This window comes from Astatotilapia calliptera, chromosome 3, assembly GCF_900246225.1.
Source record: "Astatotilapia calliptera chromosome 3, fAstCal1.2, whole genome shotgun sequence".
Taxonomy (NCBI): domain Eukaryota; kingdom Metazoa; phylum Chordata; class Actinopteri; order Cichliformes; family Cichlidae; genus Astatotilapia; species Astatotilapia calliptera.
Window position 1 is genome coordinate 29,131,984 of NC_039304.1, and position 70,614 is coordinate 29,202,597.

The 70,614-nt window shown below is 40.1% G+C and overlaps 4 protein-coding genes across 8 annotated transcripts in view; 1 reads left to right on the top strand and 3 right to left on the bottom strand.

The window, feature by feature from the left end:
• Positions 1-646: 646 nt before the first annotated feature.
• Positions 647-18,594, bottom strand: LOC113014053 (putative GPI-anchored protein pfl2). The gene is made up of 9 exons (XM_026155359.1): positions 18,475-18,594; positions 17,911-18,165; positions 3,870-3,879; positions 2,894-3,447; positions 2,524-2,712; positions 2,298-2,393; positions 1,950-2,103; positions 1,615-1,800; positions 647-1,483 (listed from the first exon to the last, which is right to left on the bottom strand). Exons 1-9 carry the CDS (start codon positions 18,592-18,594, stop codon positions 1,440-1,442), a joined length of 1,608 nt encoding a protein of 535 aa, XP_026011144.1. The 3' UTR covers positions 647-1,439.
• Positions 18,595-24,157: 5,563 nt separating this feature from the next.
• On the bottom strand, positions 24,158-40,474 carry LOC113019174 (uncharacterized). 3 transcript variants are annotated; one of them, XM_026162709.1, is made up of 21 exons: positions 40,290-40,474; positions 39,740-39,785; positions 39,564-39,623; positions 38,025-38,081; positions 37,873-37,938; positions 36,150-36,209; positions 36,013-36,069; positions 35,641-35,700; positions 34,920-34,982; positions 34,760-34,810; positions 34,597-34,674; positions 34,222-34,281; positions 34,070-34,120; positions 33,842-33,916; positions 32,978-33,055; positions 32,644-32,685; positions 30,806-30,883; positions 30,666-30,705; positions 30,546-30,591; positions 26,967-27,381; positions 24,158-24,934 (listed from the first exon to the last, which is right to left on the bottom strand). In XM_026162709.1, exons 2-21 carry the CDS (start codon positions 39,782-39,784, stop codon positions 24,455-24,457), a joined length of 1,962 nt encoding a protein of 653 aa, XP_026018494.1. In that variant the 5' UTR covers position 39,785; positions 40,290-40,474; the 3' UTR covers positions 24,158-24,454. The 3 variants fall into 3 exon arrangements, with proteins under 3 accessions (XP_026018494.1, XP_026018496.1, XP_026018495.1); XM_026162711.1 differs by having other exon boundaries at positions 39,740-40,474; XM_026162710.1 differs by lacking the exon at positions 34,760-34,810 and having other exon boundaries at positions 40,290-40,473.
• A 7,013-nt stretch (positions 40,475-47,487) lies between these two features.
• On the bottom strand, positions 47,488-59,435 carry LOC113019175 (uncharacterized). Of its 3 annotated transcripts, none has more exons than XM_026162713.1 (30): positions 59,245-59,435; positions 59,005-59,076; positions 58,299-58,364; positions 57,731-57,772; positions 57,228-57,284; positions 55,977-57,146; positions 55,709-55,828; positions 55,521-55,610; positions 55,320-55,382; positions 54,728-54,787; positions 54,578-54,613; positions 54,423-54,479; positions 54,278-54,328; positions 54,129-54,197; positions 53,717-53,782; positions 53,528-53,632; positions 53,337-53,396; positions 53,169-53,234; positions 53,002-53,055; positions 52,830-52,883; positions 51,577-51,639; positions 51,266-51,376; positions 51,077-51,175; positions 50,917-50,976; positions 50,764-50,832; positions 49,939-50,007; positions 49,781-49,820; positions 49,625-49,679; positions 48,648-48,993; positions 47,488-48,475 (listed from the first exon to the last, which is right to left on the bottom strand). In XM_026162713.1, the coding sequence occupies exons 1-30, from the start codon at positions 59,260-59,262 to the stop codon at positions 48,071-48,073; spliced, it is 3,693 nt and encodes a 1,230-aa protein (XP_026018498.1). In that variant the 5' UTR covers positions 59,263-59,435; the 3' UTR covers positions 47,488-48,070. The 3 variants fall into 3 exon arrangements, with proteins under 3 accessions (XP_026018498.1, XP_026018497.1, XP_026018499.1); XM_026162712.1 differs by having other exon boundaries at positions 53,528-53,635; positions 59,245-59,434; XM_026162714.1 differs by having other exon boundaries at positions 47,489-48,475; positions 53,528-53,635; positions 55,977-57,122; positions 59,245-59,434.
• A 6,188-nt stretch (positions 59,436-65,623) lies between these two features.
• The window catches only part of LOC113014069 (protein translocase subunit SecA-like), a 5,418-nt gene continuing 427 nt past the window's right edge, over positions 65,624-70,614 (top strand). The window contains exons 1-3 of the mRNA XM_026155360.1: positions 65,624-66,480; positions 66,948-68,457; positions 68,551-69,366. Coding sequence (XP_026011145.1) covers positions 65,624-66,480; positions 66,948-68,457; positions 68,551-69,366 — 3,183 coding nt within the window. The remainder of the gene's footprint in view (positions 66,481-66,947; positions 68,458-68,550; positions 69,367-70,614) is intronic.

Consider the following 70,614-nt stretch of genomic DNA (forward strand, 5'->3'; position numbering starts at 1 on the left):
CTCAAAGTAATCAAAATATAGAGATGTTGGATCAGTTGACATGTCATACATGTTTGTATGCACTTGTTTGCTGTTGGACTACAAAGCTGCCCTTTGTCACAGATTTTGTTCATTATATTTATGGACAGAATTTTTAGTTGCATTCAAGGTGGTGGTCTCAGGATCTCGTTTCTGCACTTTCCAGATGATGCTTTTCTCCCGGCTTCATCAGACCGTGATCTCTAACTCGCACTGGGGGTTTTCCTGGGTGAGTGTTGGGATAAGAATTAACATCCTCAAGTTCAATGTCATGGTTTTCACCTGCTCCGGTTTGGGAGCAAGTTTCTAGGATATGTTGAGGATCTCAGGCTCCTGACACTGATGTGGCTGCTGTGCTGCTCTGTTTGGGTGGAGAGAGATCTGAGCTAGATAGTGAACGTGTCACTTCATATTGATCAGCATTCGTATCCTTATGGTCACAAGCTCTGGGCAGTGACTTATCTGGCTGACTCTTTAATATATGGCAAGACACAACTGCACCGCATGAAAAGTGCATGTAGTGAAAATATTGTAGTTTTAAGTAATTTCATTTGAGAACACCCAAAATTGACTAAACGTTAAAAGTTCCAATTCAAATCTAGCAACATCCATCAGAAAACACACAAAATATTTTTTTGATAAATATTTAATTATAAACATGTAATACAAAATCATTACACGAGCATCTTCAGTAGTACCACATATAGCATTATTTGTGAACACCTGCTAAAAAGCAAGCAACACATGTGAACATCAGCCACTGAAGGCATCATTGTAAAGGTACTGCTGAACAAACAGCATTCATATAAACAACATATAATAGAAATATACTATCAGAACATAATTGTTTTTAAATGCACCTCTGCCATTTGCTGGCATCATTGTCATCATCAGCAAATGAATTTTGCTTTTGGTGTTCTAAGGGTAGACAAAGGCAAACAATGGTTTACCAGCAGTTTCTGTTTACACGGTTTAGCAGTTTAATAATCAAAGTAACCATAAACTTACCGAATGTTTTTGCTTAGCAATAAAAATGTGGGCTTTAAAGGGTACCAGACCCTTTACCCAAAATTTGCATAAATTGCACACACTGGTAAAAGCCGTGATTCTGGTTCACTTAATTCAAACTATGTGTTCGGTTACTCTTAATAATGCAGTTGTGCCCCATCTTACCACACCGTTTTAAAGAGTTCTGCAAATGATTCCAACCAAATCTCTAACTGCATGTAAAAGCAGTATAAAAAAAGCTTCTCGAAAGTGATTGCCCTCCACCAGTCCTGATTTGTAATGTGACCTTTTCCCACAAAATTAATCATAGGAGTCTGGGACATACTGTTGATAGTAAACCTGTGAGTTTAAAAATAGTAGCATGGTTGGATAGGGAAGTTTTAATCTGTTATGTAGGGCAGGTTTCAGTTTCCTTATAGCCAGCTCAGAGTCAGGATGCCCACAGTGATCAGCAAAGCTAGAGGCGAGGAAGGAAGAATAGAAGAACAAGTATTAAGTACTCTACGTGTTTCATGTTTGAAGCACATATTCTTTTCTCAGGTAAGTATTAAACCAAAAGAAAGAAGAAAACTTATCTGGTACTTTTACCTTGCATCATTGATTGCTGGATTGTAATTGCATTAGCAGCAGAGGTGGTGGTGGGTTTGGTGGTGGTGGTGGTGGTGGTGTTGGTGGAGTTGGAACTAACCAAATTGGTGACGGTGGCATTAACATCACTCAGGTTTACCACATTAGTTGTTATTTGGAAAGCAGGGCTACCCAGATCCCCTGAAGCTGAAAGAACAAGCAGAGAAAAAAAGATCACTGATGTGTTTAAAGTACATAACAACATATTGATATATTGTCAGTGATGGTCTGTGTAACCATCATTAAAAGAGGTCTGTTAAAGGTGCAATTGATGTGATGTTGATGTGTTAGCTTACTGGCATTATAAGTTCCAGTGGAGACTGACATTGAGAAACTTGTACTGTCTGTGGCTGCTTTAGTTTGGGCGCTAGTAGAGACTGGTACTGTGGCATCAAATTGACACTGGATGTTCCTTCCATTGATTCTGCCCTTCACATTGTTGACTTGAAGCTGTGGAAGAAAACAGATCACAAAGAGAAGAGCTTAGTTTTTATTAGGATAATAATTTCTTCATTATTAAACTTCAATGTAAGTGAAGGCAACACAAGGGCATAAGTAGTGATAGGCAGAATGAGCATTTGTCACACACTCCAACCCTAAAAAAGTATTACTAAACTGTTCAAAAGTCTGCTAGTAGAACTCACCTTTGTGGGATTCAGCTTGCCATTGTTGAGAAGAGCACTTATGTATTTGACTACATTGTTGTCATTTGCACAGATGTAGGTTGTGTCATTGACTCCCTGTGGTGAAGAACCAGAAATTGTAAATGTTACCTCTCTATAAAGATGACGACTAACAAAATACTAGACTGTCTCATTGTTAAACTTTACTGTATTTTCATCTGTGCTAAAAGGATTAAATTTGACATACCTGTGTGGTGTTCCGTGACAGGGTGAGAGCAGCGTAGCCGTCTGATTGTCCTGAAAGTGAAAACTTAAAATTCTGACCTCCCAGCGCTTGGCTACCAAGGAAGAAACATGTCCCACTGGAGGGGTCGCAGCCAGAGGGCTGAGAAACGCACAGCTGTGTCTTGCTACAATTATCTCTAGTAAAAGAGGTCTGCAAGGATAAATAAGATCCATGTTAGAGAGTGGTTTAGTTGTATACATTAATAGGTACTGATCAATGCAACTGCAACTTGTTTTTGTCAGTCTTCTGCTATAGTAATTAAGAAATAATTTAATTTATTTTTAAAATATATTTTTTTTAATATATTTTTAATTTTTTCTACATTACTCACATTAACAATTGTCACATTGCTGTCAGGCACTAGTGGGGCAGGTGTTGGAGCTGCAGTCGTGTTGGAAGTGGTGTTGTTGCTGGATGGTGTTGTGGAGCTGGTGTTGGAAGTGGTGTTGTTGCTGGATGGTGTTGTGGAGCTGGTGTTGGAAGTGGTGTTGTTGCTGGATGGTGTTGTGGAGCTGGTGTTGGAAGTGGTGTTGTTGCTGGATGGTGTTGTGGAACTGGTGTTGGAAGTGGTGTTGTTGCTGGATGGTGTTGTGGAGCTGGTGTTGGAAGTGGTGTTGTTGCTGGATGGTATTGGGGTGCTGGCGTTGGAAGTGGTGTTGTTGCTGGATGGTATTGGGGTGCTGGCGTTGGAAGTGGTGTTGTTGCTGGATGGTATTGGGGTGCTGGTGTTGGAGGTGGTGTTTGTGCTGGTAGCATTTATGCTGGTTGCTGGAGTCACACTCATTGTGTTGTTGGGTGCTGCCGTAATGTTTTGAGCATAAGTGCCCATGAAACACCCAGTCAGCATCACAAACAGGAGAGTGAGGACTAGTCTGCTGTCCATGCCTAAAACAGAGGGAATAACAGAGATTGAGTAAACTCTAACTATTAACTGTAAGTGAAGTGAAGTTTATTACAGCACTGTATTTAATAACATTTACTGTCACTACAGCTACTCTCTCTCTCTCTCTCTCTCTCTCTCTCTCTCTCTCTCTCTCTCTCTCTCTCTCTCTCTCACTCTGTGGTTTTTTCATCATATCATTTGTCCACCAGAGTGCACTCTGACTCACATTTTACAATATCCTTAGCACTGAGGCCAGTGCAAGCATCAGTGTACACATCAAAGCTCAACAAGCAGAAGGTGAGTTGTTCGGTTTGGAATTAAAAAGCAACCTCATCATCTGTGTATACCATTCAAACATAACATAGGGAATACTGGCTTATATAACAACGGTGAGGACTTTTACAAAATAATCAGTAGCACTTACAGTACAGGCTCTAGAATTAAGTGCAGCAAGATAACACATAATTTGTTTTTACAGATGATATAAGTATGGAGTTAAATAATAAAAAAGTGAAACATTAAACCACAAAATAAAACGCTAATAAATCCCACCACCAAATATCACACGAAAAGTTGCTCAAATAAATAAGAAAAACAATCAAATCAAACTGGCAACTGGCATAAGAGTGCCATAAATGCAGTGAAACATTAAGATTAATAAAAAGTAATAAAGTAATGAAAGTAATAAATGTGTTTATGTTTTTAAATGATTAATATATTGTAATTGGAAAGTAAGCCTAACAGTCTTTCAGTTTACAATAAAGGTACTCCAGACTCCAAAAAAGTTATTTAGGTTATATATATATATATAAATACTATTGAAAACTAATTGCAATCTTAATTTATTTATTGTTACAATTATAAATTACTACTCTTCACAAAACACTATTAGATAGTGAATGTCAAACTTAAACAGATATTGAACAAAAAAAAACTAATTTAAAAACTGATATGATGTTGCATATGTATTGTTTTTACCTACCTGTAAGTTTTCTTATTTCCAGTGCAAATAGTGAAAGAAATTGAATTAAAGATATATCGTTCCTCAGATTTTGCCTACGTAGTTTCAGTCTCAGGTAAGTCTTGGAGGTGGACCGCTTCTGATGTATCCAGTGGCTTCCAGATGAACAAGTGACACCTGTTCACTTTCTGTCACTGTTAAATAAGCAGAGGGGAGGGGAGAAAATTGCAAGCATTACAAGAGCATTACATGTGAAACTCTGCCATCACTCTAGTGATCAGGGTGGGGCGAGGAATAAGGGTGTGTCGCGTTGAAAGAAACCTGAATTTTGTCTTTCCACCTCTTCGTTTTAGAGAGTTTTGTTTCTAAATGCACCACTTCCCTAACAATGCATGCAACCTACATGGATATTGCGGTAAAAACAGGGGATCTACTTCAATCTTTAATGTGTATATTACCATCGAACAGCAATGAGACTAATTACCAAATATTTTTATTAACTCTGAAAATGTACAAGAAAGAAAGAATGATTGAGCAGGTCACAGAGGCATTCTGGTTTATACATACTTGGACTGAACTGGTTGGGCTTTTTTTTTTCAAATATCAAAATATTGTTACTGACTGTTTAAACCAATTCTGAAACTTTTAAAGTGAAAGAAAATTGATCTGCCTCAAAGGCACAAGGCACAAAGCTCGGTTTGTTCCTCTTGGCCATTTGTGTAAACGTAATATGTTCCATTGTCTAAAGTGGGTTTTAAGTGTCCTCCTGAGAAGAAGGCCACTTAAAAGATTTGACTTAAGATCAAGGTCCAGATCTGGGAGGAGATCCATCAGGACACCATCGCCTATATGATCTGTGTGCTTTCAAAGTGTTCCTTTCATTTTTCTTTCAGCAGGGTAGTTGCTTCCTGTGGATATGATCTTTATGTTATTCTGTTTATTGTGTAGTGTATTGACTGTAAAATAATTTTTGGATGTCTACTAAAATCCAGCAACACTTCTGTCGTGCACTTTCTTACTATTAACTAATAAATAATCTGACTTGTTCAATTTTTTTTAACTTTATTATGAACACAGCTCTTCGAAATACACTGTTTCCTTTTCCCTTATTGTGTTTAAGTACACAGACACTAAAGTTCTGATATCTGTGTTCACTTAAGTTTTATTCGGTGCTTCAAGGTTTTTGCAATTGCAGATCAAATCTTCATTGTTGCTACTTAACTTCCACTTCAGAATTTCCGAGAAAGAATGAGGGTGGACCTTTTACACGTTAGTCAGGATATATGGTTGGCATTAATCAGGGTCAGTGGCGTGAAGTTATTTCTTCGTCATGCCTTTAATATGCAAAACTGGTCGTGCTGGTTGAGTTACTGCACATGAAACTGGTCATATGCTTCCCTGGGTTTTTTGGGGTCAGGTGGGTGCAGATTTACAGTGGGGCAAAAAAGTATTTAGTCAGCCACCGATTGTGCAAGTTCCCCCCCCCAAAATGATGACAGAGGTCAGTAATTTGCACCAGAGGTACACTTCAACTGTGAGAGACAGAATGTGAAAAAAAATCCATGAATTCACATGGTAGGATTTGTAAAGAATTTATTCGTAAATCAGGGTGGAAAATAAGTATTTGGTCAATAACAAAAATACAACTCAATACTTTGTAACATAACCTTTGTTGGCAATAACAGAGGTCAAACGTTTACTATAGGTCTTTACCAGGTTTGCACACACAGTAGCTGGTATTTTGGCCCATTCCTCCATGCAGATCTTCTCGAGAGCAGTGATGTTTTGGGGCTGTCGCCGAGCAACACGGACTTTCAACTCCCGCCACAGATTTTCTATGGGGTTGAGGTCTGGAGACTGGCTAGGCCACTCCAGGACTTTCAAATGCTTCTTACGGAGCCACTCCTTTGTTGCCCGGGCGGTGTGTTTTGGGTCATTGTCATGTTGGAAGACCCAGCCTCGTTTCATCTTCAAAGTTCTCACTGATGGAAGGAGGTTTTGGCTCAAAATCTCACGATACATGGCCCCATTCATTCTGTCCTTAACACGGATCAGTCGTCCTGTCCCCTTGGCAGAAAAACAGCCCCATAGCATGATGTTTCCACCCCCATGCTTCACAGTAGGTATGGTGTTCTTGGGATGCAACTCAGTATTCTTCTTCCTCCAAACACGACGAGTTGAGTTTATACCAAAAAGTTCTACTTTGGTTTCATCTGACCACATGACATTCTCCCAATCCTCTGCTGTATCATCCATGTGCTCTCTGGCAAACTTCAGACGGGCCTGGACATGCACTGGCTTCAGCAGCGGAACACGTCTGGCACTGCGGGATTTGATTCCCTGCCGTTGTAGTGTGTTACTGATGGTGACCTTTGTTACTTTGGTCCCGGCTCTCTGCAGGTCATTCACCAGGTCCCCCCGTGTGGTTCTGGGATCTTTGCCCACCGTTCTCATGATCATTTTGACCCCACGGGATGAGATCTTGCGTGGAGCCCCAGATCGTGGGAGATTATCAGTGGTCTTGTATGTCTTCCATTTTCTGATGATTGCTCCCACAGTTGATTTTTTCACACCAAGCTGCTTGCCTATTGTAGATTCACTCTTCCCAGTCTGGTGCAGGTCTACAATCCTGTTCCTGGTGTCCTTCGAGAGCTCTTTGGTCTTGGCCATGGCGGAGTTTGGAGTCTGACTGTTTGAGGCTGTGGACAGGTGTCTTTTATACAGATGATGAGTTCAAACAGGTGCCATTCATACAGGTAACGAGTGGGGGACAGAAAAGCTTCTTACAGAAGACGTTACAGGTCTGTGAGAGCCAGAGATTTTCCATGTTTGAGGTGACCAAATACTTATTTTCCACCCTGATTTACGGATAAATTCTTTACAAATCCTACCATGTGAATTCATGGATTTTTTCTTCACATTCTGTCTCTCACAGTTGAAGTGTACCTCTGGTGCAAATTACTGACCTCTGTCATCATTTTAAGTGGGGAACTTGCACAATCGGTGGCTGACTAAATACTTTTTTGCCCCACTGTATCTGTAGTGAATCCGACAGAATGTTCCGAGTGAAGGAACAGAAATGTAAATTTTGTAAACAATTGAATACTGTCAACGTCACATTAATACAGTACAAATGTCATTTAATACAAATTTTATTTGTCACATACACAGTACAACATTTAGTGAACATGTAGTGAAATGCTTGTGTCCTGAACTGTGGACAGGGCTTTTCCAGGGCTTGTTTTTACCATGGGGAGTCTAGCCAGGATCCTTACTGGATACCAGGTGGGAATCAAACTTGCAATCCCAGCTCCATCACATCACAGATGTTATACCCTTGTGGTGTGCAGTGCATCATAAGAATTGCAATGGAGTAAAGATTACTCTGGTTACCCTGTACATGACATCAGCGGATCAATCAGACTGAAGTACAGACTTTGAGGTTTAAATCAAGGGGTGTAAAAAAGTAATGTGATAACTGAGTAGTTACAGCTGTTTTTCTACACATTTTCCAAAGGTATTTGGGCATTTGACTGACAAGCATTTTCCTGGCCAGGAGAGGTCTGTTCCTTTGTTATTCCATAAAGAAAAAAAACACAGACCTGGAGTCAATTCCAGGTTTTAACCTTTATTTTATAGTTTTTAACTGGATAACTTAATATGAGGTCCAATGGGATGCAAGTGAAGGGGGCCATAATTAGGCGGAGGAAAAAAAAAAGCTGATTAAATAAACAAACTTATGCTACAGCAGTGGTGCTTCCTGTATGTGGTTAACTCTGTTCTCTTCCTCTGCAGGATTTTTGTGTCGGGAGGGTGTCCACATAATGTGTTTTGCAAATGGTGTGCACCGATGTGGTGGTAGCAGCTAGATTCTTCCCTTTTAGTTTTCCGAGGAAGGAATGCGTCTTCAGGTTGGAGATTGTTTTGAGTTCTAGTTGTTGGTAGTTTGAACTTAATAAAATAAAACCCATGTTTATTTTGTGATCTCTGATAACCTTGCTTTCTGACTCATTTCAATCGTGGTTATTTTCTAATTTCTACTTTTCAGAACTTAATAATCTATGCACTGATGGTGTGTTTCCTGAATTACCTGCTAGAAGTGCTTAGTCATATCACCTGCAGGGCGATATGACTAAAAATATTTATCACGATATACATTTGAAAATTTGCAATAACGATATAACTGATGATATAATTGACACTAGACAAAATACTTTACAACTCCACAATTTTATTAGTGCAAACAAAAAAACATCAATGTATTTCACTTAAGCAAGCAGCTGTTTTTTTATGTGCATTAAAGGGGCACTGTCGATTTTCAGAAAAATCAAAGAATTGATTTTAAGTGTGCTGTATTTTCCAAAAAGCACGGTAATAACAACGGCCCGCTAGCATGCGCTACCAAAAATAGTGCTTTGTTGTGTATCTGACGGACGAAAGCTAAACCAGTTCCACACCACTGAAGTTGCAGCATTTTTACAAACCAATTCTGGTTCATCCGTTTCATTCAGCGATCCACTTCCACCCTTCTCATTCTCCGTCACCGCCATGTGCGTATGAAAACAAAGTTATTCTATGCATCCGCGTTTTATCCATATTCTATTGCGATATTTCATTTTCTTATCGTTGCCCAACATTACACCGGTATTACCGTGAACGGTATGATATGGCCCAGCCCTATTACCTGCCTCAGGTCCTTTTAGTTTATTTAGACAAAGGTCAGGTCTTTAACTTGGCCAGTCAAAAATCATTTTTGATAGAACTACTTTGTTTTGAGGGTTGTTACCTGTGACATAGACCTTTGGTCTATCAATTACTGCATTTTCCAACCAAACAGTAAAAACAACACACACCTTGTTTGAGAAGTATTTTCCTTTTCCATGGCCACTCCCTTGAAGAGTACAAATACGTAGATGGAATTTCCTTGATGTTCAAACAGCCTGACTGTGGACATTGGCCACACGGCATGCAGCATTAGCTCACGCTGTTTAAGAGAAGATAAAAACAGATTTCATCAAGCAGATAAACAAAGGTTAACTTGTACCAGAGTAATTTTACCATAAATATAACGAAGGTGAGAAGAGCTAACGAGCTAAAGCACATCACGTTATCTGTCAGACATGGTGGAGGCGGCATTATGGCTACCAGTGGAACCAGGTCACTAGTGTTTATTCATGATGTGACTGCTGATAGAAGCAGCAGATTGAAATGTGAGGTTTATGTGGCTGTACTCTCTGCTTGATTAAATCAAATGCTGCATAACTAATCTGACAAACCTTTAATGAACATAAGGATAATATCTCAAAGAATATTGCAGAAGCAACTTAACAGTTTCCCAAGGAAAGGAAATTAAAATATTTCTCAATGGCCAAGTAAGTCACCTGGTCTCAACTCAACAGAGATAAACTGAAAACAAAGTGACCCAGAAACAAACTGAAGACCAGCTACAGTAAAGGTCTGACAGAGCATCGCAAAGGAGAAAACACAACATCTGGGGATAACTATGGGGTCTATATTTAAAATTATGTTTATACTAACATCTTCATTTCAATCCTATCTTAATTGCTCTATATCAAATCCAATGTGGTAGTCATCAGAGATCAGAGGCAGGCAAAACAAAAATGTACAAATGTCAGTAATGTGTTTCCCGACACAGCTCATATACTTTTCTTACACTCAGACGAACTGTAATGCTTCACTTACATTTCTGGGTCTGTGTGCAAAGATCTCACAAATATCTACTCTTGTCTTTTGTAAGTAAGTAATGTTTATTTATATATCGCTTTACAAGAACAAAATTCACAAAGGGTTTTACAATGCAGAAGTAGGTATACACTAAGTTAAAATAGCATAAAGAGATAAAACAAGCAAGTCTGCAGAGGTGTGTCTTGAATTTCAAAGAACTTTTTCTACGTTTTGACAAATTGAAGCAAACATTGGTGTTGCATGTTGGTAGAGAGAGAAATATGGATAATTCTGAGTGAGCTATGTTTGTTCTTACTTAATTAGTTTGGCTATGCTTTAACAGCCCCACTTGCAGCAGCAGCATTGCCTGATATCTGACATATATTAGCATACTAACATAATCTCATATTATTTGAATTCTACAATTCTGACGTTAACTAACATCTGAAAGTAAAATTTCAGTTTTTCAAAACAGTAAAAATTAAAAAAGTCCCAAACTAAGTAGCTATTAACCAAGGCTTTTTTGTTTTTGTGTTTCTTTGTTTGTGAATGATCACGCTAATTTGCCACATGTAGAGGCATTTTGTACATGTGCAGCCGTCTAAGGGTTTTTGTTTTATGTTCCAACCTTACTATTTTCAAGGTGTAAATTACAGCTTAGCTGACATTAACATCTTCTGAGCCTTCAGCGTGACAGATTGAATGTTTCCCAGGGTAACCTGTTTGCTTTCATAACCTGTGTAACTGGGTTTTTGTTTTGTTTGTTTTTAACATTTGATCTGTCTGTATAAAAATATACTACAGTATCCAAAGTATTTACTCATCTACCTTCACAAGGTCAAGAGTTCAAAAAGAAGTTTATTGTCATTTTATGTGGTATTTCAAGAAATACCCAGGCTGAAATGAATTAGTTTCTCACCAGCCTCTACAGTGCAATAATCAATATACATGCATGTGAACTTGAGTGACATCCTAGTCGTAATTATTTTATATGATGTCAGCCCAGCTCTTACTGCTGTAACAGCTTCAGCTCTTCTGAGAAGGCTTTCCACAAGGTTTACCTGTAAAGTCCAGTGGCGAAGTGCTATACACCATTGCTTTCGACATTTTGCATTGTTTTTGTTGCACAGCGGGAATCCCCCCACGCTGCAATTCACTGATTGCAGTGTGGTCGCACTCCTGATAGCGATGCATTTTTTCACAAATGTTTGTGCAGGCAGTCTGCCGGCCTAAGTGCTTGATTGTACACACATGTGACAGTAGAACTGAATGGAATACCTTTGGCGATACTATAAACATAGAGTTAATATGAAACATGTGGACGTTCAGAGTGAGCTTTTCGGTTGAGGTGATCAGTAAATGATTAATGTTTTTTTGCTTCTTTCTTTATTATTGACATTTCAGTTGTAAATTCATTTTTCTGCTTTCACAGAAACAGAAAAATAAAAAGAGTCATTCATGATCTGGTTTTGGTTGGTCTAAGTATGTGTCTAACACATACGGCATTTCTGAACTTGTCAGCAGACTATTCAGAGTTACAAAGAGCATGTTGCTCAATCAAAACTTTACTGAACAACTTTATTGTGTGGCCATGGCTCTGGATTGTGGCCTGACTGGGAAAACAGGGTTTGTTTGTAACAGTTTATCGCTTCTTCTGCTTGTTCAACTGCAATAATACTTTAATTAATTTTTCATTCTTACTCTTGTAAAGTCAAATTACAACAACAGTTGCCTCAAGGCACTTGATGGCACCATATAGTATCATAAAACAGCTTTATAGAATCTAGTGCCTGACCTGCCACAAAGGAAACTGAAGGAAATCTTGAAAAGCACTTCACCACACTCATTGCAACTGTGCAAGATGCTTTGTAGGTTGCATTTAACACGCAGGCATACCCTGTATGTATCTTCCTTTATCCAATGTAATCTACCTGTTTTTGTTAGACCAGAGGACATTCTAACTAACAAAGCTGGTGTTTTGCAAAACTGGGCAAACCTGCTGTTGACGCAAAACAAAACCACAAAAATGTTGTATGTTTTCCTTTAGTTCAACAAAACATTCACAAGACATTTCTGAAATTTGTTTACAGATGGGAGAATAAAGTAGTAGGTAGGAGAAAATCTAGAAATCTAAAGAAATCTTAAAAAAAAAATAGAATAAATGTAAGCACATTAAATTAAAGTACTGAACAAGGTTATCTATCTACTGACAAATTATTTTCAACGTCAATCCTGCAAATTTCTTCTTTCTTCATCCTTGGTAAAACTACTTTGTTTTAAGGGTTGTTAGCTGTGAAACAGACCTTTAGCCGCTTATGAATTGCCCCAGTTTCATTTCTAACCTGCCAGACAGTACACACCTTGTTCTTGAACTATTTTAGTTTTCACTGACTACCCCGCAGAAGAGTAAAAACAAGTAGACTGAATTTCTTCTTCAGACAGCCTGACTTTGGATTAGTTTTTGTCACATGTTATTCAGCATTACATTTGTTGTAAATGTATAATGACAATACAGGGCTATTCTACTCTATTCTGTTAGTTGGCGAGAAGACAAAAAAAACACGTCACCACATCCATGCTGACAATGACAGTGTTTGTTTATGGAACATAAGACGTACGAAAGGTTTCGGAGCTGTCGTCATTCAAATTGGAGCATTAAAAAAGAAAGAAAGTGAAGCATAAATAACACATAAATTTCACGATTATTCGAGTTTTCCGAACAGAGAGCGAGAGAGAATGACTTTGTCATTAAGACTAAACAAAACAGTTCACACTCGAGCAAAAATAAAACATCTGCTCCAAAAGCCCTTCTGTATTATGAAATTAATGAATAGTGTTGTTCTATTTATTTCCTCCATTCACAGGGTTTTTTCGATGGCTCTGTATGCATACTTTAAAATAAATTGTCTTTAATGTGCAGTCTGGCTTCAGCGTTTCTGTAATGGCACCTTTAGGTTTCTTTCTACATTTCTTGGTAACAGTTGTGATTCTTCCATTTGTCACTGATGGTTTTGTTGAACTTCTTGCTGAGATTATCAAGCATTATCATGCATGATAATCACCATTGACAACGGGAAACTAAGATAGAATATCTAAACTTCCCCATATCTGTGTTTCCAGTGCTTCTTTTACCGTAAAAGCTTTAAACATGGTCATTTTTCCTGTTTGAACAAAAAAAAAAGTTCACCATTCCTGGGTTACGGTTACAACATAATATTTATGCAGGAGGTGGACACTGCATGTTACATAAATATATTAACTGTTACAGTAAATTAACTGTTACAAAGTAAGGCTAAATATGCCATGCCAGATTAGAAGAAACCTCTACAACAGGGATGTCAAACTCATTTTACATTGTGAGCCATTTGTTGGCTGGACTAGTGATACTCCCTATTCTGTCAGTGTAAAGTGTAATTACACATTTAATCCCTGAAACATGTTAATATTTTTTTAATGCAGTTTCCAGAGTTTTCTTTTGTTTTTCCTCTTTTTTCTACTTGATTAAGACTACATCCACACGTACATGGGTATTTTTGAAAACTGAGATTTTTCGTTTTCATTTTTTAAAAAGTCCCATCCACACGTACATTCTTGAAAAATATTTCCGTCCACATTTAAACTCCAAAAATGCAGTCAAACATTGCCAAGAACATGCCAAATCCAAGCCATGTTGAAATGTTGGCCAATTGGAAGTCTAGAAGCCTGGGCAGGAAAGAGTAAACAGGGTTTTATGCAAACCTTCAGTACTTCTGAAAAGTTTTTGTGTTTTTCTGGAAATTTAGTTAATTTTGTGTTACATTTTCAAGTGTCTTCATCATTTCAAATGTTAATAACCAAGAACAGTATTTTACCTGGTGTAGACTCACAACTTAAGAATGAACAAAAAGCATACAGCATGCATACATTTCTTTTTTTTTTAAATTAAGTTTATTCAAAACGACAACGGATTTAGGTTGTGAGAGCATCTTGAATAGTTGAATGCAGAAGTTCACTCTGACGACTTTGTCTTTCTAAATGGAGGGAAAGTAACTTAGTGTGCATATGTAAGCATGTAAAAACTGCAGATAGTCAGATTAACTGCAACAATATTTTGTCTATATCCGCCATTGTAGAACTTCATCTCATGTAAACAACAACGCGGCGCACAGCGTCACATCAAAAAAAGCGCACACCTTTGACGTTGCGTGACTAAATCTCAGTTTTCCTCGTCCATACGTAAAAGCAAAAACAGAGTTTTTGGTAGGAGTTTTTAAAAATCTCTGTTTTCAGAGATTTCAACATTTTTCTGAAAATGGTCAAGTACTAGAAATGGACTGAAAATAAGTTTTACAAAAAAATCATTCAATGTCCAAAGAAAAAGTTTTTCAGACCTTCAGAAAGTCTGGAGAATTACTTCTCAGGGTCAAGTCTGGTGCTTTGGAAGCTAAATGTAAAGATATGAGAGATAGCCTATGACTTTTTACGCAGTACATCATTAAAGATACCAGAAGTTATTTATTGATAATTTCCCCAAAGCTATAGTGAACGATTCATAAAATGCAGGGTTAATGTTAGTTAGTTATTCCTAAGATGTGTTAATATAAAATAAAAATGAAATAACTGTGTGTGTGTAAGTGTGTGTGTGTACGTGCCAGTTTTTGTACTTCGATTTGTAGGTCAGAAGTATTGGCCCTGTCAAAACTGACACAAAGTCAAGGCAGAGAATATTTAAGAAAAACTGTTTTGTATTCTAAAGTCTGTGAATTTAGGCTTTAACACCAGTGACTGCATCTTCAGCCATGTTTAAAGTTATGCTTCATGTTGTGTAATAAGTAATTAGTACAAAAACATAAAGTAGTTTGACTTATCATTACATTTCTCTTTGGCTCTCGGAGGAGGCAGACACACTTTTTCTCTTCTCCCTTATCTTCCCTGCTTATGTCCTTGTCTAGTCTCGCGTTTTTTTTTGTATTACTTTCCCTGGAACACTCTCTCACAGTCTGTTTCTAAAACCTAAAGAGAATTATGGAGCCCTGGAGGGACTTTCCCTGCCGGATACACGATGGACAGGTGGCAGAAATGGAGGGTCGTGTGCCTTTCCATCGAGGACGCTGAAGATATCTACCTATTCGGAACCATGATAACAGGGTTCTTGCTGATCGGAGCTGGCTTGGCCCTGGCTTATCGGAGAATTAAGAGAGCGGAACCGGCTGTTCAAACCCCCCGCTGGGATTGAAACGATGGGACGAGGCACGACTTCTCAGAACGGGCTCGAAAGCAGAATGGTTAAGACCTTGGAGACGCTTACAGCTGCCGTAAATACTCAGAATAACACCTCTGAACGTATATTGGGATACATCAAGGAGAGGCCTGCTCAAAATAACCCCCTTGAGCGAAAGTTGGATTGCATCGCAGAACAGCTCACTGCAGTTGTGAGTTCTCAAAATCGGCTGTTTGGGCAAAAGAATGAAAACACCAGCAAGTTTGATACCATCATCGGGAAGCTCGCGGTTCTCCAACGGGAGATTGAGAGACCAGTGTCAGAGTGTTAAAAACAGATTTGAAATTCTCATGAGTTGTCGCAAAAGAAAAATTACCATCATAATGCGGCTACCCCTTCGGTGCCAGCTGTGGGCTCAAGGCTGGAGCCGAACAAAAACTCCCTGATAACGACTGTGTTGAGTCTGTTCTTTTCCATTCCATTCAAGGCCACCTGGGTTGGCTGGAAGACTGTTTACTTAGCCTGGCAGGGCAAAGGACACTGTCTCAGCTGAACTATGGAAACGCACACACATACATATACTGATACTGATAAGCACTCACTGACGCATCACCCTCCCTACCCCAGATCCAACGCCACCTCCAACGCTTACCTCCCCCATGATGTGGACATCGGGTCAGTTGGAGGCGCAGTCGAAAGAGTGCAGCGGTCCCAGATCAGATGTACACACTGGAACTCTTTCCCATGTTACTGTCTGTGTTTATTGTGCTATGGTGTGTTGATATCTGCAAGACCTGCAACTGACAAATAAAGGCTATCTCATCTCATCATCTCATTTCATGTGTCCATGAAACTAAAAGTAAATATACAAGTGAAACTATGGATTGAATAACAGGTGGCAGCTATAGCGTCAAACAAGTTTGACCAGTAGCTGCATTGAGGCGCCAGAAGAATTTCTGAGAATTCATGCTTGTAGACTGCATTTGCTCAGGGTTATTGTTAGGAGTGTGTGGTGCTATTGACTACCTTGAAGCGTGTGCTTAACTGATGAAAAAATAAAATAGAATAGAATTCAACTTTATTGTCATTGCACATGTCACAAGTACAAGGCAACGAAATGCAGTTTGCATCCATCCAGAAGTGCTTTAGCTGTAATATAGATATATTACAAAATATATATTAGCAATAATATAGCTATATAGATATATAACAGAAATGTGTCTGTTATAGGTATGAGGGTACAGAATATGGGTCTATTATGTACACGGTATGAAGGTATGTTATGAATACGCTATAACTAATAAAAAAGATAGAAGCAACAAAGCTTTTTTTGTCAACTAAAAGGCCAGAATGGTCTGCATTGTACTTTAAACAAGAATACTTTTAAAGGTCACGTTTGTGTTTACCATAGCTGTACTGTTTCCTGTATTTATGACATACAGTGCTGCGAAAAAATGTTTGCCCCCTTCCTGATTTCCTAATTTTGTTGTTTATATGTTTGTCACACGTTTCAGAGCATTGAACAAATGTAAATATCAGACAAAGAAGATAGAAATCAAACAAAATGCAGTTTCTAAATGAAGGTGTTTGTCATGGTCTGAAGTCTGTGACTCCGTGTTTATGTTAAGTTTATTATTATTCTGTGGTTTGGTTATCTTGGGTTTTTGTACTCTCCTGCTTCACGTTTCATGTTCCTATGTCTGTGTCCCCCAGTCTGTGTTTAGTTGGTGTGTGTTGTGTTCAGTCGGTGGGTTTCCTGTTTTATTTTGAAGGTCTCTGTCTGATGTCAGTGTGTTCTATTTAAGGTTCCCCTGCCTCGTCAGCTATTATGTCACCCAGGTGTGTTCCCCTCCTGTTTCCCATCCCCTGATTACTGGTGTGTGTATTTATGGTGTGTGTTCCCTCGTCCTCGTTGCTGGTTCGTCTGCTTCTCTCTGTCGTCATCCCGTGTATTTCCCCGTGCCTCCCTGCATCTTGGTTTCTGGTTAGTTTTGTTAGTTTTGCCCAGTTTAGGTTTTCTTAGTTTCATGTTCACCCTCGCCATTTCTGTTTGTATGTACTTTTGTTTATTAAACTCACTTGCAGAGCTGCTGCTTCCTGGGTCCTAAATCATTCACACACGGCTTGCCCCGCAACCCGTGACAGTACGAACGAGTCAGCATGGACCCAGCGGCATTAAACCCGTCTGAGGAGCTCCGGGACGACATTACCTATAATGTGGAGATTCTCCTCGGGCTGTGGTTGGAAGGCCCTCTGGAAGAGCTTCGCCGCGCCGTTGAAAGCCAGCTACAACGGCTCTTTTCCAGCCTTCCATGGTAATGGAAATCGCTTCTCCCGACCATGCAGGCCTTTCTCCAGCACACACCACACCTTCTCCCAGCCACTACTGCCTCGCTGCTCGATTCATCCCACTGGATGTGGTTTTGCCCGGCCCGTCGGAGCCGTCCACGGGGAAGAAACAACGATCGTGCCGCCGGCACATCACCCCACAGCCGGACATTGGGACTTCTGAATCGCCGGCTGTGGTGAGTGAGGACTCTTTTTCTGTTTTGGACTATGGCACTGTTTATTCCGGGGCTGTGTTTGGTGTGGGAGATACTAATGTGAACAGCTATTCACCTGCGCAGCCACCTTCAGCTCAGTTAGCTGCCCAGCAGCCACCTTCAGTTCAGTCCCCTGTGCCTCTAGTGTCTCCTGTAGTTCAGTCTCCAGCCTCGCTACCTGTAGCTCCGTCTCCACTAGCACGGTCTCCAGTATCTCCAGTGTCTCCCATAGTTCAGCTTCCAGTCCCCCTAGCCCCGCTACCCGTAGCTCAGGCTCCAGTGTCCCCGCTAGCGCCGTCACTTGTTCTGTCCCCAGTCTCACTCGTTTCTTCTATGCAGGGAGAAAATCTAATTTCCACCCAGGATGTTTCTCGCATTTTAGCTGCTTTGGGCACAGTTATGCACTCCAGGGTCTCCCCACAAGCTAGGTTTCAGTCCCCAGCTAATTTTGTATCCCCAAAGGTTAAGCAGCCCCTAGAGAACTATACCGTGTCAGCGCTGTCTGGGCAGAGCCAGTGCTCAGCACAGCACCCATTGCCTTCGTGTCTGCCAGAGGACTCCGTGCCTGCTGGAGGGTCCAAGGGGCCCGTCCGGCCTTCGTCTCATGTCTCCGCTGGAGGGTCCAAGGGATCCGTCCAGCCTGCAGCGCCACCACCTGCGGCTCCCACGCCATTCCCTGTAGCGCCACCACCTCCGGCTTCCACACAGTCGCCTGCAGCACCACCATCTCCGGCTTCCACGCCATCGCCTGCAGCGCCATTCTCGTCTGGTCCAGCCTCAGAATCTTCAGCCTCGTCTGATCCAGCCTCAGAGTCTTCAGCCTCGTCTGGTCCAGCCTCATCATCAGCTTCTGCCTCACCTGGTCCAGCCTCTGTGTCTTCGCCTTCAGCGTCGCCTGGTCCAGCCTCCGCCTCGCCTGGTCCAGCCTCTGTGTCTTCAGCTCCAGCGTCGCCTGGTCCAACCTCCATGTCTTCGCCTTCAGCGTCGCCTGGTCCAGCCTCGTCTGGTTCTGCGGTTAACTTGCCACTTCCTCGTCCACACTTTCCAGGCTACTGGTCGGGCGTCATCATCGTCGTGGGTGGCCTCCAGACCCCCTTCACCTGAGTCGCCACCTTTGCCTTCCGCGCGGTCGCCCCCCAGACCAGTGCTGTCATCGCCGCCGCTGCCTTCCGCGCGGCCGGCCTCCAGACCCCCTTTGCCTGAGTCGTTGCCATTGCCTTCCGCGCGGCCGGCCTCCAGACCCCCTTCGCCTGAGTCGCCGCCGTTGCCTTCTGCACGATTGGCCTCCGGACCAGCTCCGTTGTCTCCTTTGCCTGCGTCGCTGCCCTCCTAAACTGTTCAGACTCCTGTGCTGTCGGCCTCCGGGCCAGCTCCCTGAGCTGTCTGTTTTGGACATCTGTGCTGATCTCCTGGTCGGCTCTTTGAACTGGTTTTTCTTGGGCTCCAGTGTTTTGTTTTTTTTTATTTTAGACTTGTGTTTTGTTTTGGGACCTTCAGATACTCCTGTTTTGTTTTGTTTGTTTGTTTTTTTACCTCTGTGCTTCCTGGGTCCTAAATCATTCACACACGGCTTGCCCTGGAAACCCGTGACAGTGTTCAAAAAACAAATCTAAAACTAATGTGATTGGGCCACTGAATCCGATTGACATGCTGTGGCATGATCTTAAAAAGGCGGTGCGTGCTCGAAAACTCTCCCACAAGGCTGAATTACAGCAACTCTGCAAAGATGGCTTTAAGAGAAAATCACTGTTTCACACAGGGCCATGTACATAAGTGTGACAAACAGAGAAAAAACAGGAAATTGGGAAGAGAGGGACACACTTTTTCACACCACTGTGTATTGCAGGAATTGTTGTCATGTGGTTTGCTATAATTTGTAATTATTTTTCGTGCAAAAGAAGGAGTTAACAAGAAATTCTCCTTCAATTTTAAACATCAATTTGGACATGAAGCCCGGTTTTAAAGCATTAACGTGAGTGTGTGACTTAAAGAGTAGGAAAAGGACCATTCCTAAGTGTCTGCTTTGAGGCAGGTGCAAGAGCAAACCTTCCTACTCTAGATGCTAACTACTGGTCGTTGCAGAACTTTACAATGTAACAAAAGATGTAATGTAAAAAATGTTTGTTTTGTTTTTTTGTTTGTTTTTTTGCCTGTCCCGTTTGGCTCTTTTGCCATCAGAATTGTTGTCTAAAGGCAAAGAAAGATGCCCAACGGATTTACTTTACCAAATTGACCATCCCAGCCTTGCCGTAATGGTCCATTTGATTCACCTTTTATTGTTTATTTTATTTTCACTTACTGAATACGGGACAGACTTGACTGGGGGAAAGAAGGGGAGAAAGAAAGAGGAAAAGAGAAACAGCTGAGAAGAGGGACGGGGGAGAAGGGCAAAAAACAAAAACCAACAGAATATGCAGAGAAAAAAATGCATATATCGATCACCTGGATCACCTGTCGAGAAAGAAAAAAGAAAACAAGCAGAAGAGAACAAGAGTAATAGAATAAACAACATCACAATGATAAATGGGAATATGACAGTAAATACTAAATATTAAACATTATTGTGCAGCACGCAAGATAGACAGAACACAGTGTGTTTTGAGGTAGGATGTAATGATCTGCTAGAGGGTGTGGGGGGGCCACAGCCCCGTCCTCCAGGGCATGAAGCAGGTATGGAGGAGATCAAAACTCCAGACATCCAGAGGCCCCCAGAACACAACAGACCAAGGAAGACCAACAGAGGGGCAGCCGCGCCACTGTCCCAGAAAGAGCTGAGGAGAGTCCCAGATGAGGGCTCACTCAGCAGCCGCGGAGCAGAAGCCAGGGGGAGTTGCAGTGACGCGCCCGTGAGCTCCGCCGGCAGCCAGCTGCGCCTGAGTGACTGAGCCCCAGGCCGAGAGGCCGGGGGCACCCCACCTCCGAAGTGCCCCGAGCGAGCCCCAGGCTCCAGGCCCCGATAAGCGGCCGCCAAGGAGTGAGCCGGTGTGTACCTGGACGCCCATCCCCAGACACAAAGAACCACCAACGCACCGATGTCTGAGGGAGTCCGCCACTGGCAGGGGAAGTGGTGGTGGGGGGAGATAGGCCTCCAAACCTTGGAGGGCCTGAGATGTCCCCAGAGAGGTGGCGCCTGATACCCAACCTGACATATAGACACAGACATACAGGCACACACAGATACAAACATCCATTCCCACCCTCATGCTCTCATATGCACTTACTCCACACTCAACCAACGTGGAGACAGACATATAGAGACGCTGTACACACAATCACACTCCCCAAGCGTACTCTACAAACCGGGTCTAGGTACCCTTGCCCCTGGAGGGGGGAACTGCACCCAGACCCAGGTGGTGTTACCCTTTTCCCTGCGGTGGGGAGAGGCAGACCGCCCCGACTCCGCAGCAGCAGGGAGGCCCCACACTCCAGACCGCAGTCGGACGGCCAACTCCTCCTCCTAGCCCCCCGCTCCAGCAGGCCGCAGAGAATGGGGGTGAGAGAAGACTCCAAACCTCCCTCCACCCGCTCATTGTAGTGTTGATGCATGTGTGTTCTAAGGTGCATTTAAAACCCAGGAGGGCTTGGAGCTACCTGCCAGAGAGCAGCAGGTAAGCGCATAGTCCCTCCTGCTAGCCCTCAATGTCTACGTGTATTTAAAATTGAGAGGTGGGCAACGATGCCAGGGGTGAGGTGTACACCCTGATGGTAATTTGGATTCCGTGTATCGTGCCCACCCCCAAGATCCTATATGTATGTGTAATGAGAGTGTGAGTAATGTGAATGTCTAAGTTGTGGGATAAAATTGAGGCAGAGGCAGCCAGAAGGGGACAGAAGGGGGGGTAGCCTCCTCTGCACCCTGGGGACATACCCCTACTCCAAGGCCCTGCATGTGTGGGTGGTTGTGGTGGAGCGGGAAGAGGGAGGCAGCTGGAGATGGGGAGGGAAGGAAGGGAGGGGCAAGTGACCCCTCCCTGGGGCCAGCTCCCCCGCTGACCCCAGTAGGCACCCCCATACTCCGTGACCCGCCAGGGAAAGGGGACCCAGGCCCATCCAGACCGGGCCCAGTGCATCAGCGCCTCCCGGCCCCACAGAGCCCGGGACAGTCCACCCAACCCCACCACATAGAAAACTGCACCCACCCCACCATCCACTCATCTTCCAGACTACATAAGACAATAGACGCCCAGGCTGAGATCTTCCTCCACCTCTCCTGTATCTCCCCCTCCTGTAGAGAGTTCCTGAAGAGAGGAAAGCTCCTGCAAGATGTGACAATCTCCCCCACCAGTTGAAGAGCCCCCCAGGTAATGTAAAAAATTTTATCGTCCAGCCCAGGTCTCCTTATCTTTACTACACCAATGCACCAAATATTTTTCTTGTGATAAATGAAAAATCACAAGTGCACATCTAAATCTACGGGCAATTGAAGGTTAAGAGAGCTGCGTTTCATGCAGGTTCTTTGTTGAATGATGTTTGAGAGTGTGTTAAGTGACGATAAGGTTCTACTTTAAATCAGCAAATGTCAACATACGCATTACTTTCAGAATGATAGCTGTTCAAATGTTGTACTTCGTGTTTGGCGTCCATGTTTCACGCTCTCTAAACACTCACATTCCACAGTATTGTGTCAGTGCAAAGCAGTGTGTCTTTACATTTCCAGGCAACATTACAGTTTTCTGGCAGTGACGGTGCAGCCATCCTGCAGCACCTGCACACGACTGTCACCACTGTTCCATTAGGGTTTTGATGGTCAACTTTTCTGGTTATGATAAGCTCTCATACAAAGTACGAGAGTGCAAATTTACACAGTGCACATAATACCCGGAAAGCAGCATACGCCCTTAAAATACACACCGTACAACATTAGTCATGGCAACTGAAAATTACATGAAAATCTCTGTTTGAGAAGCAGCTGCAACTCTTTTCTAATTCTTAAGTTATCCGTGATGTTGTCTGTAAGTTTTACCGATAACGTTATAATTATCAGGCTTCTTTATGCTCTTCTGTCATGCTCTGTGTGCGTAAGATTGACCAGTCTACGTCAGCAGCTTTATCCCCAGGATTAGTCGGACTTTCCGAAAAGAGCACACACTCTGACAGCAAGGTTATTTTTACTTTTCTGTGGGATGCGGCTTACGCTTCTACACCTCATTACATCAGCTCAAATTAAATACCATTAGCCTCTACTTCGACACACACATGCTCAAGAATTTTGCACAGTACGGTACAATGGAAGCTGTTACAATTACTGCCTGTTGGTCATTGCATGGTCAATATTTCTGCTTTGCTACTTTACCAGTCTTGGATTTTTCATTTTGTTGCCTGTCTGCAATCAAATAAGGCTAATTAAAATAACCAAACAGGCTGTATTTGGTATAGATGTCACAAAATGTCAGTGGCTGGAAGACTAATCAAAGGGTTATGTTGGTGCTATATTTTTAGGTAAGGAAAGGGGCACGGGGGTGGATTATGCGAATAATATGAAACTCAAACTGTCCACCTCCACTAACTGGCGGGCTAACAACTTTTTTTTTAATTTCACCTCAGAAATCTCAGAGACCTCTATAGCTCACTCCAGATTTGTGCAGATTGCAGTAGCAAGGCTGCTAAAAAAAAACAACTAGCCGGTGGTCACATATGACACCTATTCCTGCACCTTTGCTTATGTAGCTGAGCTTCTAAAACCTTATTACTACAGCTGACCTCTCCAGTCATCCAGCCAGGTTCCCCTGACTGTCCCTTACTCTGATGTTTAAAGCCAGAAATGATCATGTATTTCCAGGTCAGCTGATTCTGTTATTTGCTTTAGACAACTACTGAAAACTCATTTTCATAGGTTACGTTTCCCTTAATCTTTCATATATCCATCATTTTTGGCCATAGTGAAAATACTTGGGTGTATATGTGTGTGTTAGAATGAATGTCTGACCATGTGGTTCCTTATGTGTCTGTTTATGTGTTTCTGTTTTCACATGTGTACTTATCGACTTATGTGTGGATTTTATTTAAACTGTGAAGCACTTTAAAAAGTGCTACACAAATAAAGTTATTATCATCATTTCATCATGTAAGATAAAAGCTGATCACTCAAAACCCATCTGAAGGTGGAACAGCACCCTGCAAAGATCCCCAAAGTAAAACCAAGTAATATGAAACCCTCACTGTACGGACTCAAAGGCTGTCATTTAAACTGTGTTTCTTCAGCATGCATGTGCCACATGTCAGCATAAGATTGATGGCTAGGAGCACCCTAACTCCTGGACAGATGAAAAACTGAGATAGACTAGGAATTCATGACTATAACTTTAGGAATGAGATAGGCAGACTCGACCTTTAACATTCTTTTATTTCTGGCCTTTGACCCCACCCGTTTGAGTAAAAGGTCACCTCACCTTGTCCACTGATAAAAGTATTGCGGAGTGTAAGTCAGATCAACTCACCAATGCAGCAAACCAGCAATAAATGTAATACATTTAATTAAAATTGACTTTAAAACAAACAATGACAATATATTAATATAAGAAACTACTGAGAACTATTTATCGGCAATTTCTGCTTAAACTTTATTTTTGGTATCAACACAAGACAATGAGGACCTTGTTTTGTTTTCTAAACACTGCCCTTCAGTCTTCAAGGTCAGTGAGTTTCTTCAGATCAGATTTCAACTGCTCTTCATCCTCCACCTCCTCTACCTCCACTTCTATCCCATCCATAGTTTTCTGAAGCTGTTCCTTGATTCTGTTCAGCTCCAGCAGGCCATTCTGTAGGTCCTTGCAAACTTCTCGGATCTTGACAGCGAACTCTGTTTTTGCCCCCTTTTTCAGTTCCATGGAGTCCTTTGCCAGGAAAAACACATCAAGAGCCAGGAAGAGGCCTGACATTACTCCGGTAGTGACACTCATCACCTGGGCAGCTTTGGCAGCACCACCAGCAACATTCAGGACTTGAACAGTATTGATCAGACTGTCTGTGTTGACCACCAGAGCTTTGCCAGCTCGACCACCCTCTTTGATTACATGCTTGACGTCCTGGTTTAAGTGGTTTTTTGCGATGCTCTCTGCATACTTCTCAAAGTCCCACTGCTGGAGTGTCTCCATCCCTTCCTGTCAGGTATATGTGAGATGAAAATTTTACATTAGCAGCTGTGGCCATACCAACACTAGAATTTATTTCTAAATGTAGATTAGCTGAGTGACTTTTTTTGTCCTTGAAACTGATTGTACTGAGATGCACTTTTAAAAAAACGATTTTCTGATTTCTGAGAGAGAAAAAGATGCAAGGTTACGTCACATGATTAATATAGTACTGTAGGTATGTTTTTTCTAAAGGCCTTCCACAACTCTTCTGTCACATTCTTGTCTCCCTAAAAACACTTCCTCATTGTTTTGTCAGCATTTTTTTCATTGTGTTTTATTTAACTTCTACTGTGGGGGTTTTTCTTTCAACATCAGTATTGTTTTGTATGCTTTTGCTGCATTTTTCCATTTGCTGTTTTCTCAAGTTGGAGTGTATTTTACCTTTAAGGGCCACCATAAAACTTACTCATCTAAAGTTAAAGCTTACTTGGCTCTTTATGTATACTTACTATATTTCCTTGCATTATTATTGCAGTCAGTTGGTTAAAAAACAACAGCCGTACCTGACAGTCAACTGACAGTCAGGTACGATGGAAAAATGAAAATAATGCTGCATGACAGCATCTCATTGACAGAATGATTGTTTATGTGTTTCTTGTTTCTTTCTCGAGAATTCACTCCGGTAAATGGTTATCATGAAAGTTCAATTCAAACTATGCATCAACAGGAACAAGGCAGCTGATCTGTCAATGCTTCTGTAAACACTGTAGTTGATGTGGTTTAACCACAGTGCTAAATGATGCTTCAACGACCTCGAGCCAAACATTCAGATTAACAGATTTTTCTTTATATGTTGAGTAAATGGAAGCCTTTCAAACGTGGCAAACTGAAAGTATTCAATGCACTCCTATGCCCCATGACAAATTCTTGAGCTAAGAAATAAATTATATGTTGCCAGCTCTTCACCAACATCTTACAGGTTTTACATAAAGGACTAACAAACCCAGTGTCAGGGGTTGCTGAGTGGATGTGGAGAAAAGGACTCAAACGCAGGACTCACGGTGAAGATGCAGGGTGTTTATTGTGAGGGACGAATGACGAAAACAGGAGATGGCTGACTGACTGAATAACTGAATGAACGGCTGACTGATCTGAACTTGGAAGGCAAACATGGGGCATAGACAGCAGTGACAACAGCAGTGACAACATCAATGACGCAACGCCGACCAGGCGAGAACTGAGGACTTAAATACACTGGCTGAACAATGACTGATAGGTCACAGGTGAGTGAGCAGGTGAACACAATTGAACTAACGATGCATGGAATAAGAACTAGAACATAATGCACACAGAGTAACGTAACACAAAACAGGAAGTGGAACGTACAGAGGATAAACAGTGAACATGAACTGAAAATACTGGGTCAACGACCCAGAAACGCTTTTCAGCAATGTGAGCAGAGTTTGCAAGTAGGGTTGGTTTAAAAAATAGATTTCCCAATTCACACGCTGTCGGGTGCTGAAAGTCGACATCTCCGAGATTCTAAAACTGCAGGTTTTATTACTCTCCAACCTAAAGTCACTGATCCAACAACAAAAGAGCAAAATTACGTTTCACCTTTGAAAAACATTGTCATGAATTTCCTCTTACTTTCGTGTTCTTGCTTCCACCATGATAAAATTGCACTTCCTGCACAGCTCTCTTTTTCAGTATGCTATAAAACCAGTTTCCCATCAAAAATCGTTTGGCTGCCTGCTGTTTCGTCTTGTTTATACATTATCAGCAGTATCACGTAATGTTCATAGGTTGATTCACGGTTTTCTTTAGTTTTTCATCTCTTTCACCTCTGATGAAGTCTCACAAGTGTCGGCTTTGTTTTTATACTGAGATAGTTTACACTGAGTTTTTAATAGCAAAGAAATAGGCAAATAATTTAGAATTAAATATTTTCAATTTAAAAGGTTTAGAGGGATTGAATCGGTTGTAGAAATACGTGACGATACCCAGCCCTACTTGTAAGCCAGCCATCGTGTGTGTTCCCTTCTTGGTACGTTCTTACCTGTAAAAACTCCAGGCACTCTTTGATGTCCTTGATCTCCCCCTGGTAATCTTGAATCATCTTCTCCACCTTCTTGCGGTCCGTCTTTGAATGGACAGTGTCAGTGATATTGGCCGAAGCAGATGTCACGCCACCAGCTGTAGCTATGCCAATGCCTACAGCTGTGACAATCAGCGATGTTCCAGCTGTGAAGGGAGCCAGAATGAGGCCGGTGATGGTGGTGATAGACCCGGCGACACTGGCCAATCCACCACCGACACTGGCCGTGACCGTTTTTTTGTGAAAATTGTCTGCTGCATCAGCCAAAGCAAGGAGCTCAAGGATGCGCTGCTGCAGTGAGGCGCCACGTTGGTTAAAAAAACGAACAAAAAGTCGAGCGGCCATGAAGACGCGATCAGCTGCTTGTTCCACCACTCTGAGAAAAAGGCACAGGGGAAGGGTTTCACAGGGAAAGCAATGAGTGAACTTCAACCAAGAAACATGTTTTTATATTAAAACTGTAGCTCAACATTGCAAAGCTTCCTATGGGAAAACATATTCTGTGAACAATAAAGAACACGTCTACCTTGCAGCAAGAAATGACGGAATGGTAAATACTTTACTGTCATGGCAAAATAGTCTGAGGTTTTAGGCAGTGTACTGTAACAGAGCTTAAGACTTATTTTCTCAACACAAATGTGTGATTTTAAATGGGATCAGCATCTCAGATGTGGCTCAAAGTGCATCAAAGAAATGTGATATTTGAGATCTCTCAGTTTGTGTAAGAAGATGGCTGTGAGATTCCAGCAGCAAAGCAGCTGGTTAACATGGAGAGGGTGTGTTTCAGCACTTCCTAACTACTTCCTGGACAACTCTTTATGGCTGGTGGACTATATGATGGGATAAAGGAATGGAAACTGTCTTTAAGAGAAAGAAAGGAAAGCACAACGACCAGTTATTCGTGTGTTTACAAGAAGGGTGGTGGACAGCAATATATCCCGTGTGTTAGTACAGTAATCTGATCCACCCATCAGTGCCTCAGGTCTCTCCATTATGGGCTTAAAGCTAAGGGTGTCTCACAAAAACCTGATAGACATGCAAAACAAGAGACCGTCTTGTTCTGGCTACCAAGAAAAGACAAGATGTGTGGGCAGGTGAATGCTGAGAATGGAGATAGGGAGACATCAATGTTGTTGTTCCAGTATTCCAGAAACCAGGATTACACATCCTGAGTCAGGAACCTGCAGTTGGTTTAGCAATGCTGCAGCTTACAGGTGACTGGCTGCAGGCTGAGGACCACACCCTCTGTAAGGAGTGAAGATGTCAACAATCTGCAGAGAATAATTTGATTTCCCTTTCATCCAACCAGCTACAGCAGTAATTTTTTGTAAGTTGCAGCTTTTTCAGGTGTGAGCTGGCGTTTGTTCATTTTATACTGTAATTGTCGGGCTATAAGCCGCTACTTTTTGCACAAGCTTTGAACCCTGCGGCTTTTAGTCAGGTGCGGCTTTTCTATGGATTGTCCATGATTTTTGTCATATCGTAAGACGATTTGTTTTGTTTGTTCCGCTGTTGTACGGCACTACGTTGCCTGGCGGAAGGATCGGGGTTCAAGAGTGGTATGTTAGTCACATGTCCGTCCGCCAGGCAACGTAGTGCCGTACGAAGTAGCTCGAAAAACAAACTTCAAAGTAGCGCTACGCATTCAGCGGGAGGCGTGGATGATGAGCGGCGATAAATTTGCGAAAAGCAAGTTATGCCCAACTCCACCGGTGGATTCTGACAGCGTGGAAAAGTGTGAAAACATCCACGATCACCAACGGATTTTGAAGGGCTGGACTGCTGCATGATGGAGAGGAGGACACCGCCACGGCCCTTCTGAGGGTGTTCGACTCTGACACTGACAACAAGGATTTCTTTGGTTTTGAAAGTGACAACGAAGGAGAGAAGCGGAGAGTGGATGACGAAGCCATCCTGAGCCTGTTTGTATCCGACACTGGAGGAGAGGACTTTGGTGGTTTTAGTGCGCAGGAAGAAGAGAAAGATGGTGGTGAATGACTGACTTTTCTTCTTGTTAAAGCTGTGTCACTGCACCTGAGCCTAAAAGGTAGTCCGAATCAATTTTTCTGGTGTGCTATAGGTTACTGTTATGTACTACATGTGCAAATATGTACCTATAACTTGTTTTTCAAAATATTAATAAAAGGGATGTGTCTCCAAACAGCCATCTCTTTCCTGACAATTCCCTTTGTGCATATTCTCTTACATATGATAAGTCAACATTGAAACACCTGCGGCTTTTAGTCAGGTGCGGCTAATGTATGTACAAAACAGGATTTTCCCCTGATTTTAGCTTGTGCGGCTAATATTCAGGTGCGCTTTGTAGTCCGGGAAATACGGTAACTATTTTGCCTGTTTTGTTAGTCTAGGGAAGTAAACCCTTGTTTTTTTACAGTTTGAAACTTCCAGGCAGGTTCTTCAGAGTTTGTGTTGGTGAATAGTTCTGCCTGTTGTTTGTTTCTGCTTTAGACTTCCCTGAAGGTTTTGTAGTCCTGTGTTTGTGAATCTGCTAAATCCTAAATAACGCAATAGTCTTTAATAGAGAAGTTGTTTCTGTGGCTATGTGTGAGTCAGTTATTGGTGGGAAACACTTTGGTTAAAGTTAGTTGTGTTAATTGTGCTATACACTCACCAGCTACTATTTTAATTCTCCATAACATGGATGCAACAAGGTGCTAGAAACATCCCTCAGGGATTATGGTCCATATTGACATGACAGCATCACACAGTTGCTGCAGATTTGTTGGCTGCTTGATAAGAATCTCCTGTTTTACGACATCCAAAATGGTGCTCTATTGGACTGAGATCTGCTGACTGCTGAGGGCATCTAAGTAGAGTGAACTCATTGTCATGATCAATAAACCAGTTTGAGATGATTTAGCTTTGTGACATGGTGCGTTATCCTGCTGGAAGCAACCGTCAGAAAATAGCACCACTGTGTTCAAAAAGGGATGACTCTGGTAGGCTGTGGCATTTCATGATGTTACGTTGGCATTAAGGAGCCAAAGTGTGCCAAGAAAATATCCCCCACACCACCACAACCAGCCTGAACCACTGACACAAGAATGGATGGATCCATACTTTCATTTTGCAGCCAAAACTCATCCATACCAAGTAACAATTTTCCAGTCTTCTACTGTCCAATTTTGGAGCATCCATATGAACCGTATCCGATCTGTTTCAAGGTTCAAAGAATTAATTGAGTTACTGTAGTCTGACCATTCTACCCGGTCATCAAAAAGGGATTCTTGCCCAAAAAAATGCTGCTGACTGGAGATTTTCTCTTTCTTGGATCATTCTCTGTAAACTGTAGATGGTTGTGTGGGAAGATCCCAGCAGATCAGCAGTTTCTGAAACACTTGGACCAACAACCAGGCTATGTTTAAAATCAGTATCAATTTCAGTGAAATCACATTTGCTTGGCTTGAACATGTCTAAATGCCTCAGTTGCCGCCATATGATTGGCCAACTATTTGCACTAATGTGCAGTTTAAGAGGTGAAGTGGTCAGTGAGTGTAATAAACTGATTGTTCTACTTACTCTTCAGTTTCATCATTCTGGTTTGCCTCATTCCACTCATCCCAACCTAAGGCACAGAAAGACGTTATGAGGTGCAACTTTCAACAACAATAAATAAGGTTAACAGTAAATCAGTGATACCTTCGACTGTTCTCCACCAGGACAAAAGGCCTTCGTCATCCTGGAAATAAACAGTCTTTTAACTTACTGCTTTGTGACTGTATGGAGAAAGAAATTTAAAATCCACAGAACATACACCAGAAAAAATAAGATAAACATACGTCTAGAGGATCCAGGTCCGTTCCTTCCCTGCGCACTGGTACTTCAGCACACTGCAATGTCTGAACTTTAACTACCTCCTGGAACAAGAGGTGACACATGGAACACTAGACAGAATTTCTAAATGAGCCTAAAATCTCGTCTAAAAAGATTGAACCTGCGCTTGTGTTGCGATTTCAGCAAAGCTTATAAATCATCTGAGGTTTAACACAGTGACGCTTCCTGTTGTGAAATATTAATGTAAGCTGTAAATAACAGCTTCACAAAACTGCCTACAACTAGGCATTAACAAACAAAAAAATGTTACTGTGTAAGTTTTTTTTTCTCTTTAAAACATCTGTACACTGCCGCCTTAGCTTTACTATAACTGTATTTACGTGCTTCAATTTTATTACTCTCCAAAATTTTATGGCAACCTCGACAGACCTGACTAACCACCTAGTTTCACCTTTCTATTTTTTCATTTAAACTGTCACGTAATCATATCAGGAACAGCAAAAATGTAAATCTATAAACTATATAAACACTATAATTACTTCTTAGAAATTTCTGTTAGCGAACAAGAAAAAAAGAGTTTTTGATGTTGTTTGTGTTTATATAAATTTAATGACGTTGACAGCAATAGATTAATTCTTAATGTTTTGTTATATGAAAGGCAGAAACCCGTGAACTGCAAAAAATGAAATCATGTTGTACTCAAGAGGACTCGATAAAGAGAGGACAAGATCAAGTGAGCCAAAGAACCCATGCATTAGACTAATAATGCATTTTTAGTTCATTTAACTTCATGAGATGATAGATGATCTAGTTTTGGTGAAAAGAAATAGTCCCAAATTGAAAGGTTACTGCAGCGTTGTTTACCAGGTGTTTAAAGTAAAATATGTCAAGCATGGGGACCAAAAACTGGAATGACAACTTCAAAGTCACAAGCTAACCAAACATGGAAAAGCAATTAACATCTCTCTTTTAAATCACCAACTGTTTCTGGTAAGTTGTGAAATGCCACGTCACCCTAGTATAATATTCCTACCTCAACATCTTTATATGTTTAGTATTTAAACATAGCAGTTTAAACCACCCTTTTTCTCTTTCCTTTGTTTGTCGTTACTCAATGGGTCAAATGTAGAGCAGGCTGTATCTTCTTATGTATACGTGGCTGTCATATGAGGCACTGTTCCAATAGATGTAAGCACGTTTAACTCACTGATTTCAGTATTAGTCGCATTTATATTAGCCAGTTTATGAAACAATTATTCTTAAGAGGAATTCTGACAGTTTGATCACAGTATATTCTACCTAAGTACTGCATTAGAGATTACATGAGTAAATAAAGACCGAATTCTGAAATGTCTGTGTGTAGTTTTATTTACACAATGACATAATAGCACTGTGCAAACATATTAGCATGCTCACCTCCCAATTGTATCTTGAAAAAAAAAACCCACCGATAAACATTTGATTAAATTGTGTGTCAAGGTTCTCAGCCATCCAGGTCACCGTAGTCTAGGGAGCTTGGGAAGAAAAGCGTCTGGACTTCGATAATTTTCTTGAAGACATTTCACCTCTCATTGGAGAAGCTTCACGAGTTCTAAGAGCAAGTGGTGACAAGTCCCAGATTTTAAATCCCTGCCTTAACGCCCACTCACATCCTGGGCCATTTGACCTCTTAGAACTGAAGAAGCTTCTCGGATGAGAGGTGAAACATCTTCAAGACACCTAAGAAGTCCAGATGTTTTTCTTTCAAGCTCCTTAGGCATTTGATTACATTTATCTTTATTGCTTAATGTAAAGATAGCATGTAAGTTAGAAAGGTGCTATATACATTTACTTCATTACTAACCTGGGGCGTGGCTTGAGTGTCAGAAAATGCATTTGCAGAGTCCTGTGGGGTCAAAAACAAAGCAAATAAGAACTCGATATGTTTGAGAAGAAACTGCCGGTGGTATTTCAGTATTCCTGTGAAATCTGGAAAATAGTTTAAAAGTCTTCAGGAAAGAGGAAAAAAAGTCATTACAAATATGTTTTTCTTGATTTTTTTCAGCCACCCACATGAAAACAGTGACATCAAACCATCAGTATCAACATGAAAAGAACCAGGCAACATGTAAAACAATGGTGAATATTAAATTAGTTTATTCTGAATTCATAAGGACCCAATACTCTGCATAACATACCCTGGTTCTTCTCCTTTGGGCCTGTGTTGGCTGGGTTTTTACATCACAGCTGGTGTCAGCATCTATATACCAAACAGACTTTGGAAAGGGAGTGAACTGAGTGCTTAGGGCTTAATACTGTGTAAATGTTACACTTATGCACCTGACAAAGATTTTCAGAAGGTACAAAGTTTCTTGTTTGTTTGTCTGGTTTTCTTCACTTTTTCTCCAGTGCATTTGGCTTTATTAGCATAGTCTCTAAATCAGGGGTGGGCAATCTCAGTCCACGAGGGCCGGTGTCCCTGCAGGTTTTAGATGTGTCCTTGAACCAACACAGCTGATTTAAATGGCTAAATTACCTCCTCAACATGTCCTGTAGTTCTCCAGAGGCCTGGTAACGAACTAATCATGTGATTCAGGTGTGTTGACCCAAGGTGAGATCTGAAACCTGCAGGGCCCTCGTGGACTGAGATTGCCCATCCCTGCTCTAGACACATTCCCGTACACTGTTCTTATCAAACTTCACCAGTCCGGGAAATATGAGTGCCATTTTCCTTGTTATGGCTGCAGTTAAGACATCGACAAACATCATGACGAAAATGCTGATCGTTAAGTAAGCACTGCTTCAACCTGGTCACATGCTTTGCATTTTTGCAGACTGACAACATGCTAGTATTTTTCACTGAACAATAGGTTCTGGAAATCACCAAGTGCGAGAAGATGGTAAGATAAAACAACCATTACAAGAAATGCAATTAGGTTAACAAAAGGTGATGTACTAAATGAAGTCATACATTTCTGTGTGTAGCAGGTGAATAAGAAATAACTTTGAGCTTGGAGGGCTGGGTTCATTTTAAAGACAAGGAGATGTGGTTATTGCCTTACATGTCTCTCTATTGTGCTGTCATCCAGGCTTTCAGAGCTGGTGGAGTTGTCACTGTGAATATCTGCTTGGTTTTCCTGATAATTGTTGAGAGGAAAACGCAGGAAATCACAGACAGAGCCAAGTACACTTCTGTTATAATAAAATCTGTCAAATGTGTTATATTAAAAGTCCTTAACCATAAGAAATACCAGACATGTGCATCTTTTTATTTCCATCTTAGGCCTTACCAGTGTCTTGACAGAGGTAACCGTCAAATCTCTCTGACATTGATCCTGAATCTAAATTGCAAACAAACAGTGGCAAACATACTCACATTAAGTAGAAACTCCAGCTAGGTCAGTGGGAAACTCTAAAACTGAATTGATCGTCGACATCATACCTGTGTGTACGACTTAAAGGGATTTACTTTCTGCATCGTCTCTTTGAACCTTCCAGGGTTCTAAAAACACAAAGTAGAAAAGAGCAACAGACATTACTCCTTTAAATCTATGTGTCTATTAAAAGCTGTAAACAATCAATGTAAGCACTATTCATGAAGTGGATTCAAAATTAAAATTGAAAGGAAACAAAATGGTCAGGAAGTATTTGGTCTGTGGAGATTCTATTGTTTTTGCTTTGGCAACATCTTGTGGTCGTGGAAAGAACAACACTGAGAGCGTACTCTACTCCAAATTACACAGCTGACTTTCTTAAACTAAATGTGGGTAGGAAAAATAAACGTGTATGTAATGGTATGAAACAGACAGAGATCGACCTGCTTCTCTGGCAAGTTGATTTTGCCTGTCAGGCTTCCAGCGCTGCATGTGAGGTCATTGTGTTGAGGCTCGACATCCTGAAAATATAAAATGCAAGAAGAGGACAGTTTTCTGTTTGCGTTCAACAATTAAATTATCAGTAATTATTATTAAAAATGAAACCTTTGGCTGTGAGGATCTGAATGGGTTGACTTTCTGAATCATTCCTGGATTCTAAATTATTATTTAAAAATAAGTCAATAAATAAGGAGGCCCAGCACTGCAAGAACAAGCCACAAAGTAACACAGAGGGTAGTAGATTATGCAGAACTTGGAGCAGTACTTGTTTGTCTTGAAGTTCTTTCCCAGTCTCTTGATGATTTGCAGAATCATCTGGAGGATCACTCTAAAGTCAAAGGAGATGAGAGGAAGTTTCAGGTTCAAAATCTGTTTTTTTCTTTATTTGTTTTTGTTTTTTTGCAGAAAAAGGTCTCAAAGTGAGCAACTAAAATGTAGATGTTACAGATTCAGTTTGTACTTTAACTGATAGATTGGAGTCGGACCAAACAGGAAGTGAAATGTTGCCAGCCCACAAATGTCTGAGCCAATGAACAAGACAACCACTTCCTTACAAAGTTATTATGAAAACATTTTCAGGTTAATGTTTTTTGCTTTGCGTGTCGCCACAGGAGCTCCAGATGAATGCAAATAGTGACAACAGGCTTGACCTTGTTTTCCCATTGCCAGTGGCTTTAGGACCCATCATAGTATTTGCTTCTACTTGCGTCACCTGCTGTGTCTTTGCATTGACTTTGTATCTAACTTTGTAATCAGTCTGAACACGCCAATTGGCACAACTCCCAAACTTTGTATTAAAATAAGAATTCAACAGGCAGAATTAGAAAATTTCATTCAGTCATCCATAGACTAGATATTGGCGTCTGACAAAGATACAAAGCTTTACAATTTTGAAACTGCGGTGTCTTTAAACATAGTTCATATAAAGATGATTTGACCTCCGAGGCCGCATGCTGAGAACAGACATCAAAGGTAGAGTTGCGTACCTGTGCAGAAGACTTGAAGGGGTTGACTTTCTGCATCATTCCTTTCAACATTCCAGAGTTCTGAAACAACAGCATAACTATCAGACTTTGGGGTTTTTCCTTCCACATCTGTGTGAATTTTTGTGTAACATGATGATCAGATGTTAAAGGTCATATGGTATTTTGTCCCCATTTTGACCTTTTTTGTCTTGTGAAAATCTGTAGGGGCTTTTCTGCAATGTCATCTCAAATGTTAGGAAATCCAGTTTCAAGAAATGCGTGCGGATGTACAGGTCGTCACTAGTGACTTGAAGGAACCTATGATCAAGTGATTTTTTTTCTACCATCAGATTTCTGACATCAAATTCATGCAGATTCTCAACTTTTTCCTACCTGAGTAGAGTTTTCCTTTCCCCGCTCCGGCAACTCTGAATATGGTGCTTTGGAGACCTGTGTGAGAAACCCAGCTGAGTGGACGACCTATTATTACTGCCACTATTTTCTTGGTAACATTGAAACAATCCTATTACCTGTGAGGTAGGCTTGAATGGGTTGACCTTCTGCATGACCCCTTTCAGCATACCAGGGTTCTGAAAGTGAGCAAACACTGAGTCACTGTGCACCAAACCATGACTAGAGGAATGCACATTTAATATGCTAACTGAAGGCAACTAATCACCTTGACTCGACCTCGCTGAGAGAAAACAAGAAACAGCAGTACTGAGGTTAAGTCTTCAAAACACACATTTCTTGTAGGAAATCCCTGCTGAGACCCCGTTACTTAAATGAAATTAGCGACACCACATTAAGAATATTCTCATAATCAGGACAGAACTTTTAAATTTTGTAGTTTTTTGTGTTTAGTTTTTTTCTTCGCTTTCTCTTAGCTTCTTAAAGCAGCTGTGAGTTTCTAGGAATAAAAAGAAGCTATTTTTGTGACCTTCAGTTGGAAATTATATTTAGTTTTCCCTTCCTTCCTTCCTTCCTTCCTTCCTTGACTGATGGTGGTGCTGTTTGCTCCATTTTGGGTTCTTTGTTTCCCTCTATGTTGGCAGCTGAGGATCACATGGGGGAGCAGTGATGACTAACTGTTTTTTGTTTTTTTTAACTCTGTGTTTGGTAAATCTGGCTTTACTCCATCTGCATCCACCATTTACAAGCACCAGCTGTACGATTTAGAGGTCATGTCTTTTTTGTTTTATAAGTCTTCTTTATTTGTTTAAACATGGGAATAACTTTATAAATAAATTACTGGAACTAGTTTTTGTGCAATGTACTGTTTATAAGGTTGCAGAAGCCTGCAGTCAGCTGAGACTGAAGAAGTCACTTGGATGAGTGATGAAACATTTCTCCCACTGAAAACGCTACGTCCAGATGAACAGAATCAACCTTTTAGGGTGCTGGAACTAGAGCTTTCCTCTTTTCATTGAAACTGGTCATTCTTGGGGGGGTTGTTTATACTTTTAGAGCAGCCATGCATCCCTTCCATCTCTCCATCTACAAGTTGTACCATAGACTCTTTGATATAAAATGTCAATAATTTTTAAATCAACAGATGAATACAGCGCAGTAAAACGCAGTAGATTTCATCCAATACAAGGCTTTATTCAAGAGTTTTGAATTGCTCAAATAAGCTGCGTCTTTCTGCATCCAGTTTTAAGATAAAACCATACAGCACTCGCTAATTTTACACTGTTGTGGTATCACAATGTCTTGTTTACTGTCGCTATCTATGTATTTGGAACTACACTGATAAGAAAATAAATTCTTAGCATAGAAAGCAGGTTTCAAGTGAAATATTTTGGGAAGATAGGCAGCAGGGTGGTGCAGTGATCAGCACTGGTGCCTCACAGCAACAAGGTTCTAAATTTTGACGCCACCATCTAAACCGGGCCTTTCTGTGTGGAGTTTGCGTGGGTTCTCTCCAGGTACTCTGGCTGCTCCACACAGTTTAAAGACATGCAGTTAGTGGGGATAGTTTAATTGTGAGTGGTTGTCTGACTCTCTGTGTCAGCCCTGTGACAGACTGGAGACCTGCCCAGGGAGTACTCGTGCCCTATAGTAGTGGGGACATGCTCCAGCCCCACTGCAACCTTGATAAGCAAAAGAGGATGGATGGATGGATAACTTTGGAGGAGTGGTAGTTGTTGTTCAAAAGTGACTTTGCATAACTGTACAACTGGCAAAATTATCGTCCATGGCGTACTTTTTACACAGAAGAATATCACATATTAGCAGTACTTTGCACCTCACCTGAGCTGTGTCTGCGGGTTGTTCCAGTGAATCTGAGGAGGGAGTTGTATTAACCGTGAAGGAGGCCTGCATAGAGAGTTAACATCCTGTCATTTTCAATGAGGTACCGAACAAAGAAGCTCTTGTGTGTCAGACTGTCCATGCATTTTTACCTGAGCAGTGGATTTGAAGGGATTGACCATCTGCATGACACCCATCACCCCCGTCCTCTGATGTTTATGATAACAACACATTTATTATAAAAAAAATTCTTTCTGCATCCAGTTAAAGTCGATCTTATTCACCAACAAGAAATGGATGGGCCTTGGCCTTGTCAAATTAAAAAAAACATCCTAGAGGGGTCATCATCACTTAATAAAAGATTGAAATATACGTTTGCATTTGACCCTGTGTGGATTAATTAAACTCCAAAATAAATTCAAACCTGTTCCACTCAATTATTGTTTGTTTTGCTTTTGTTTTTTAAGTCATGTGCAATCATTCCGCCCTGGAAAAAGAACAGTTCAAAGAACTCATTATAAGCCCAAACTTCCCGTGACATTCATGCCCACGAGGAGTGTATGTAAGCTTCCGCACACAACTGTAAAAGCTTGTGAATCAAGTGTTTGTTCTGCAATAGCCATTCTGAGTTTCTTAAATCAGTCCCTGACAAAGAACACTGAAATTTTAAAACATGAAACTAACACAGAATCTTAAGAGGAACAATTAAAAGTCATAGTTGTAACATTTTCAAAAAAAACTATGATACACTCAGAGTGGAAAGGGCCAGGGCTGTAGTAAAAGTTTGTTTTATGGTGTTTTTATTACAATATTGTGACTTCAGCCTGTTATGGGATCATTGTGATGTCTTGTGGTGTTGTATAAAAAAATTAAAAAGTGTTTGTACAGCTCTCTCTATGCCCTTTCATATGATATATTACTCAATATGGTTTCTTGAATTTTTTTCCAGCTCACATTGTGTACTAACGGAGTCAGTTAAGTCTTAAGTTTCAACTGATTTACAAATTTGTTGTGACCTTGACCTGATTTTCACCTAAATTAAATGAGCTCAACGCTGGACTGCTACAAACAAACAGGCAAACCATCGGGATCAGACTGAAATGAACAAACACACTGTAGGAAGTAGCTGAAACTAAATTCATAAGACAATTAACTCAAATTGAAAAATAAATATTTAAATAAAAACACTGATTTAAAATGAAATTATTTTGGAAGAGTGACAGATGTTTGTAGCAACTGATGCAGAAGTCACTTTGCATACTGTGCAATTTGCATAATAGTTGCCTAGTGTGTACTCAGCTTTTCCACAGAAGAGTTTTTCACTATTATCAAACATAATAATTTTCCCTGTGATCACATTCAGGTATACCTTTTTTTTCTGTCTCAAAAGAAGATTTGCTTGCACAACTATGTCAGGAAAGGCACCAGCATCTTCATGGTGCATTTTTACCTGAAGGCACCAGCAATGCGAAGTGATTAACTTTCTGCATGCCCCCATCACCCCCACCCTCTCGTGTCTATGCAAAGCAACACATTTATTACAAAAAGGGAAATAAATGCAAAATTCAAATTGAATCGTGCCAACTAAAAACAAACTCTCAGCTTTGTCTTTGGTTTAAGTTCAATAGCGTCCTCAGTGGTGTCTTCCTATATGAAAAACTGTGTTTTAATGTCCCAGTGTGAACATTCACCTGTGAGCCATCCCCATCATCCTGCTTGTTCTGGCTGTGTCTGACGGCACTACCGAGCTCCTGATGATAAAGGAAAGCTTGTTTGAATGGCAGGGAGACATGTAGTATTAAAAAAAAAAGAAATCAGGACGTTATCACACTTCCTGTACTTCTCTCCTGGATATAGGTGGGACTACCTGAGTAGCAGCCGCTGAGCCTTTGTCTCGTTTGAATATATTCATTCTGAAACACATTAAGTTTTCATAATTTCGTTGTACATATACAATGACAATAAAGGGCAATTCTGCTCTATTGTATTCTGTTAAGGAGCTGTTTTAGTGCGTTAAAGCACTTTCACTGTTTTCACGGCAAAGCTAAACAACAACATACTTAACAAATTATAGCGCTATGCCTGCGTTATAAGCCAAACACCAATACTAAAAATGTTAGTTAAAGCGACATTAATAATAACAGTTGCAGTCGTGCTCTCGACTGTTATTATTGCGTCAACTTGCGCAACTCTGCGCAACTTGGCGGAAAAAACTTTCTGCTTATTGAGTCACTTTAGACGACATAAACAAGAAAGGCGGCACAGCCCGAAAGTGTCAGGGTTTAAACACAGCCCCGCGTGAGATGCACAAAGCAAAGCCACGTTCAAAGCTCTGTGCACTGTGGCCGTTTTGTCCGGAGGAATGTTTGACAGCAGCAGAGCCACAAACAGCACGGCGAAAAGAGCACGGATCCTACCTCGGTGTCGAGTCTGGAAAACAAGGCAGCCAACACTCACACACACAAACACACGACACTAAGTGGGAAAAGTGAGGTACTGTTGTCAAGCCAGCGTCCAGTTCGAGAAGTACAGACGAGCGAGTCCCCACTTTTTTGTGTGTTTTGTGTGTATACTGAGTATTATGGTAAGAGACGTCGAGACCTGATTTCAAAATAAAAGCCCCTTCAAGTGAATTTAGGTTCAACATTAACTAACTTATCTGTCCATTATAACAATAGTTAATTAGTCTCCTTTCCACACTCTAACGATAGATTAGTACTCTAGTCGTACCCTGTCAGTATCAAGGCACTCTTCTTCTGGATTTCAAAGTAAAAGCCCAGATTTTTACCTTTTTGAGCTATCTTTCAATGACTTTAGAATCCCGTTAAAAGGAAAATTCCAGTTTCCACATACTAAATGCAGCCTATATCAACAGTACACACCCTCACACAGGTACCATGTCAATATCAAATCAATCTGATTTTGCATTTCAAAGTAAAGGTCCTTTGAAATTCCTTGTATATGAGGTACACTTTCAAGAACTTCATGATGCTAGTAGGAGCCATTTGAATTTACCTATGTATGAACTAGTTTTTGAACGTTAAGGACACTGTTAAAAGGAATATTCTTGTTTTGATGACAGGCAACCAGTCAGCAGACTGTAGAGAGCAAATGAGGTGAACAATTTTTTCATGGGGTTCTGTTTACAGGTCTCTACTGCCTCTTGCACTGCACACTCTGGCCTCCAAACATCTCTAATGCCTATGATTCTTTACTGCTCCTCCTGTTCTTATCCCCGAGTAAACTTTGTTGCTATAAACCTGACAAACATCCTTTGCTTGACTATGACTTCGGTCCTGGTTATGTTGCAGACTGTTGGAGAAACTACACTAGGGTAAGGAAGGACAGGTTATGGTTGGTATTAGCCCCAGGGTTCTGAGCACTCTCCCAGCTGTCTATGATCTTGAGCAACATTTACAAAATGTTTCTGAAGCAGGAGAAGATACTGATGTTACACACATTTTATGTTGTACATATTTTGCCCAGTTCCTGATGAATCAACACCGTCACAGTTTAAGAGTGTCCTCCTAGCCTGATAACAGTGGCCACACAGTGAGAACTTCGGAAGTCAACATCACCTTGTTTGATTTCTAAAGTGAATGTAACACAATCATTCTACTTCTACTGAGGGAGACAGTACACGAAATACCAGCAAGCACATCCACCATCTCATGGACTGCTGGCCAGCTGTCAGACAGGCCACAGTATGTGAGACTGGGCAGAGCTCATTTTGATTTGATGGTGTGTAGTACAGGAGCTCCACTGGAGACAGTGATCTCTCCACCCCTTTCACCTTCTACGTCTCAGACCTTCAGTACACCTTCAGGAAATTGTCACAATGGGTGTGGTTTCACCTTACTGATCTGGTTACTCCTCACGTGGCATGTGAGGGGAGAGGGCGAGTAGGGCTCAGATATTTTCTGTTGTCCATGTCATCGATCCTGTTCCGGTGTCTCTTGCTCTCTCTTCTTGTCTCTTTATCAGATTCTGATTTTACTGATGCAAACACAATGGTTTTCAGAATGGATTTTGTTGAAACAGTCACAGTAAAGAGCTCCAATTAGCCTCTTGGATTTCTTCTTTGATTTCTTAAAGAGAGTTATCGCTACAAGACAAATTTCTATCCTGGGACAGGATGTTGACATTTTGAAACAGTAGTACTGCCTGGGTGTCCTCAATTACAACTGGATGAACTGGAAGACCAACATAGTAAAAATATATAAAAACAGGATGTTGATCTTCAGCGCTATAATATGTTGTTTTAGAATTATTGTGTTGTCTGTGCCGGAATGTGAAAACATTGATACACTTCGTACACTTCCTCAGATTTATACTATATACTCATTTATACTGTAATGAAAGTTAATAGTGACCTGTACATGTAAATGAAAGAGAGAGTAGAGGAGAACAAGTTATCAGTACATCATGGGGAGTCCATATACATATACTGACCAAAAATAACCACGTTCCTGACAGTAATACCGTGGCCTAGGTAAGGTCATCTTCAGAAAGTATCTGGTTAGACACATTGTTTCTAAGGTCTTTGGTAATTGTATTATTTTTGAATTTAGAAAACAACTGTTACAGGTCAACCTGGCATTACGCTTGTAGTTTGGCTAATTGATTTGTGTTGATTTGCTTTCAGTACCATCCAACCAAGCTCACAGAGATTGGAGTAGATTCCTCTTTTGTTTCCTGGATGATAGACGACTTGACAGAAAGGCCACTCTTTGTCAGATCCAGGAAATTCGTTACTGGGACATTATTGAGCAGCACGGGGACTCAACAGGGGACCGTCCTGGCCTCATTCTTTTTCACATTCTTTTTCTAGCCAAATCCAGAAATACTCAGATGACACTGCTATTGCAGTGGGTGTCTGAATCTGAATACAGGGGTCTTGTAAAAGCCTTCACAAATTGGAGTCACAAAAATTACCTCATAGTGAACACCTCTAAGACAAAGGAAATAAATAGATTTCTGACGATTCATGCCCCCCTCCAGCCTGTCAAAGTTTGTTGGGGTGGTCATAGAGGTGGTGACAATATATAAATATATAATTTTACACTTAGATAACAAACTAGACTGGTCCCTGAATACAGACAAACTTTACAAAAAGGTGCAACACTGCCTCTTTATTTCAGAATGCTAAGCTCTCTCTGCAGTAACACACGGAAAGTATTCTACCAGTCTGTGGTGGAAAGTCTGCTGTTCTTTGCTGCACTCTGCTGGGGAAGCATACTTGTTTGTGTGTTTTGTGTGTATACTGAGTATTATGGTAAGAGACGTCGAAAGCTAGTGGGAAAAACTGGCTCTGTAACTGGAACCACGATGGAAATGGTAGTGGAAAGATGGACACTAAAGACCTTATTTGCACTCACAGCATCAGGCTTTTCAATTCTCATACAAATATCAGATTAAATATGAATTACCCTCTAGGATCAATACATTTTTTTTCTTATTCTTATTATTGTTCCTAAGCAGTTGTCTGGCAAACTGCTCCACAGTGGACCATCTTTGGTTATAAAAACCTTTACAGACTCCACTGTTGGATTATATGTGATATATGTTGACATGAACTGTTGTCCATGGAAACAGAAATTTTCCTTTTAACAGCATTCTGAAGTTACTAAAAGAATAGGTCAATTCTGAGGGCTTTTACTCTGAAATCCAAAATCAGATGAACTTGATGTTGACATGATACACTGTAAGGGCATGTATTGATGATATGGACTGCAATTAGTCAATGGAAACAGGAATTTTCCTTTTGATAGCGTCCTCTATTAATTATAAAACGTATCTCAGATACAGGTTATTTCAAAGAGCTTTTACTTTTAAAATCAGGCTGACTTGAGATCGACGTTATACCAGCATGAGAATCATCTACTGATGATATGGACTGCAATTAGTCTGTGGAAACAGGAATTTTACTTTTAACAGCATCCTGAAGTTACTCAAAGAGTAGCTCATATACAGGCAAATTCAAATGGCTTTTACTTGAAATGTAAAATCAGATTGATTTGATATTAACATGGTACCAGTGTAAGGGTACTGTTAATATAGACTGCAATTAGTATGCAGAAACTGGAGTTTTCTTTTTAACTAAAGTTATTAAAAGAATACCTCAAAAAGTTCAATTCAGAGGACTTTGAAATCCCAAAGAAGACAGCTTTGATATTGACGAGGTACTACTAGAGTACCAGGGTGTGTCCTGTGGATCTAACGTTAGAGAGTGGATTGATTATTGTTATTATGGGCAGATGTATTTGTTAATGTTGAAGGTTAATCAATCGAATGTGGCTTTTATTTTGAAATCAGGTCTCGACGTCACTTACCATAATACTCAGTATACACACAAAACACACAACAAAGTGGGGACTCGCTCGTCTGTACTTGTCAAACTGGACTCTAGCTTGACCCCAGTAAATGGGCCTGTGTTTAACCTAACAACACAAACGAGTTTTCAGACGTGTACACCGCAGAGTAGTGGGCTTCCTCTTCAGAATTAAGGGAGGGGCGACATGGCAGTCACACCGTGCTCTGATTTCAGCACAGTGTTGCTGCACATTGGCCAACAACAGCTACTTGGCGTCACTGCTCGACACCCTGACAGCTGTGAGAAGGCAGAACGTGACACGCCATGCTTTCATTAATTCTACCAGTTTTTACCTGCGGCACCGTGTTACCTATAAGGGGCGTGGCTTTGCATTTACCCATTCCCTGGGGCTTGTTTTGAATGTGTGCCCAGAAATGTGGAGCTGACTGAGCATTAAACATCCACAGAGGCAACACTAAACTGTTTGGCCTGGATATAAACACCCTTTGTGGGCCTTTCTTCATTTGTCATACCTATTTTTTAATTAACACATAATTAATCCCACAGGATTACACAACAATCTTCAGCCCTTATTTCTCAACATACTGTAGCCTACTCATGGTTAACTTTTTTAACGTTTTGCCTGGAGCATCAAACTTAAGACTGTGCAGTTTTCTTCATTTCAATTGCCACAGGATTAAAAAGGATTAGATTAAAGTTTTTGTTTGTTTGTTTGTTTGTTTGTTTTTTACAAAGGTAGTCTTAGTTTTCTAAGACTTTTTTTTAACATTCTCTGTTAAACAAGTATTAGCACCACATTAAGAAGAATATTGATAGTTTTGAGAATAAATTCAAAATTTTGAGATTAAAGTCCTAATTTTAATTGTAGAAAAAATCCTGTTTTGAATTTTATCTTCAGAATTTTACTTTGAGAGAAAAAAAATCAAACTGAGTAGATTACATTTCTTGTTTCAAGATAAACTGCTAGGCCAGCGACACATATTTTGTGACAATGGTACATCCTCTTCTAATGTCTAATCATTGATAATGTTTCATTTTGTACAAATGCATTTTTCCAAGTTTATGTTTATGGGACAAAAGGAAAATAATGTCTTTTGTTGTCACTTAAACTGATTCTGAAGTACAATTTTACTAACTCAGAGGTCATAGCAACTGTGGCAGTAGATACAACTGTAATGTCCACATTTTGACTTTTTTTTCTCAAACTGCTCAATAATTTGTTTTTCTTTATGTGCCTCTAATTCTCCTTTCTACTATCCTTCCCACCATCTTCAAATAGATGTGGGGGAAGTATCCGATATCTACAGTATCACTGCCAACACTGATGTTGGTACAGAATCAATGGTAGTGCGATTGTCTAATAACCGGTCGCGGCAGATGGCTGCTCCTACTTGAGCCTTGTTTTGCTGCAGGTTTCTTCCTGTTAAAAAAAATTTTTCTCCTTCCCACTGTCACCAAACGTGCTTGCTCACAGGGGGTCTGTCCTGATTTTTTCTGTGTTTTCTTACAATATAAAGAAGGTTTAGGCGACAGTGTTGTGATTTGGAGCTATATGAATTGAACAGAATAGCATGGAATTGAATTGAAAGTAATTTGTTTCTATCAAACACAGCTCAAACATGCACTATGAAAACTGTTTGAACCTTTTTGTGTGGACGTCTCCTTTTTTATAGAACATTTAAACAAGAAATTTGACCCAAAGTGCATTAGAGATTTATTTTTATTTTTCAATTATTAAGCAGTGTCACTGTGGTACTTTAAAATGCTCTTTCATCAGCCTCTGACTGTTTGGATTCCTTGTTGCCTTGTACTTGTGACATGTGCAATGACAATAAAGTTGAATTCTATTCTATTCTATTCTAAAATACCTTACCTACCCAATGGCACACTGGTTTAGTGTGTCTAATGCCACTTGATGTCAGTGTTGCGAAGCTTTCAGCTGAAATTGTCAATACAAATGATTGCTTTTAGTTTCCAGGATATGAACTCACCTTTGTTTCACATCAGTTGGATAGGGACTTTCTGATATTTTACTCTCTGTGGTTGTTGTTTTTTTAAAGAAATTAAGAAATATTAAGAATCATTATTTTCACAGCTTAAAGTTGCCTTATTGTTAGCTGCTAATGGCTAAAACATTCTTAACCTGTAAGGTGTGCTCTTCTCACCTTTCTTTTAAATGATATTTCTTAACAGCAGAATCTTTTAATGCTTTTTTCATTTTTCATTTTTTGGACAAAGACATGACTCAGTGTGTGCATTAGCAGTCACCTAGACAAGATGGAATAAACTAGCTGTCCTGTGAAGGAGAGTCTTAGGATATTGGATAGATTATATGAGGTGAAAAATGAGTGCCTCCACTGTCTTTTTTTTTTTTTTTTGGAATCACAGTTCTGTAACCCAAACTATTGATTCTAGCATTTTAATTATGACAGTAAATACTCACAGTTACAATGTTACAAACAAACCTTTTATTCTAGCTTCTCACTAATACACATCTCTACCCTACAAACCTATTTACTAACATAACAGCCTGTTCATTTCTTTGATTTTTAATTTGTTTTGGTATTTTTTTTTTCTATTCACGACTTCATTTTTAACGCAATTAAAGCACATTTTCCATAGATTTACAACAACTTGCTTTTGACAGCCAAAACACAAAATGAAGAAACTAGCGTCAAACTGTGGGCCCAGTCTTTAATTCTACCATAATATATACACTAACTGAGCTCTAATGCTAATTTCATGTCTATTTATGTTAGGTTTGCCAAGTCAAATTATAGAAGTAAATATTTACTTTAAAGACCTAGTTACATTACATATAATTACATTTTATGATTATTTAGCTGTTGAACAAATAACAGTTTATTTGTGCGTAGTCTACAGTACAATACAATCACCCCTTTTCAGTTTATGCAACCAGAAGTGCAGGAATCTGCCAAACAGGACAAAGCTTCAGTGTTACAGGAGCATATTTCTTTATTTCACTGTCTTGACAAACACATCTTACTCAGGTTAAAACTAATGCAGGAAGATTCACAAACTAAAGCCTTCCTTGATTCATAGTTAGGTTCAATATAGCAGTTAATATAGAGACTCATTCAGATTACCAAAAATAAAAGAAGGGTTCTCATCAGAAAAGGAAAATGTTAAAGTAACAAAGTAAAATCTATAGTAATCTGTAATATATCTAGCAGCACAGAACATCTCAAATCCATGCCATGTAATATAATTCAAAAAAAAAAAAAAAAAAAAAAACACCAGTAAAAAGCTGCATTATAGTGACATCACCAGTATTTAAAAAAAAACAAAAAAAACAAAAACAAAAAACATAATGCGCATCCAAATGGGTTATTTCTCTTCATAAACTTTAGGCTTGTTTGTAGGAGAACAGTACAATGATATATTAAAAATAAATTAACATATTCAATAAATTACAATTACCCAAACATTTGATTGTGAATATGAAGCACTGTCACATTTTCTCTTTAAACATCTAAAATGAGTTCAGCTCTTCTAAAGTTTTTCTTACAGATAATTAAAAAAAAAAAAAATAGTTGCGAGAGTAAAATTTACCAAACACAATACTACTAATACTTCCACTGCAAACATTTTAATACGTGTGACAGGAATGTCAATCATGAAACTGCATTGTACTGTCTGCAGCCAAAGTGACCATTACAAGCGTCACATGTGTTGCACTCCTTGCAGCACAGTTGTAATTTACTCAAAGTACCTCGAATAGAATAAACCAATCTGAAACTTCATATTTAAAGGCAGGTGCAAAATGAATCAACAGTTCGATCAGTGAGCCAGGAGAGGGTGTTGGTAATCTTTTATAAATGAGTAGCAATGTGCTGGAGTTGCTCAAATACTTCCAGTGGCCTCCTGAAGCTCCTCTCTGAAGGTGTTAAGTTCCACTATTGTGTCATTGAGCACGGCTGCAACTTCTTTTAGTCTAGCTACCATCTCCTTCTTGCAGCTTTTCTTCAGCTCCCTGGAGTCCTTGGTGAAGAACTTATCCATGCCTTCAAAGAGTCCTTGCACTGCGGCCACCGCTCCGTCAGTCATTTCCGTCGCTCGCATCACGGGGGAGTCGACCAAGCTTATTATTTGGACGGCCCTGCGGATCTCCCAGTCCTCTGAGTAATGCTGGGTTCCAGACCTGAGAAACGGATGGCCTCGCAGTTTGTACAAGCCCTCATTGACAAAGTGGAGGATTTTGTTGATGTCCAGCAGGTGAGTCTCATACTCTTGCAGCACTATCTCAACCTAAAGAGAGTCAGAAAAGAAAAAGGCAGGTTCAAGCATGAGATGAGACGTGATATTCAGTTTTAACTTTTACAAAAAAGTTGCATTAAATCTTCAAATGAAAAGTAAAAACACTGCTCTGAGAAGTTTCCAAGTAATCTACAGCACTGCGCTTTATAAAACAACAGCTTACCTTCTTCTGGTCCTGCATGTTGTTAACATTGTCCGAGATGGCTGCAGAGGCCGAAGTTATTCCTCCAGCTGTCGCCACACCCACACCTATAGCTGTAATTACCAGAGAGGCGCCAAAAGTGAAGGGTGCCAGAGCTAAACCAGCAATAGCTGTCACACCGCCCACAGCTGTGGTGGTGCCACCAGTGATCCCAGCAATCTTGGCTTTCTGGTGGAACTCGTTGATGTCGTCAGCAATGGCGTGGAGCTTGATGATGTCCTGCCAAAGGACCTCGGCTCGCTCTGTGAAGACCTTGTTGAATACACGCAGGCCTCGATGAACCTTGTCTGCCAATATGGTGAACGACCTGGGAAGTAATCGAGAGCCAAAGCAGAGAATTGGAAGCAGCGAGTTAAAATCGGGTTCTTGATAAAATAACATCTGGGATCCCATCAGCTTGTCTGCTGACCTGGCCTGAAGAGGCCAATTTTCCTGGCTTCCAGTTTAGCCAGAATGTAAGTGAACCAATATCATAGATTTGACAGGCAATGCTATTTTTTCCAGGCATAATTTTGCACCACCAAAATGATTCACAACACATGGCATGTAATGTGACCTTAAAATCAAAATGACATCAATGGGATCAAAATGTCAGGGAACAGAGCAGAAGGCAGCCAACGGGGCAAAGAAGCACTTTTATAAGAAAGCTTCATTAAGAGAGTTCCGTCTATTATAAAGAATAAAGGTGGCCAATACCTGATAATTAACTTTCAATCACATTACAAACTAGTTCACCTTATCTACTGTATTTCCACACGTTTTTGAACATTTAAAAAAATAAAAAATAAAAAAAAAAAAACAAAATAAGCACTGCACCCATTTCCCATTTGCCTGGAAAAAATTTTTTTTTTAAAAAGGAGGGGTTCGTACTTATTTACTGAATGACAGATTACCACAACATTAACTTCTGGTATCAAGCTGCAAATTACTGCACGTACTTTGATTCATCTTTCATGACTATCTCCTCATCGTCTGATGCCACCTCGTCCCATTCTGTAATGCAAAACAAGCAAGAGGTGTTATTTAAGCTTTGAAGATATGTCAAAGTGTTAGCTTCCTTTATTTCAATGTGAACAAGTCTGATTGTGACTCACGCTCCACTGTGTTCCACCACTCCATCAAACTATCAGTGTCCTGTGAAAATGAAGTGTGACAGTTTACTTGAAAGATCAGTAAACAAGCCTGTTTAAAATAGAGTATCTGCAGTGTTTAAAAAAAAAAAAAAGAACAGAAAAAAAACCCAAAGACTGACCCCATCCTCATCTTCATTCTCATTATCTGCCAAAGCCTGCTCATCCATCTGAGCAGCCCGCCACTCTGCCTAAATTGGAAAGGAGGGGTGGACGTGACCAAAAACAAACCAGTGATTGAGTCAACAAGTCTCTGCAGCACACATTCATACATGACTTATCAAAACAAGCTGAGCCCTTGCACATATCAAGTTGTAGTTGGTGTGTCAGACTATGCAACTAAACCAGTCTGGCCGCATGTCAAAGGAATGTGGTTCAGAGAGAAACAGAACGAAGGCAGCAGTGGGGAACAAAACATTTCATTGTCAAAAAGCAGCCGACGACTGAGAAACGAAAGTTTGCCATGTATAAATAACGACAAAATGTTCTTAAGGAAAGGAAATCACTCAGAACAGTTTGTTTGATCCTGTTTTAGGCTTTGGTTCTGTCACAGCAACACACTCTTCATTTACTAAATCAGGTTTAGAACAGAGTTATTAGTGTAAAATAGTAAAACTGGTAACAATGCTGTACCCAGCACTGATATGTGTTCCAAGTTTATCATGACAGCATTGTTAATTTAAAGATTATTTAAAGGTAAAATTCTCCATGAAGATGATTCGATGGAAAATGTTTTAACTGAGCCTGAAGTTGTTATCAAACTCAAAGCCAAGTCAAGAATGTGTATCACATTCCAGAATAACCTTGGAGGAAGTAAATGCTTCTTATTAGGACATCAATACTGGTGTGATTAGATAAGGATTATGGACAGACTATTCATTGCTGTATAAGTCAAAGTACTTTTGTAACATTTAGGTTTTTTTTCATGTTAAAAGTTGTGAACTCACCCTAGCAGCCTCTGATAGGTAGTCACCAGCTCCTGGTGGATCTTCACTCTCTGCATGTGTGGCTTTGTTCTATGAAACAGACAGAGTAATGATGCGGTCTTGTACCTGAAGACCAGACAGCAATAAGAAAAACTCCTGCAAAGTTTAGCAAACCTTATGTTTCAGTTTTTTGGGGACTTTTTTGGGCGACTTTTGAAGTTTTGAGGCCTTTTTCTGTTGGCAGGGGAGAAAAAAAAACAACAAGTATTTTTCAGTCATATATTACATGATGGCAAAAGAAAGCAGTAGAAGTAAATCAAAGTGAAATGAGTACCGGTTTGTAGAAGTCCACTTCATCCTGTTTATCTTCATCATACATCTCTCCGGGACTCGTGAAATCTCTGTCTGTCGTGTAGTCCTCAGCAAACACATTCTGCAGAAGCAGGAAGTAAATAAATGAAACCCAAAGCTCAATAAGTGTTAGCAATAGTGTGTTATGCTAATGATTGTAAGATAAACATACACTTGATGCATGCTGGGGTGTGTGGTAGCTGAATCCGATTAGTTCACTCTGTCCATTGGCTGTCTTAGCTTTTCGTGGCACAGGAAGGGGAGGTTTAGGTTTTGCTTTTTTCTAGCAGGGAAAAAACTATTTTATTTGTCATGGTGACGGCACAAAGATGTATTTAACAGCACGAATAGATCAGAATCAATTTACAAGTCACTCGGCAAAAAAAATAAATACCTTGTTTCAAAGATTTTAATGGTAATGTTACAAAACACAAATTTGAGAAATTTTAAATTTAAAAAAAAAATTAAAAAAATCTAAAATACCGGTTTGCAGTCCTCCATTTCATTTAGCTCTTCATTTTCTAGCTCCTCTGCACACCAGCTGGTCTTTATCAGATTAAGAAAAGAAGAAACTTTATGAAAATCAGAAATCAAAAACTCATTACTCCCCATCCTGAATCCAGATAGTATTACTCAGAGCAAAAATATTATAATAAAATTCCTGAATATTCAATCTGTTATGAATTCACCCTTAAAGCTGTAACTAAATCCTGCTGAGGACAAATCATTCACAAAGCATACAAAAAGCTACTAAAGGCGATACAGAAGCCGTATTTTTCCCCTTCAGAGGAAACCAATAACTTGAGTTTGCATAATCCAATAATCTTTTTAAACTTTCGAGGACACACTCATCTGTAAAGTATGAAATGAACGACGGCCAATCAAAACAAAGCAAACTTGTCCTATTAAGATTTAAGGTGGGTTCATTGAGTCACATTTAACTCATGCATTCAATAACACTAGTACATGCTCATGGCGCAGTATTATTTGGTCTGTGATTTTAGTCCATTGTCAGGTGGTTGCTAGGCAACAACACGTGTCATAGGAGGCATCGTCCTAATTTTGTGGCTATAAACAACATCTTAGCATTGTGAAATAATATCATACAATGCTATAAAGAATACGGGTTAAGCCCGTTGGTAGGTAGGTGGTTGCTTGGCAACATGAAGACATAATGTGATAAGATAATTGTCACATTATAGATAATTTTCAAGGAGCCAAAATATGTGTCAAATTTTATTGCGCAACTCTTAATTGCAGGCAAACAGAATCTATGTATTATCGTAAGATATAAGAAAATATTTCCCTTTCATTGGTACAACTCCTGGTAAGCTTGCAGTTTGAATTTCCCATCCATGTGATAATTTCATTTATCAGTTCTGATGTTAATGTCACAATATGACAATATTGGTGGGCAGAGTGATTACAAGGCTTCATTACATCAAATGCCATTTCAAACTACAAGGTTTCTAAATAGCAATTAATATGGAATGTAATCAATAATAGTAATTCATTACAAAAACTAAACATATTATAAATAATGACAATTAGGTTAGTCAAGAATACATCTTTTTGATGTACCCATTTACTTATTTTCATTCGACTATAAAAAGTGCTTAAAAACAAAACCATGCTAACTCTGTTGCTTCGCCCTTTTTAAAAGGTGAGCAAACTGGTTATAAACAGGACACCGAGTTATAGAAGACAGGTTTATGCAAGCCAAATCTGACTGTTACCTTCTTATCAGGTGTGTAGCCATGTGCACCAAAAGCTCCGTCATGTGATTTCTCCTACATGGAAAAACAACAGTTTCAAGAATGTGATATGCCTTCATACCACAAATACCACATTTGAGCAACTTCACATGCAACGTCCAAACTACAGGAGTCCTAGTTTACACACTCCTACCTTTGAGCCTTTATGAGGTGTATAACCATGAGCTCCCTTTGAATCATCATTTGTCTGAAGAGAAAATGGTTTAAAACATTTTTAAACTGTTTTTTTGCAAATTACATGATTTTTACTTACAAAGCAGTAAAAGCTGAAATTTAAATAGTGCTCTGTGTGTGTAATACCTTAACTGGAGCAATGACAAATCCTCTGCGTGGCACAAACTTTACTTTCAATAACTTTTTGGTTTTCTGGAGAGAGAAAAGACCATATTTCTTAAAATGCACGGCAGTCTGCAGACTCTGTTATTTATCATAAGCATAACAAAAGCAAACAAATTTCAGAGCATCAACCTCTCCATGAGTTTCCCCTTCTTCCTCCTCTTCACCACTACTTTGCTCCAAAGCTGCCCCCTGTAAAATGCACATTATCCATTGTTAATGCAAATATCAGGCCCCAATCACATGGCAGCAACTCAAAGCATTTACACAAAGATTGGGGGAAATTAATGTATCCATACCAACTACTCATTCACACAACCTACCTTTGATGCATAAGGTGAATGTCCATTCAAGTCCTTTTCCTCCAGCACAGGGGAATTGGCAGATGGTCTCCTAAACAGGTGACCAACCTTTGGCTTCACACTTTTCTTCTGGTAATAAAAACATATTGTTAATGAACAAAGTTATGAATTCTACTGAAATGTTAGAAGAGGGAGGAGCATAATCTATACTTTGTAGTCCATCTCCTTGTTATCTTCAAACTCTCCTGCAGACATTTGCAGCTCTGAAAACTGTTCCTAAAAAAAAAGAACGACACTTATATTAGTGTGCTCGCTAGGAATCTAATTATGACCAACTTTATGGTGAAGCGAAATGTCATGCCCAGGTTTTATTAATATTTATTACTTTAGAATTTCCTTAAAGTTTTATAGTTAAACTATTGGGAGTGTAGTGGTTTACAGATTCGCCTAGCATTTGAAAGGCACAGATCACCCGAGACACAGGAATGTTTCCCACTTGAACCATTTCTCAAAGCATTGATCATTTTATTTGTTCTTCCAAGAATAATGTTTTCCCATTTTTTCCCCAGTTTTATCCTTTAATATTGCACAACCACAGAGAATTTGGACAATCTAGTGTTACCTTGGACGCTTTACTCGTGAGGGGCAGCGTGTTGCTCTTCCCATTATTTATGACATCGGGAGATTTGCTCTAAAAAGTGAGAATCCTTGGCATTAAAATGACAAACAGTCACACAGAAAGAAGCAGGGAAACGGTTTTTCGTAGCGTACCTTTGACCCTCTCCTGGACAAGTGGGACATTCTGAATGCCTTGTTCTTTTTCTATAAGAAATACTGGAGGTGAAGCTACATGCAAGACATAGGATGTAAAACAGCCGGGAATGTGTAACAATGAATAAAATGAGATCGATGATACCTTGCTCTTGCTGTGACTCCCATCTTCACTACTTCCTCCATCAGAATCGGCCATTGCCTAAAGAAAATATTTGACTTTTAGCTACTTTTTGGTTTAAAATAACGATTAAAAAAATAAATAAATAAAAGCTAGTCAAATAACGAACGGTGGCTGACCTTCAGCGACTCCCTTCGCAGTCTCAGTGTTCCTGACTAGGGGAAAAAAAAATATCACAGGTTTAGTAGCTTGAATGTTTTTAGCATAATTTTGATTAGACATGAGTTCATGATGTTCTCCAAGGTCAATTTTAAGAAATGTGTTCTTACAGGTTTGAAGTTTGGGTCTAGCTGAGGACTGTCATCAGGCCAGTCTTCCACACACCTTTCCTGTTTTAAGATGTTAATAAAACAGATCTTTATATTGCCAGCTGCCCACCCTCTTGTAATAATTCATGTTACAATATGTGTTTGTGCAACAACAGCATAAGAGCTTATGTGACGCAGTGGTGGTGCCATTTAGTTTTAGTATGCATATCCACCCTAAACAGAGTACATTCCTGCACCCAGTGAGGTTTGGCTTCCATTTCAGATGGTCTCTCTTTACCATCAGGTCAATATACAGCATCAGTTCATCATTCGATAATAACATTTTCCAATAGACAAACTGCCTTGAATGGGATTGATTGGTAGTCATAAAGGTAAAATTTGGCTTCACTGGTCTTGTAGCTTTATATGGAATGCATATTAAGCCAACTGACATTATCCAGTAGTAAAAGTGTCTTAATGTTCATTCCATCCAACATTTCCATAGGATCTCATAAACGGTGTCGCCTCGGTCTTTCTGTAGAAAGTCCTCATCTTTATTGCTATCTCTGGAAAATTTGTGATCAAAGTCTCATATTTGATTAATGAAACTTACCTGCCCAATAAACAGGATGTCTTCAAAGACAACATAGTTCTCAGGCTCCACTGGTTTCATTTCCTGCACAATTATAATAAATAAATATTTATAAAAATAATATATCCTATTCAGAGCATCATAAAAACAAACTACTGTTTTAATCTCTTCTGTGCAAACCAATTAGCCACATAAATTTGAAATTTGAACCCCATGGCGTACCGGAGTTTTTTGTTTACGGCGAGTAATCGGTTTTAGATTTTTGAAGGATGGTTTGGGAGAGACCTTCGGTACGCTTGGTTCAGGTTCACTCTAAACACAGCAGCGAGGAGACAAAGAAGGCAGTTAAAAGCAAAGCAAATCCAGCATATTTGTCAGCTCAACAAGAGGAAACTTAGTTTTTAGCCTACAGGGGATTCCAACTGTGGTGCCATTTCTGGTTTTAGTGGCTTTTCTGGCTGTGGTGGCCGTTCTGGCCTTCGATGTCGAGTTCGAGGAAGCGGCTTCGGCGGACGTTTAAAAGACTGCATCTGCGAAATTGATTATAAAAGAAGCTATCAGGCGCATGTCGTACAAATCAGAGTTAAACTTTGCTGCTGATATACAACCTACTGCACAAAGGGAACTTCATCACAGCACACTTGAATGTACAGATAATGAATGATGGTTGTTACATACGTTGCTCATTCTACTTGGAGATTGGCTGGGCGAGTCAGACAGATCCCCGGCCTGAATGATGGGGGTCGGCTGAAGAATGTCATGCTTGGTTCCCCGAGGAGTTGTCAAGGTAATCTCTTGTGGCTTTTGGAAAGGCTTTGGTGGAACTGGTGGCGGAGCTTTTGATTTTTTAAATACATGTGAAGATGATGCGTCTGGCACACCCAATTTCAATTCTGAAGGACTGTTAAGAGAAGAGTATGAGGAATCTGAGGAAATATTTTTGGAGGCCCTTCTCTGTGATGGAAGTCGCTGAAAAATGTCTGGGGTCCCACTAGAAACATCCTGGAAAGGGTCATATTTTGTAAAGGGAGTGGAACCAAATGGGTCACCCAAACTGGAGACATCTTGGAATAAATCCTTTGTGATCGGGCTTGCGAATGGATCAACTGAATTCGTCGATGAAGTGGAAAACGCACTCAAGTCTTCTTTAAAAGACAAGCCAACAAGTTCCTTCTCTTTAGTATCTTGTTTGTCTTTCTTTGTTGAATCTGCCTGAAATAAATCAGTTTCTTTGGTTGGGGCTGTGTAAAATGGCTGTGGTGACTGAAACAGATCATCCGCCTTCTCAGTGGCAGTATAAAATGGATTTGCCACAGTAGATTTTGGAGTCTGGAACAAATCATCCTCCTTATTTAAAGGAGATGTGAATGGGTCTACAAATGTACTGGCAGCTTTATCAAAAGGGTCCGCCTTCTTAGCCCATGCAGTTTCGAACAAATCTTCCTTTTTATCAGCCTGGAAAAGATAGTCCTCTTCGCCTTTAAAGAGGTCAGAGCTTCTGGTTGGAAAACTCTTAGAGAGGTTCTGCCCCTGAGCCGGAGTTGCTTTAAATAAGTTTGGAGAGTTCAGGGTCACATCATGAAAACCATTAACAGTTGCATTATGACTTGGTGCTGATCTGTGGAAGAGGTCTTGGTCATTGTTGTCATTTTGGCTTTTGAACAGGTTGTTCTTGGGTTCAGGAAACATGCCTCCATTTTCCTCAGTCCTATTTTCAGAGGGAAGATCGCTCTGAAAGTCAGGTGGAGACACAAAAAGGGAATCACAGTCGACGCTCTCCGAAGTTTTCTTTCTTTTGTCCTCTGTTATGTCACCTTTGTTTTCCTGATAGTGGGGCACAAGATTATTCTTTAAAAAACAAAAAACTAAAACAAAAACGTGATGTTGTCATCTGGGTTTAAAAGCATGAAATCAGTGTAATGTACATACCAAGTAATATGCATAGAAAGGGTTCATCCTGGAAGAACTCCCATTGACTCCATTCGTCTTTTAAAAGGAGAGAAAAGGAAGTGATTTTAGTCATGTCATGCAAAAACATCTCAGGGCTTAACAGGAAATGTTCCTCCAACAATTACACAGATTGTTTCATGGTGGCAGGGTAGTATTTATGCCAAGTTTAACTTTAGTTGCTTCAGTATCGCCCACAATTGATCTTTTCTTAATATTTCAATGGCTACACACCAGAATCGTTCCTCTCGCAAAGTCATTTGGAAAGCATCGCTAAGAAATGCTTCTTTTAATGACAGTCTAAGATTAAACGCTACAACATGCTGACAAGGCACTTTATTAATAGAAAAGTCCAGTCAGACAAGATCTCTTGACAACAGCGTGATTAGACAAAGGGTGCAGCTTTAACCTGTGACACAAACAGAAGAGGAGGTCTTCTAAAAACACAAAGATGAGTTTGAATTAACACAATCTCACAAACTCACCTGTGGTTCAACGTTGTCAGTCACATCTGACCACTCACCACCCTGTGGGCAAAAAGTCACTGACACTAAAAAGAGATTTCTGGAGTGAAGTGTTTACATAATGACATTATCAGGACGTATCATGTGTTTGTTGCCTGAAATGCTAATCAGTAAATACACTTTTCCAGGCATGTGACATGCACTTCCACACCTGTCCATTAAACACTAACTCGTATTTTGGTGCCGTTTAAACCATAACTCACAAGTATGACAGAGGCAAATTTTACACAACCTGCAGTTCTGTGTAAGTGAAAAACTGCTTTCTACCCTCTGTGTTTTTTGGGGGGGTTTTTTCCATTCATTAGTCAGAATTTCAGGTTGTCACAAATTGTAACTTTCTCATTTAAACTTTGGAGAATATAACAAAAAAACAAAACAACCAAAAAAAAAAAAACCACACACCGAACTTTAGTTGTTACGTCAAAATTTTTAGACAACCTGAAATTCTGACACCCCCCTCGCTTCTTCCTCCAAAGAAAGTATGGATTGTAGATAGAAAGCAAGAGCGTGCATTTGTGTGTCTGCTCACCTTGTACCGATTATGGAAAGGACTCTGGGGAACTCTTTTCAGCATATTCTGCAGTTCCGCAATACTCTGTAAAGATAACATGCATGGATTATGGTCCACTTTTCTTTGTTGTGAGCCAGCAAGTACAATACCAGTGATAGTTTGGTATCAATGGAATATTTTCAGATTGCAGTTAAAATGATAATGATTATCTAAACAAAATAGCTACATGTAACTTTCTGAGACTTAAGGATGTATTCCTGCAGAAGGTTCTTCTTTTACTTTTAATTCACAGTACATACAGTATGTAGAGGCTTAAAAGCAGCTTTACATTTAGACTAGACTGTTGCATGACATAAAGAAGTTACGCAACATCCACTTTAAAATGAAATCCGGTAAGCCTACTCCTCCTGTAGAATCTCGTGTTTAGAAATTAAATGAACCAATGTATGTTTGTGATTGAGAAGAGTCCAACAGCAGTGATCGCAAAAAATTAGCTTTGCTGTGCAAAAGGCACGCATGACAGGAGGCATCTTGATATTCTGGGTATGTCAATCTAGTTCGTTTGCCTGAACAAAAACAGCACAACATGCCAGCAGCAGTACAGGGAAACTGGCGATGACACATGAAACCATGAAGAGAGAGTGCTTACCAGTCTGAGGACATAATGTGAAAACTGTAATGTCTTTTGAGTGGTTCATTGAGTAGTGCACTTTTAAGTACTCACACGTCGTCTCTCTCCAGATGCAGCTTCTGATGTTGTCGCCTCTCCGTGTTCGTCCCCTCCCTCGATATTTTCCTACAATATTCAAACAAATCAAAGTAACTGATTACCAACAATGAAGCTGCAGTTTCTGACAATGGAAAGTGTTAAATCTCCGCAAAGCGTCAGCCTGCACATTCTAATTAGCTTGCAACAGTCTCACACTGATTACTCGCTATTTACTTGAAATTCTTTAATACTCACAGCCGCATCTTCCCTCATGATGAGCAAAACTGGTTAATTTCTTTGATGTTGAAGGTGAACCGGTATGTGTTTCCCCACCTGTGTGAGTTATCCTTTACACAATCAACTTTCTGTTACATTTAAACGCAGCAGCTCCTCTGGACCTACTGGAGTGGCGTTTATAATTAGCTCTGAGTCTCACTCACCTGTGACAGGTCGGCCGGTCTGAGGATTTTCAAAATAAGAGGATTTTCTGCACATGCGATTCTTGTTCCGTCCACTTGAAGCCCAAATAACACCAAAATTCACGGCTTAAGAGTGCCTTAGACCTCTACACATTATATTTTAATGCTTTAATTTTGTCACGGCCATTTAAAAAGTCAAGAATGCAATAATAATAATAATAATAATAATAATAATAATAATAATAATAACGATAATAACAACTTGATAGCACCTGTTTAATTTCCCGTTGTTATTGTCCTTTGATCGCTCTTTCATGTCAAGGTTGAGCAACCACAGCTAAAAATTATGCTTCTGAATTTGTTTAAATCAAGAGCCGTTTTTTCACAATTACTTTGAAGGTAAATTTCCGGTCTCTTACCTGTTCGGCCGGCTTGTCGTAGCTGCTTTTCTTCTTGATGTTTTTTTAGCTGCAGTGCGAACCGACCGGTTATCCTCTCCCAGCTTAACCAGGCGGACGTGACGGTGAATTGTTATTTATGACACCTACTTTGAAAACAACAAAGCTCTCTAATGTGTAACAAATGGCATGAAAGCAGACGCAGACTGACTGAATAACAATTTATTGTTCAGATTTGGAAATACATAACAGGAAATACATCATATCTTCTTCTTCAGTTGAACTGTTATATAAGTGTTGAACCCATATGAACAAAAGCCATCCTCATGTCCAGAGCCCCTTGTTACTCCAGGGCTTTGGTCATGTCAAAGAATAGCAGTATGTGGCCACTCAGGGAGATTATTAAGATTTGCCTCCTTTGCTGACTGAAGACACTGGATTCTTAGTTTAACAATGCCAGAAGCTCTATAGAAGATCTGTATAATCTGATTGTGAGAAATGGTCTTATTTCTATGGGTAAACTTTAAAATACAGCATAACAAAGTGTATGTGCGACTGTAAAATGTGCTGACACCTGCTTGCCTCTGCAAAACCTTCAAACAGGAAGTTCAACTGAAATGACTCATTAGACCAAGCTCGCAGACAGCTCAAAAGCTCATCAGCTTTTCAATCTTCTCCCACGCCCACTCTAAATACGGACTGGAAACTAACAGCTTCACCGACACACATGTATGTCAACACACAGCATATTCAAATGTAACTCTTTATTTTCTAATACATAATCTTTATAGGATCTTTTAAGTTTTGTGTGCTCTTTCTCACACAGGTGTTACTCTTCCTCCATCCCAAAGACAATGCTGTGTAGTGTTGTCCAGCACATTCATTAAAAGACACAACATGAGCAGTGATGGTTCTGGTTGGCTCGTGCTACTGTCCTTTTTTGTTTGTATGCCTGTATCATTTATTCAGTTCATTGTAAACAAACAGTAAAATGCCACCAGAAGTTTCTCTATACATGAGTAAACTTCCTAAAATAATACAGAGACTTTATAAATGGATTTCTTTCAAAAATCTAGCTAAACAACACAATTATTCATAATAATTAACACGTGGCTTATAATGTTTAATCAAAAGCTACAAAGAAATGCTTGTATCAGTTAACCATAGGATCAACTATTTTTGGCCCAATACCAATAAATTAAATACTTTTAAAGAATGAAAGGAAAACCATTGAAACACATCATGCAATTCTTTCCACAGACAAACAAAGAAACTTGGAAAAACATGGCATGACTTTATCCAAGCTGGAATTACCTGTATTTTATGGCTATCATGTCCTGCCCTGCAGAGCAGTAAGTCCAAGAAGTGTTAAACTGAAAGTCTGAGAACTGATTTCTCCAACTTTGATAGACCATCTAAAGTAAATACTGTTCAAAAGGTAGTCATACTGTTGTTATTTACATCTAAAAATGATATGTTTAAGCATGCTAGAAAAGCATATTTTCACCAGCTGTTACACTCCTCTGCACCAGTCATTTCAGCCAGCCTGCTATGCCATAGCCTGCTGTCTGAACTGGCTGGTGCCACCAAGGCAAAGACTAGTGAGCTCCCTGAAAAGCCTGCCTCAGGTATGCTTTCATCCACACCTGACTAGGTGTGGCCAATTAGCACCAGCTCAACACATTGAGGAGATAAAAGCATACCTGAGGCCAGGTATGAACTCTATTCATGTGTCATGAATGCCACTATTGAAATTGCTCAAATGTCAAATGCTCACTCTGTGGTTACTGCCTTTTCCCCTCTGTTTAGTCTGCTAATAATAATTTCTACTGTGCTCTGCCAGTCTACGACAGACAAATTGATTTAGGCTTAATACTTGCTACAGAGAAACTGTTACAGTGTCAAAGAAATGAAAGAAAAACCATAAAACCAATGATTCGTATCGTGCCATTCGTTCTACAAACAATCAAGCCTTCCAAGAAGTGACATGACTTTAGCCAAACAGGCAGGCTGTTTATAGTCACCATGTCCTGCCCTACAGAGCAATAAGTTCCAGAAGTATTAAGTAGAAAAGTCTGAGGCTGAATATCTAACTCTTATTTATTATTATAGAACTCTTATATGTCCAACCATATCTAAAATATCATGGACATATTAAAAATGCATCTGAAGGGTTCAACTCTGACGATGTTAATTATGCATTTTTGCTGTGAACATTCTTCACAGTCCACTTTCGGGACAGTTAAAGAGGTTCTGAAGATTAAATATTTCACAAGCGAGATACACGTACAGGGAAAAGCCCAAAATAGTATGTGCAGAAAAAAATCATTGCCCATGAGTGTTTGACCCCTAAGGGAACCCATGTTTCTGTTATGCTATAGGAGCATGTTTATAGTTATAATTGATTGATTGTAATAGTTATAGGCAGTGCTTTAAGTGGGCCGGTACGCGCCGGTACTCAGTACCGCCACTTCTAAATATAGCTCTTGAGAGTACCGCCACCTCTCCATGCGCCCAGAACGTGCTTTACGTACCGTACTCTCATTTGCACATCTGTTATAATCGTTTGGCTGCGCTGCGCTTTTCAGAGCGCCCTCACAAGCACGCTTCCTAATTCGTCCCACCGAGAGCAGAGACTACATTAACCCATACACCAATGTGTTTTACAAGTGAAAAGCGCATGCGTCGCTTTTGCCGTTGTCATGTCAACAACCTAACGTGGACCGGAGAGGGTGTGTAAAACGCGCAAACAGCTGCTCGGTTAAAATACAAAAACAATGAACACTTAATATGCTCTCCTGGCTTCAGACTCTGAGTAGTAAAAGAACAAGGTCAGAATCAGAGGACTCGCTGCTGACACCCCACCGAGCCAGAATGATATCGCTGCAGGTCAGACGCAAGCTAATGAAAGCTGCACTAGTGCCGCAGCCGCGGACGACGGCACTTTTTGCGACGACGAGGACGAGAATGACACCATTTCTACCGATGACAACAGCCGCGTTAGCGAGCATGAGTGGCCAGAATGTTGGTCCCAAGCACAAGTCCGGTATTTCTCCACAAATTACAAGTGGCTGATCAGCAGAAATCAAAAGTTGGGTTGTAGTGTGTGTAGTCAAGTTTGTGCTCGCGTGGATATGCAGCAAGGGCAGAGAGTGTCGCAGGAGTGGAGTGGGTGCTTAATCTCGTCTTTTGGAAGGGACAAGGCTGCACAACAAAACTCACTACGAAAGAAAATAAAAGAGCACAGAGACTCAACTTATCACAAGAAAGCAGTTGAAATAAAAGAGAAGGCAACACAAAATACAATGCAAAAACACATTGAAGATATGAGAAAGGCTGACTACGCTTCAACTTCAATGTGTTTAGAGCAGCTTATAAGATTGGCAAGCATGGGCATCCCTTTACAGACATGCCAATAGATGTCCAGTTGCAAGTCTTAAATGGTGTCAAGATGGGCAGAGTTCTGCACTCTAATAACTCATGTGCAAATATACTGGATCACATTGCAGCTGAAATGAAAAAGAAGGTAGTCAATGACATAGTGATGAATGAAAGAAAATTGTGTGTGCTCACTGATGAATCCACTACAATAAGTGGAAAGTCTGTGCTTGTCGTGTGCCTGCGGTCAGCTATTTCCACTGAAAATCCAGACACAATACTTTTTGAACTGATTGAGCTGCAGGGGACCACAGCAAAGGACATCACTGAAGCACTGTTAGGATGTCTTCATAATAATGGCTTTGACCCTCACTACCTACAGGAACATTTGTTGGCATTTGCTTGTGATGGAGCCTCAGTGATGCTTGGGAGGAAAGCAGGAGTTGCTGCGCAGCTTTGTTCCAAATTCCCTTACCTGTTTGTCTGGCATTGTTCCAATCACAGACTGGAACTGGCAGTTTGTGATGTTTTGAAGGAGGTAGGAGGAATCAACCACTTTAAAATATTCTTAGATCAGCTTTACTCCCTCTCGCATCACCAAAAAACCAAAGGGAGTTAACCGAGAGTGCTCACAATGTTGGACAACGTCTCCTTGTGATAGGCCGTGTTTTATCAGTGCATTGGGTTGCTTCAAGTGAGAGAACAGTGAAAGCAGTATGGGAGAACTACCAAGCTCTGCAGGTACACTTTACAAGTGCTGCTGCTGATACCAGCAGTGACTCAAGAGAGAGCAAAATACAAATTAGTTTATAATTTATTTTATGTACATTTTGTTAAAAAAAATTTTCAATACCTTTTTGCACATTTTATTTATGTTCAGTAGCTCTTTCTAGCTCAAGCAAATCCACAAACTAATAAAATGATTTATTATTTTGTATAAGGTTGTCTGTTGACTGTTGTATATAAAACCCATTCAATATAGTTGTTGTTACCTCAGGGGAGGCGGAAAAAGAATAGAGTACCGGCACCTCTTTTGGGCCACTTAAAGCACTGGTTATAGGGATTTAGATCTGATTCAATGTTTAATCATATTAAATTAAAAATGCTTGCATCAGTTAATCAGAGCATAAAGTGTTTTAGACTTGATAGTTTGCTATCAAGAAAATCCATGATTGTCAAAGGGATGGAAAAAACCTACACATGTTAAAATAACATGTATTTTACACACATGTGTAACACATATGATGAAATTCATTCTGCAGACGAAGGTTGGGTGATATGTAACAGTTTTCCAACCGACAATCGTCAGCCCATTAAATTACGATAGGTGATATATTCACTCAGGTGACTTTTGATGGGCGGAGCAATGTAATCATGCACGACTGATTTGCTCGTTTAGAATTTATAAGTTTGGTTTGGAGGGAATATTTTACCTTCTTCTCTTGTTTCTTTCAGTATTATTAAAGCTACTTTTTGGATTATAACTCAATTGTACGGTAATCGTAATCAATTTTATATCAATCGCTACATTTTGCGCACTCTGACGAGGAAGAGGGTGCTGTCAAAACAGCGCTATTACTTTTTATGTTGACTGCTTCTCTTAGCTTCAACCAACATTATTAGCTTACTCATGGGAAAATAAATCGCTCTTAATAAATAAATCGATAGTTTATATATTCCTCCAATCGCCCAACTTTACTCACTGCAGACAAACAAGTTTGCCAAAGATGTGGCATGACTCTTTCCAAACAGGCAACGCCTGCGGTGTCTAGTTAAAGTTACAATGCCCTGACCTGAAGTGTACCAAGTCTAGAAAGGATGAAGCAGATAAATAAAGCAAATAAATAAAATGATTATGAAAGCTTTATTCCCTTTTTAAAACCACCATATGAGAGAGAGAGAGAGAGCGAGAGAGAGAGAGAGAGATGTGATTTGAAAGTATTGTTTTCAAATGCAGATAAAAGTTTTGCTGTGGCAAAAATATAGACTTTACATATAGACTTTTTTGTAGATGAGTTTTTAAGTAGCAAATAAAATACATTTTTTGGTTCCTCAAGATCTGCTTCTTTGTATTTGAAGGACACAGTTTGAAGGTAAATAAATTACACTAAATGCATCATAAAGGTGGGAATTGCAGGAAATTCCCTTGTAGGCAGGTGAAAGAGAAAGTAAAACAAACTAAATAAAGAGTTGATCAGTTGATCTGAGGAGTTGACACACACAAGTCGACTGTGTTCACATCTCGTTAACAGGCGAGTATCAGACAAACTATATTACGTAAAATACAAAAAACTGCTAAATTTGTTGCAGGTTTTAGTTTTTGATTGTCACTTCACAATATGCAATGTTGAGAATGACTGCAGCTCTTTTCATTTCAGAGAGATAACCTCAACCTTTTAAGTTCTTTTCTGACCAGATTTTTCTACTTCTTTTCCGAAAATGGATAATGATGAGGAGCTTCTCCTCAAGAAGCTGGACAGTCTGGTTACAAACATTAAGTGGGGCCCAAAGGAAGTCAGTGACTTGTTCAAAGCTCTTCTGAAACGATATGAAAAATCAACAAATGACAAATTAAAAAATCTAGTGTCATGGATGATAAAAATGTTGCATTGCATAGAGATTCATTATATTTCTCCACGTTGGAAATACAATGGTGAAAAGTCAAAGGAATTTGAAAAGAAAGACGGACATAATGGTAAAAAGAGACTTCTGGATCTTGTCCAAGATGAAAGTATAACAGATGAAACCTTAAAGAAGTTTTTGGCTGAAGACAAAGAGAAGACCCTGGATGAAATACTTGATGAAATCCGCCAAGAAAATTTGAACCAGGTTGATGGACTTCTAGAAGACGTCAAAGACATTGTATCAACATTTGATAATAAGGATCGCAATGATGATTCTGAGAGGGGGGAATTGAAAAACACCTTGCAGAAGCTCTGTTGGGCAGTGGAAAAAACGTTTAAATATAAGCCACGACTGACACAGATGGTGAGCTGGTGTCTCATGGCTCTTTCAAAAACAGGGCGGTTAATTCAGGTTGGGACTGGGGAGGGCAAGTCCTGTATAGTGGCCATGTTTGCTGCTTTCAGAGCTCTGAGAGGTGAAAAAGTAGACATCATGTCAAGTTCATCAGTTCTTGCAGAAAGAGATTTTGGGGAATGGCAAAGATTTTATGAACTTCTGAAGATCAGCGTAGACTGCAACACAAACAAATTAAATGAAGAATTAAAAAAGTGCTATGAGTGTAAAGTTGTTTATGGCACTGCTGAACAGTTTGCTGGTGACTGGCTTAGACACTAGTGATGGGCAGATGAAGCCCCATGAAGCACTGAAGCTTTTCATCCAATTGGTTCACCCCAACGCGAAGCTTCATGAAGCTTCATTTGCTCTAGCAGGACACCTACTGGACGTAAAAATAATAGCTGGCATGAATTTGAAGAGTGTGGCATTTTGCACACAGCCTGTAAATGTCAACAACAAAAGGAGTGTGTAAAACACCTATAGTGTAGTGATGGCAGTATACTGTGTATATTTATGCTGGCAGTATGGAAAATGATTTATTTTGCGGCAAAGTTCGAACCGCTTCATGAACCCAGTCACGTGGTACAGCCGGGGCAGCGAGGCTTCGGACGTCATCATTTTCAGCTCCTCCCATAAATGAAGGCAAGCCTCCGATACACGCGCTTCGCCGGAACGCCCCCTCCATTTACTCAGACACACGCTCCGAAGCCTCGATACAGAACGTCCCATCACTATTAGACACCACTTTCACAGGGAGGGACATACTTGGGCAGAGAACATTTCAGTGTGCAATAGTGGATGAAGTGGATTCACTGATGTTGGACAAGGGGCATCATATGGTCTATTTAAGCAGCGACATGCCTGCTTTGCAGCATCTCAACCCACTCCTGGCTTTCATATGGAACACTGTTAACCAGTACGGTAAGATTGATACAAAAACAGTTGTAGGGCCAAAACACCTGTGTTGTCAGGTTGCGCTTGAAAGCATAAAGGGTGAAGATGATGGTTTTATTACTTTTCAGATAGCTGAAGACACAGGCATACTGACGAACGGCTCAGTCGAGAACTTAAGAAAGAGTCAAGGCTCCTTAACTCTACTAAGTGTCAACAGTAGTGTTACTGTTAAGGAGCTGGCTGAGTTCTTTAACAGAGTAGAACAGAGATTCCCATCCTGCCACTTTGCTCTGTACTGCATAAACAGCAGTGGCACAATAGAGGAATTTAACAAAGAGGCAGAAGGTGAAGATGGGGAAGCACAAAGAGTGTCACTGCTTTTATCCAGTGGCGGCCTCTGTCAGTACATGTACTCTGATGAAAGCACTGCACTGAGAGCTGCAGAAGAAGAAGTAAGAAGTGCACTGCGCTTTACTCCATGTGAACTGAGCCTAGCTGAAATCATCTGCTATGTCCCAGGATTCTTTTCAGATCTGGTCAAATCGAAATTAAATGTTTGGATTAAAAATGCATTCTATGCACAAACCATGACAAAGGATCATGAATATGTCATAGAGAAACATGGGATAGTGCCTGTAGACTACAGCTGCACAGGTGTCGTTGAAAACTGCATGAAATGGAGTGATGGACTACAACAGTTTCTTGAAATGAAGCACGAGTCAAAGCTGAGTGACATGACAGCCATAACAAACTACATGTCCAATGTTGGCTTGCTTCAGAAGTATGGCAATCAGATCTATGGGATGTCTGGGACTCTTGGCAAACAAGTGGAAACTAAGACTCTGCAGAAAATCTATGATGGTATCAAAACCTGTCAGATCCCTTCATTCAAACGCAGGAAGCTGTTTGAGGTTGAAGGCGTGGTCGTGAGCAGTGAAGAAGAATGGGTTGAAAAAATCTGTCATGCTGTCATTGCACAAACAACGCGCACATCATACAGGGATCCAAGAGCTGCGCTGGTCATCTGTGAGACCATCAATCGCGCAAACATTATCCACCAAGCTCTAGGTGATAAAGTCAAAGAGAAAAGTCTTTATATAAACAACAACATGGACAATAGTTCAATCTTTTCCAAGGAGCTTAAAGCAGGAGAAGTTATAATTGCAACAAACCTCGCAGGTCGTGGGACTGACCTTCAGATTACTGAAGAAGTAAAGAGAGCTGGAGGTTTGTTTGTTGTGCAGACCTTCCTCCCTGAGAACGCTCGTGTGGAGGCGCAGGCTTTTGGTCGCAGTGCCAGACAAGGAGCTCCAGGATCTGCTCAGCTCATCATCTCTTCTAGTCATCTGTCAGATCCAGTTCAAATGCTGCTTTTAACAAGGAACCTTTTCTCTTTAATGGATGATTCACTGAATTTAACTAAACTTAACCAACATCTTTTTGTGAAACAGATTAAGATGTATCAAAAAAGCCCCAATAATAAACGATTTGAAGACATGTCTTCAATATTGGAACAAATTTTGACTCTAAAGTCAGAGCCAGAAATAAACTTGGCTAAAGATGGCCGAGAGAGCTCAGTGGCTCACAAACTATCAAGCTACTTGGAGTCTGACATCCCAAACATAAAGAAGAAGGAGGAGCTCTTCAATCAGTATCTGGATGAACTTGATGATTTGTACAAAAGCAGCAACAACAAGCCAGCAGCTTCAGATTTGTCTGCTCTGAATGAGTTTTGGGGTATGTGGCTACTCACAAGCTTCAATGCCAAAGACTCTACTGAGGAACTGAAAGGCAGACTAAAGCGAGACCTGGACCAAGCCAGGCTAAAACTCAGGCAAAGAGAATCACCCTCTTCTAATCTTTACCACTACATTGGCTTTGGTAATGACTTACGCGAAAAGGGGAACTTTGCAGAGAGCATCGACATGTACACTAAAGCCACAGAGCAAGACCCCTGCTGGGGGGCTATTGCATATTACAACCGAGCTTTTACAACTCTGAAGCAGCAAAACAGGGCTCAGAGTCGAGACTGCATCAGTCAAGCTTTGGATGATTTGAAAAATGCATTCAAGTCTGTTCAGCTTTACTGTGACCAAATTCAGGTCACTTATAGAGTCTCCAAACAGCACACTGAGAACCACAGCAGTGATTCACCCAGCAGAATTCGCAAACACTTCGTAGCCAGATACAGTGTGTTAAGTTTTTTTAAAGAAAACATTACAGAGGCCATAAAGAAGGTGGAGAGGAGCAGAGACATGGGTGGGAATGTAAAAGTGGAAGAGAGTCTAATCTACTTTATGGTTCCACTGGGGTATCTCCTGCCCTCATTTAACCTTTCACTGGAAACACTCCGTGTAACCCACTCTAGAAACCCTCTGGCGCGGCAACAACTCATCAGTGACCCCTCCTTTGATATTCTAAATGAACTTAGGTGTCTTGAATCTTTGGGCCTGAATTGTATCTATACTTTAGACACAATTTTCTCGCTGGGAGGCTTTTTCTCAAAAATAGGAAGGACACTAAAAACAAAGAAAAGTTCTGATTAGAAGACAGGTATTCCAACGCATGAGCAAAACAATATGAATATGAGCAAACAAGAGCTATTTTAAAGAAACTGAAAGCCACATCCTTTCAAGACTAAGAAAAATACAAATTTAAAGCTCTTAACTAGTAAAAGCAGGTGTCCCTTCCATTATTTGTTTTCAGTTTACACGAGCAAAAAGTTACCTAAGATTTTCTTTTACTTGCATTTATTTATATTTTTAAAGTACTGATTAAAACACTAATGTCATGAATTCTATTTAGCAGTTTTTATGACTATGAATATCATATGTAATATATGGCATGCATTGCTTTGTTTGCACTATTTGAGACTGAGCCTGTAACGTGTTGTATAAAATTACTGATGTATTGGTATCTGAATCAGTATGGAGGATGGATATGTTTAAAATATAATGACTGTAAATTTGTATAATTGAAACATTTATCTTTGATAGCTAGTTATTAGTCCTCTAGGACCTTTGTCCTTGACTGCTACCCAAACACTCCCCTTATATCTCAAGGAAGCTGAAAAAGGTGGCTGGAAACAGGGAGGTCTTTGCTTCTTTGCTTAGGCGGCTTACTCCCATGACTTGAACTCAAGGAAATAGAAAGAAACTGGATGGATGGATGAAATGTTTATCTTAATTTAACCTTTTTTTTATTACTAAAGAAAAGATGTCATATGGTTTATAACGTTCTAAGATTTGGGGTTTTTTGCTTTATGGACCATAAGGTTATGTTACTTAATACTTTATGCTGTTGTTAAATTGAGTTATTTGGCATCCAGTTACCAGCATTTGATGACTGCTGAGACATATGTTTTGACCAAGTTTAAAGAGATCATAGTGACATTAACACATTTAGTTCCTTTAAGTGTTGAGATCCTACCTGATGAATTCAATTATCACCATAGAAATATGTAAATAAAGTTCAGCAGTAAGTGAGACAGTTTGTGGAGTTGCATTTCTTATTTT

Excerpts from the sequence above, each read along its gene's own strand:
- LOC113014053 (XM_026155359.1), bottom strand. The coding sequence starts at position 18,594 with ATGGCGCTGCAGGCGATGGCGTGGAAGCCGGAGATGGTGGTGCTGCAG. Across the intron at positions 18,166-18,474 it reads CGCAGGTGGTGGCGCTGCAG|AAGAAACGAGTGAGACTGGG; the intron begins GCTGGACGGATC and ends CTCCCTGCATAG. Across the intron at positions 1,801-1,949 it reads CACTGGAACTTATAATGCCA|CTTCAGGGGATCTGGGTAGC; the intron begins GTAAGCTAACAC and ends TTGTTCTTTCAG.
- LOC113019174 (XM_026162711.1), bottom strand. The coding sequence starts at position 39,796 with ATGTGTTTCAGAATGAATATATTCAAACGAGACAAAGGCTCAGCGGCT. Across the intron at positions 35,701-36,012 it reads GAAAGGAAAACTCTACTCAG|AACTCTGGAATGTTGAAAGG; the intron begins GTAGGAAAAAGT and ends CTGTTGTTTCAG. Across the intron at positions 30,592-30,665 it reads CTGGTGGAGAACAGTCGAAG|GTTGGGATGAGTGGAATGAG; the intron begins GTATCACTGATT and ends TCTGTGCCTTAG.
- LOC113019175 (XM_026162712.1), bottom strand. Across the intron at positions 57,773-58,298 it reads CTTTCCATAATCGGTACAAG|GGTGGTGAGTGGTCAGATGT; the intron begins GTGAGCAGACAC and ends TTTTGCCCACAG. Across the intron at positions 54,329-54,422 it reads GGAGTCACAGCAAGAGCAAG|AAAAAGAACAAGGCATTCAG; the intron begins GTATCATCGATC and ends TATTTCTTATAG.